Here is a 72,089-nt window from a genome sequence, read left to right as displayed (position 1 = left end):
GTAGATTCCTTGAAGATAGATGCAGTACAGGATTGGGGACAACCCAAAAATGTTTTTGAGATCCAGAGTTTCTTGGGATTAGAGGGGTACTATCGACATTTTGTGAAGGACTTCTCTAGACTAGCCGCGCCTTTGACTAGGTTGACTAGAAAGGGTGTTAACTTCGTGTGGAGTGAGGCTTGTGAAGGGTCATTCCAAGAACTTAAGACTAGGTTAACTACCGCACCGGTGTTGATAATTCCGAACAGAGGCTTGGGTTATACTGTTTATTGTGACGCGTCTTGGGATGGGCTTGGTTATGTCTTGATGCAAGGGGGAAAGGTTGTGGCTTACGGTTCACGACAATTGAAAGCCCATGAGAAGAACTACCCCACCCACGATTTGGAATTAGCGGCGATAATTTTTACCTTGAAGATTTGGAGACATTATTTGTATGGTGAGAAGTTTGGGGTTTTCTCCGATCATAAGAGCCTAAAGAATTTGTTTTTCCGAAAAGACTTGAATTTACGCCAACGGGGATGGATGTAGTTTATGGAGGATTATGACTTTGAGTTACACTACCATCTAGGAAAAGCCAATGTGGTGGCTGATGCCTTGAGTCGGAAATCCATGAGCAGTTTGGCAAGTGTGGCCATTCGGGAATGGGTTATGCTAGGTGACATCGGCAAGTTTGATTTGGACTTGGGTGAGTCCGGTGACGGTGCAACCTTGTTTACTTTGAGTGCTCAACCGAACTTGATTAGTAAAGTCATAGAGGCACAACAAGGGGACCGTGAAATGGAGTCAATTCGGAGTAAAATTTCTGACGGGAAGGAAGAGAAGGGTTTGAACATTCATGCGAATCTGAGTGTATGTTATCTAGACTGTTTGTTTGTACTAGAATCTTGTGGAGAGGAAGTACTTCGGGAGTTCCATCACTCACACCTTGCGGTACATCCGGGAGGCACCAAAATGTATCGTGATCTTAGCCATCATTTTTGGTGAAGGGGTATGAAGCGGGATGTTGCTTTATTTGTATCGAAATGCCTTACTTGGGACCAAGTGAAGGCTGGACACCAAAGGCCAATGAGTTTGTTACAACACTTACCGATAGCCGAGTGGAAATGGGAGCATGTTACCATGGATTTTGTAGTTGGACTTCCTAGAACATAACGGGGCAATGATGCCGTTTGGGTGATTGTTGATAGGTTGACTAAGTATACGCATTTCATTCTAATGCGTACCGGCGACTCAGTTGAGCACTAAGCAGAGTTGTACATTAGAGAGATAGTTTGACTTCATGGAGTTCCCGTAACCATTGTATTGGATAGAGATCCTCGTTTTACCGCCCGGTTGTGGCAAAGCCTTCAAGAAACGTTGGGAACTGAGTTGACCTTTAGCACCGCTTACCACCCTCAAACCAACGGACAGTTGGAGCGTACCATCTAGATTTTGGAGGACATGCATAGAGCTTGCGTCCTTGATTTCAAAGGGTCTTGGGAGATGCACTTACCATTGATTGATTTTGCCTATAACAATAATTACCAAGCTAGCATCGAGATGGCATCGTTTGACACCTTGTATGGCCGACCTTATAGATCACCAATTTGTTGGGCTGAGGTGGGGGATGCATCGTTGTTGGGTTCAGAAAATGTTAGGGAGACAATCGAGAAAGTTGCTCTCATTCGGAAGAGGTTAGCTACAGCCCAAAGCCGACAGAAAAGTTATGCCGATAAGAGGAGATAGCCTTTTTGTTTCGAAGTGGGTGGCCATGTATTCCTTAAGATCTCACCTAGGCAGGGTTTGATGAGATTCGATGAGAGTGGTAAGTTGTCTTCGAGGTTTATTGGGCCTTTCGAGATATTGGAGAGAATTGGGGAAGTAATGTATCGGTTGGCTTTACCGCCACAACTTTCGGGGTTCCACAATGTGTTTCATGTGTCTATGCTTAGGAAGTACGAACCCGACCTTTCTCATGTGCTTGATTGGGTTGATTTAGAGGTAGATGAGGATGCCTCTTATGAAGAGAAACCGGTTCAAATATTAGATACCCGAGAGCAAGTGCTACGGGGAAAAACTATACCATTGGTAAAGGTGTTGTGGAGACGGCATGGCGTTGAAGAAGCAATGTGGGAACAGGAGGCGGAAGTCCACTCCAAGTATTTGGACTTGTTTATGAATGCTTAAATTGTGTTAATTTGTAATATTTCTTAGTGTTGAAGGAAATGTATTAAAATTAACAGCCATGTGTTGTTATAAGTATTGTTGTTTTGATATGAGATTGATATGTGTGGCCATTACTGTTGATTGAAATATTTCATGCTTATATGATATCATGAACCGTTGTTGTTAGCCTTAAGACTAGACACTTGGAGACCTTGATAAGAATGGTGAATTTAGATTGAAAATAGATATTGTAATTTGAAACAACATCTAGCATGGTCTTAATCACTTGTTGCCTTTATCCTGTTTGTGTAGTTTGATCTAATTTCAGGGATGAAATTTTCTATGGTGAGGAGGTTGTGAGGACCAGTCATGTTATTCATCTGTTCCTCTTTGTTTAACCTCGATTTACTATTGTTATAGCTTCATATTTTAGTGTGAGGCTGTGGTTTGACCGTTGGATTGTTGTTTTGAAAAATCCTTCTTAAATTTTTTGTATTTTATGTAGTTTGATCCTGAGTACTTCACTTTTTTTGGAAGGTGCAAGGACGAGTTTGGAGTGTCAGGAGTGATACTGGAATTTTTTTGGACTGGAGCACCAGAGTCGCACGTGCAGAGGCTTCGACTGCACATGCGGATAGGGGGCCGCACGTGCGGGAGGTGAAGCTGCACTTGTGGAAAGCCGGCGAAGTTCTTGTTGGTCCGTGCATTATATGCAGGTGCAGAAGGGAGTTGCTGGGGAGTGCCACCCGTGCGGGGATTAGTGCCGCACGTGTGGGAATGAATGTCGCACATGTGAGAGTTTGCTGAGTCTGAAAATTTTGTTTTTCTCTCTTTTTGGGCTGTGTGTATCACTTTTTACACATCTCTCTGTCTCTCTAACAATCATTTCCTCTTCCTTCTCTCTACATTTCCTACACCAAACCTCTTCAAACTCTTGATCTCCTTAGATCCATTGCATCTTTAACCCAAGCTCCTTCATTAAAGTTGAAGAGCTCCTTGAGAGCTACATCGTGTGCGGTGAAGACTGGGATTCCTCACTGTTGATTTTTGGGGATTTCTTCTCTTTTCTCTCCAAGAAATTGAGGTAAGGACTTCTTTGAGTTATATATATGTTTTTGCTAGGTTGATGTTAAATTTGGAGCTTCTTGATGATAATAAGAAAGTTTTGATTTTGGTTCTAGAATGTTATGATTTTCAAGAAGTGGGTTTAACCTTGTTTCTTTTAAATAATCTCTTGAGGGTTTGAATCACTTCAGGCAAGGGATGATGTCCTCTTCATGGGGTTTATTTCAAGTGTTTGGGGTGTGTGTTGTTGTAAAGGAAAACCTAAAAATTTGGGAATTTTTTTTAAAAGAAGGAAGATGAGGGTACATGGTTGATATTATATATATACATATATATTGTTATGTGCCAAGATGAGTAAAAAAAATGGAAAATTTCTTGATTTTATACAAATGCATATATAGATGATGGGTTTCTTAACATATGAGAATTGTTAAGATTGGAAGTTGTTTTCCAAATATTACTTTAGTTTTGAAATGACTAAAATGATGGAAATGTATGAATTATGGAAATATTGTCATACATTGATAAATGGTAGCGAACATTTGGCTACTTTGTGAAATGGCATTGAAAGGAGAAACGAGAATTTTGATCATTATGGGACATTTGTTGGAGTTATTTTGAAAGTGGAGAAATATTATGTAGTATAGATAATTGTTGGATTGGCTTTCCAAAAACCTTGCATGTCATGAATATTGAATTGGGATTTAGAACTTTCATTGAGAATAAAATATTGTGAAATGAGAATGATTGAAATATTTTGGGGTAAATACGTTGGTAAGTCTAGATAGGAGGTGTAGATGAAATTGTTTAAGTTGGCCTGAGTGTCCGGGGTGAAAGACCGAAAACACGCGCGGATAAGGTACCACTTCCCTTTAGGTTAGCAACTAATAAAATGGGGTTTTTGGTAGTGCTTGATTTGCCTACTTGCAGACACCAACGTAGGGATTACCTGAGTCGTATTTATCGCCCCTCTGAATAAAATTGTGAATTTCTGACTTGTTGACATTTCAAACTATCATTGTGCATTGTGGCTATTATTAAAAGATGTAGATGAAATCCTCTTTTAATTGGCATAACATGGCATATGCATTTCATATTGGGAATCTTGCATAAATTTATATACTTTCTTAAGATTTCTCTACTGGGCTTTAAGCTCACCCCTATGGGATTTTGGTGCAGGAAAAGATGTGGTGATCTCGTCGAGTTAAGGGCGTGGACTTATTTTCTGGAGAGCAAATGACTCTTATTTGTGTGGTTTATTTGCTGGCCAAGGGCTATAAATGTATGGGTTCGTGAAACCATTTTTGTGTAATCAAGCTTCGGCTTTGGAATATGTAAGCCCTTAAGGGCATTTTATTTATTTTTCTGGGATTTGATGTTCTACATGCTATAGATTCATGTATTCGATATCATTGAATGTATAATTCATATGTGGGGTTATTTTGTACAAACCTTATCGGTTAACGATGTAAAGGTTGGAGAATGGTTATTGTTCTTTAATGAATGTTGGTTAGTGTGCCTTAATTATGTTAGAATATTTTAGGGCGTTACCGCTTGCAACCTTCAACAACAAAGGCTTGCGACCTCCGGCTACCAATGGTCCACTGTAAGTTTCTCTCAACAACCCTTCTTCTTGCTCCTCTCATGTCAGATGTGTTTGAGAGAACCATGCCGAATCCGACACATATCTCACACCCGCACCCGTGTCGTGTCATGTCCATACAGGTACTCTACCCTAAACCGGCGATTCCATGTAACACAACTTATGGTATAACCTTAGAAGTCACTCCAATGTGATTAGGCTTTTTCCGAAACAGTTGATTCCTTGACTATTATGGAGTATCATTTTAACTTCCTAAACTATAAGAGTTTATAATTAGACCCACTAACTATCAAAATGTCACACACCCAATCCCGTTAACAGAAATAATAACCAAATTGTCTTCTCTTTTCTTGATCAATATTCCTATTAGATCTCCATTATTCCATTAGTAATATTCAACATGAGATTTTGCAAAAGAGTGACCACATACATTAATATTTTCATCATCCCTAAGATATGAATTTATAGCATGTGACAATAACAAGTCAAAACAATCTAAATACAAATTAATACCTTAATGGTTACAAATTTCAAGGCGTTGTCCGGTTACGACAAAGTGGTTTTCAAACCGATACATAGATAGTCCTTGGCTTACAAAACCAAAACCAATGAACAACCGAGCCTTGCACTCCAAAAAGATCCTCTACGTCTTCATATTGGTGGAGGCACACCACAATCACCTTAAAAATAGTTTCTACTAAGGGATAAGTATAAAGCCCAATAGATACAATCTAAATAAAGTGTATGCAGTTTAATTATATCATGAAATGCAATGCATATGAGATACCAATGCCAAAAATCATATATTTTCTCATTTTGAAATTCTCGAGCTATGCACTTGTTCAAAAGTATAACCAATCCAATCATCCATTTGATAAAACAAGGGACGGTAAATAAGACACTAGTAATCCGTAGGCTGGTGTCAGCATATAGTGATTCTGGCTTTGACCCGTCACTTGTTGTATCCCGAACTCGAGTTTGTATTGTTTTGAATGGTGATTCACATCTTATTTCACTTGTCTCCCCTCTATTTTGATTATTGGATTGTAGTTGTGCGTTTGGAACAGATTAGTTGCTTGTTTTTCCAAACCTTTGTTGCCCAGATTTTTACTCCTCCACTCGAGTGGCCATTCTTGCGCTCGAGCGGGCTTTGCAATCTTTGCTCCTTTGCTCGAGCAGCACTTCTCGTGCTCGAGAGGACTTTGCGAACTCTTAGTACTTCACAGGTCTACAAAACTACTGGGAGAGTGTTTTCTACGCTCGAGCGGCCCTTCCTGTGCTTGAGCGTTGGTTTGTTGTCTATAAAACTTCTGGATATGTGTTTTCTATGCTAGAGCGGAAATTCTTACGCTCAGCAGTGAGCGTTCGTTGCGTCTTGGCGCTCGAGCAGCCTTTATTGCGCTTAAACGAACTACTTTTTTTTGTGTCTGACGCTCAAGCTTCAAATCTTTCACTTGAGCGGACTGTGCGTATATCAGATCGCGAAAATGACTTTTTACACCACTTTTTTAGATCTATTTACTTCAAAACCCTAGAACCAAGAGCCTCTCTCTCTAAACTTACCTTATCTATACTTTTCCATCTAGATCTAGTGATTTCTCTACCCTACTTCCTTTTATAAAAAGGTAGAGCTTCTCAAGATCTTCATTTTGATCCGAACAAACTTGGGTTTCGGTGCAGTTTCAATCTTTTTTGGCTCATTTTCTCTCTTTGAGGTAGGGATTTTCTACACTTTATTATGGTTTTTAACTTAGTTATTTGTTATTGTGTAACAATGATGGGATTTGGGGGTAATATGAACAAACCTAGGATTTGGGTGTAAAATGGAAAGAGGAGTTTTTAGTGAATGAGAAGAAAATGATTATGGGGTTTGAAAATGATGTTGTATAATGTCAAAATTGTTGATTTTGGGACTTGGTTGAGACTTGGGAAGAGTGGGGGGTTTGCCCTAAAATAATTGTGATAATCATTTTGTATAATTAAATGAAATGGGTGTTGTAAACATGAAATTTAGCGAGTATTGTAATTTATGGTAGAATTGAGTAGATGATACATCTCATCTTTAGAAATTTTGAATAATTTATCGGTCTTGAGATTGAATATCTGTTTAGAAATAACTGCTTTGGGCTATCGATGGAGAATAGCTTTGATTGTTGTAGAAATTGCATGAGGATTAGGTGAATTAAAACTAATCCATGGTTGGTTATCATTGAATATGATCATGTTGCAAATACATTGTATATGTATAATTGTCTGGGAGGAGAAAGGAGATGTACTCCATGTATGATTATGTGTTTAAATACATTGTGTATGTACGATTGTTTGAGAGGAGAAAGGTGTAGACACCCCATTTTTGACAGACCTTAAGACTCAGACGTCATCGTCTGTGCACTCGGTGATCGTGCATGTTTGTGCTCGTTTCGAGTTTTCAAAGTTTTCGGTTGAGTGCCTTGCCTCCGGGCCTCTGAACTCTTTGTGTTTTGGCTTGGTTTGTGGACCATGCCTTGTTGACCTTGCCTGGAGGGAGAGAGAGGCTTGTAGGCCACTTTTTGTAGCTGTAGGCTACTTTTTCCTCTTGTAGGCTAGTTTTCAGAGCCTTCGGCCGAGCGCCTTGTCTCGGAACCTCTTGACGTTCTCCTCTTGGCCTGGTTTTTGGACCACGCCTTGCTGCCTTTGCCTAGAGGGAAACAGAGGCCTGTAGACCACCTTTTGTAGTCATAGACTACTTTTCCCTCTCGCATGCTAGTTTTTGTATCCATAGACTAGTTTTTAGGGCTTCCGGCTGAGTGCCTCGCCTTGCGGACTCTTGCCTTGCTTCCTTCTTGGTTTGTTTTTTAACCAAACCTCGTTATCCCTTACCTGGAGGGTGGAACATGGGTGTAGACCAGTTTCTCTCCATATAGACCACTTTTCTTCCCTGCCAGCCAGTTTTCTGGTCGGCCAGCCAGGGTGGGTGGTCTGTGGACCACCTAAAGTGGTCGGCAGCCATGCCACGACCCTCTACTCTCTATGCAGACCCTCTTCGCCCCCCCTTGCCGACCTGTGTTCTCCCTGAAGACAACTTTTTGTGGTCGGTTGACTAGTGGGAGTGGCCGGTCGACCACTTCAACTGGCCGGCACCTTTTCTGCATTTTTTGTAGATATTTTTCTTGCCAGCTGTGCCAGTTGTTGGGCACAGAAAGCATCCTCCATACACATGTATGGAGGGATTGCCCCAAGCTTCTAGCTTGTTCAACAAGCTTGAAGCTTGGAATTCTATATAGGGGAGCATCCTCCCTCTTGTCTCAGACTGAGAATTTTGCATTAGGGTTATACATATCCTTCTATCTCTATATTTCTTCCCCTCTCTCTATATTTGTGTTGTTTTGTGCCTAAAAGTGAGATTTGTTCATACTTTTGCATTAAACACATAATGAAACACCTTCACTCTTGAGCTGAGGTTCTTGGAGGTTTGTTAGAAGCTCAAAAGCTTGGTTTTGCCTCAGAAGTTGCTGCCTTGTTCTTGTTCTTCAAGGGTGAGTCTCATATCTTCTTTTAAGCTTTGTTTTGCTTAACTACTTAGCCATCTTTGCATGCTTCTTTTGGCTTAGCTTTCAACTGTAAAAAGCTTCATTATTAAGTATTGAAAATATTTGTTTGAGGCCTCTTTGGTGTTGAGGGTGTTCTACCCTCTTGTGTGCCTTATTTGCTTAGGCTTGGTGCCATCACTTTAGGTCTTTGGGACCACCTTTGTTTGGCCTCTTCATCACTGAATTCTAGAGGAATTTCAGTGGTGGAAAGTGTGTTTTGAGGCCCCAAATGGGTGGGGGTTGTCACCCTCCTCTTCTCTTGTGTGCTTGTGTTGATGGCTCACCAAGTTAGCATGTTTTTCTACCTCCTTGAGGCTTCATCTTAGCATGTCCTAGGCCTTATTCTAGCATGGCATAACACTGTTTTGGGTTGGTTTGGTTACTTCTTCCATGCTTCTTACACTTGTAGTGCAATTCCACTCACTAGCCTAACATGCATCATGCTTTGGACCATCATTCTAGCATGTTTTTGGCTCCACTCCAGCAAGCTTTTACTCATGTTTTTCCATGCTTAAGCTCTGTTTTAAGTTGTTTTGGTCATGCATGCCTTGCTTTGTATAGCCATAGTGCAATCTTGCTCACTAGCTTTGAGTTTCCAAGACCTCTTGCATGCTTACTTGTGATGTTTGCATGCTTTGGCCTCATTTCTACCATGTTTTCAGCATGCGTAGTGTGGTCATACTCTCTCATGCTTCACTCTTTCAATGCTTTTGGAGGGTTATGCTTTATGCCTTAAGCATAAGCCAATATGTATGCCATCATGCCTAAGCTTTTGGGCTACCATATCAATGTATTTTGGGTCTTATTTGGCCATGATACAAATCTGTTTTTGGTTGGTTAGAGCATCCCTCATTTGTTTCTTATGCTTGTAGTGTAATCATGCTAATTGGCCTTGCATGCTCCATGCTTCATGCCTTTTATTCAAGCATATGTTGGCTATGTTTGAGCATGTTTTTGGCCTTGTTTTGACCTGCCTTGGGACAGTTTTGAGTCACCTTAGCCCTTTGGGACTTGCTTCATATGGCTATAATGCAATGGGCTTGACTAGTTTTAAGCTTTGAGCCTCCTAGCATGCTTCATTTGTGACATGTGCATGATTTGGCATCATTTAACATGTTATTTCAGAGCATATAGCATTGCCATGTTCTCACTTCTTTCACTCTTTGTGTGCTTTTAAGAGTTGTGCCTTTGTGCCTCGTTTATGGGCCATTGTGTATGCATGCTTGTTTAGGCTTTCGAGCTCTCATCCCAGCATGTTTTGGTCTTTTTTTTTTACCTAACTGAGCTCTGTCCATGGCTGGTTCAATCATTTGTGCCATGCATTACATGCCTCTTATGTAGTCTCTTTTAGTAGCCTTGTGCCCTAAGGCCTCTTGCATTCTATGCTTGTATTGTTTAGATGATTTGGCATCATTCCACACACGATTTCGGTGCATATAGTGTAGTTACACTCTCACATTTGTCACTTCTTAATCATGTTTGAGAGTTATGCTCTTATGCTTAGTTGATGAGCCATTGCATGAGCATCACCATCTTGCCTTTCATGCTATCGTTTCAGAGCATTTTGGCCATTATCTTGGCATGCATAAGGTCTATTTGGGGCTAGATTGGTCCATGGAGTATTGCATTACATAGCTCTTGTGTTGTGTCCTTCACTAGCTTTAATGCTTAAGGACTCTAACTTGCCATGCTCATGTTGTTTGCATGTTGTTGCATTGTATTATGTTTGCATGTTATTGCATTGCATTGTGTTTGGATTGAACGTTAACCCGAACACGAGAAATGAGGGACATTTCATACTTGAAGTGATGAAACGTTCCTCATTTCTTTGTCGCCGACCCTCTTGATCATGCATGATAGAGGTGGAGGCCCTTATGTGTTATTTGTGCATTTATTGATATTGACTTGTGCAAACTTGGCTTCTCGGCCATCATGCATTGCGATGCTCTGTTGGTGGCCCGAGAGTCGAGAACCGTACTCCCTTGAGCTTGAGAAATGATAGGGAGGGTGGTTGTGCACACATACCTTGCAAATACACTATTGTGCCCCTTCTTGTTCTCTGTTGCAGCAAAACTGGAACTTGGAAGATTTTCTGGTCGATAGACCTGTAAAAGTGTCTGGCCGACCACTTGTTCTGGTCTACAACAAGTTTTAGTGGTCTACAGGTGGTCTACAACACCATTTTCTGGTCGGCAGCCTACCAGGAGTTCCCCATGTTAGAGCAGAAGCAATATGGAAATTTGTGCAGTGTTCTGAGATCAAAATCAAACAGAGGCAATTCGGGGCATAGTAATGGATTTCCAAGCGAAATTGAGCATACATGCATCCCTCGTACCGAGGCCATTTCAGCGCTTTTGTTAACTTAGAATAAGTTGTTATCTTAGTTAGCATTCGTCGGTTTTGTAATTAATTAGTTAATGCATTTGATTAATTAATTCATTTTGTGCTTAGATTAGCGCCTTAATTAGCTTAGATTAGCTAATTGTTCAAATTCATTTGTGTTGTAATATTTAGTTAACTTGTTAGTTAATTAGTTTCGTTTTGTAATAATTAGTTTAATTAGCTTATTATTCGGACCCTCCGTCGAGAGGGCACATTGTTGTAATAAGGGTGCGTGCGTGTGTGCATGTCTTCCAACCCCCATTTCTTTCTCCCTTTTACTTATCAACTTTCAATGGTTAGTTTAGGGCATATTTCGATTAGCATACCTTATGCTTGCATGCGTGCATCCATTCATTTGTCTTGCATGCATCGAGCTCGGCGCATCATACAAATTCTATTGTATTTCAATACTAATTTGAATACATGTTATTAAGTTGCATTCACATGACATCTTAGAATAGCCGAGCCTATCTTAGTTGCAATTTGCATATGTTGCATTAGGCATTTTAATATAGTTAGGAGCATGCATGGTTTTCTAACTAGTTTCCTGTTTTGGCTCGGAGTACATTGTAAGTGTTTATGCTTTAACATCCTTGCATGTGTGTAAGTGACTGCCATGATAGCATGCTTGCCATGAGGCTAACAGCTTAAGTGTTTAACTGCATGAATGCCTGTGGATGAAGGCTTCATTGCTTGAATTCGAACAATTCATCAAAATGTACGTTTAAAGCCCACTTGTTTGTGGCAAATCATGTTTTAAGCCCATTGAGGGTGGCAAATCCGCGCTTTAGCCTACTTGCAAGTAGCACTTTCAAACCATTTTCGAAAAACAAACATGAGATGGTTTGTTCCAAATCGAGCGATTTAGTCTATACTTGTATGCTATGCCCATCACATAGTAAAGTTAGATAATAAATCGGAATAAGAACACATATGTTTTCAAAAACAACATATCATGTGACTAGAGGCCGATCCTTTGATCGGGCGAGCGGGGGTGCTCATTTCAGGACCTTCTCCTCTCGTACTCAAGTTCCTGAGCTGAGGCAACTTTGGTGATGACGAACACGTGGCCTTAGGCATGACTTATGGTTTCCTAAATTTCCCAAAACAAAACATTTAGGTGGCGACTCTGAAATCTGGCAAAGCAGTCCATGTTTGGCACTTCTTGATTAAAATCAATTTTCCAAAACGATTTGCTGGATTTGGACTCTTTGGTGATCTATCAGTCGTACATTGCACTTTGTGAGATTAGATTCAGAACTGTGACAGGAGTCCGAACTGTAGTAGCTAGAACTACAATTCGCGCCCTCGCGCGTGGAGCGGAGTTCAGGCAGTCTACAAAAGGAGATGTATTCTATTGTTTGGGAGGAGAAAGGGAATGAACTCCTTTATAATTAAGTTGGCCGGAGTGTCCTAGGTGAAAGTCTCAAAATGTATACATGGGTGCCGATCACACAGACGAAATTTTCGTAAAATGACAGATCTGAAGTGTTTGTGTATTAATGATGTGATTGTCGAACCATTGAGTTGTAGTCTCATTTGAGTTATTGAGAAATTATGAAATTGGCTCTTGTATTGAAATGAATTGAATGGAAATGGATTAAGATTTGGATTTGGTACCTTATGACTATATGAAATGTGAATGTTTTGTCACATGCATCATTTATGCATATTGTACTTATACCTTTGTTAAATCTCATATATTGTGTTAGATTATTCCTACCGGATTGTGGCTTACCCTATTTGGGAACAACATTTTCAGGTAATGATGGCATGCCTCCGTCAAGGCAATAGCATTGGAGGGACTTTTGGGAAGCAAAAGCTTTTTTGTCTTGTTTCACTTTTTGTATAGCCTAGGGCTTAATTTGTATGAGCTAGTCTCACCTTTGTTGTAACCAAGCCAAGACTTAGAAAGGTGTAAATTTATAGGGTATTTATTTATACTAAACTTCTTTGTACTATTAACATTATGAAATGAAAGAACTTTACACTCTGATTCATGTGGTTATTCATATATGTTTGCGTTGAACTTACGATTATATTTTGGGTTCGTGACACAGCAAGTAGGCTTTAAAAGCACTACCAAAGCCACTTTATTGGCTCCTAATCGGAAGAAACGTGGTACCTACTCCACGCGTGTTTTTGGACTTTCACAACAGATCTCAAACCAACTCAATTCTTAACTTTACACCCCCTAACTGGATTCACCAAAGCATTTATCCTATAACTCAACACATTTCAAATATTTTCAATAAATCAGTTCAAAAATCAATTTCTCAAATCCAATGCGAGGATTAAATCATGAGATTATGCAATATCCAATGCTATGCATGAATTTACTTAATTCACATGCAATTTTTACAATAATCAATACAACCTCCATCGATTTCCCAAACAATTATCTCTATACAAAATATAAATTTAACAGACAAATATAACTTATAATCTCAAATCTTAAATAATTTCAATTATCACATGTTCAATCTCCTGTTTTCCAAATTAATCAACAATCATAATATTCTTTCAAAAATTTCATCAATTTTCCGTTTTTATTCAAACTCAAGTGTCACGCCTCCAAAATAATTACAATAATCCAACTCCAAGCACTAGTACTAAGTGATAGAGATACAATAAGAAACTTTCGTTAATCAGAGTTGATATACAAAAGGTGACACATGCGCTATACATTCATAAATCGTTCATCTTGAATCTACATCATGTGTCACAAGATGAAATAAGAAATGAAAGCCAAATAGATATTCTTATGCCCTAATGGCTTATATCTTTCCAAGAGCATGCTTGGTTGCAACAAAAGAAGTCATCAGCTCAATACAAATAAAGCCCTAGGCTTGAAAAGCACGTAAATACAAAATAAACAAAAGTAAGCCTTCAGCTCCACAGTCCTCCCAAGCTAAGTCCTTGGCGGAGGCATATCACCAGCACCTGAAAATGTTTTTTCCAAATAGGGTGAGCCAAAACCCAGTAAAAATAATCTAGCATAATATATGAATCTTAACAAAGATATAAGTATGACATGCATATACAAGGCCCATGATAACATTATTCATTTTTGCACAAGATCATATATGCCAAGTTTCATATCCCTATCCATTTCATCTTAATTCATTTCATGATAATTCATTTCACCTCAATCCATGAGTCTAGTCCATTGTTATCCAGACGCCCAACTAAGACCATAACTCAGTGGTTTTCTAACCAATATAAACATTACACAAACACTTCAATTTGCCATTTTATGGAAATTTTGTCCGCAAGATCGGTACCCATGTATACACACGATTTTCGGGACTTTCACCCCGGACACACAAGCCAACTTAATTCAATGGAGTCCATCCACTTTCTTCTCCCAAACATGGAGTACATCCCCTTTCTCCTCCCAAACATCATACATATACAATGTATTAACACACGGTCATATTCAATGATAACAAATAAGAGATTAGCTCCAGTTCACCTAATCCTCATGCAATTTCTACAATAATCATAACTATCCTCCATCGATAGCCCAAAACAAATATTTCAACATAGATATACAATCTCCAAAATAGATGAACTATCCAAATTTTCATAGATGAGAGATAACGAGTATCCAACTCTACAATTTATATAAACATCCATCAAATTTCATATTCCCAATACGAATTTCATTATTTATACAAAATAATTCTATTAACATTTTAGGGCAAAACTCCATTTTCTTCTAAATCCAATGCATGTGTCAAAATCAACAAATTTAACACGACACAACCTCATATCTACACCCATAACCATTTTCAATACCTTCATTTGAAAGCCCCTCTTTGATTTTAAACCAAAACACTATGTTTGTCTAAAATCCTTCAAATCCCAACCTTAGTTACATAATCAACAAATAACTAAGTTAAAAATCATAAGAGAGTGTAGAAAGTCCCTACCTCAAAGTGAGAAGACAAGAAAAGCAATATAGGAACTCCAAAGACACCAAAGTCAAGGTGTATTTGGATCAAAACGTAGCCCTTGAGGAGCTCTACCTTTTTCCCAAAGACAGTAGGGTAGAGAACCCAATAGATCTAGATGAAAATGTAGAAAGAGAGTGAGTTTGAGAGAGAGAGACTCAAGATCTAGGGTTTTGAAATGTTTTAGAGAGAGAAAGAGATAAAAAAAGTGATGTAAAAAGTGGATGTTACTGATATACGCACAATCCGCTCGAGCATGAGAGTTGACGCTCGAGCGTCAAACATAATAAGTTGTTCTGCTCAAGTGCAAGAAACGACGCTCGAGCACAGAATATACACTCCCAGTAGTTTTGCAGACAACAAACCGATGCTCAATCTCAAGAAAGGCCGCTCGAGTGCCCACCCGCTGAGCGTAGGAAATGCCGCTCAAGTGTAAAATACATTCTCCCAGTAGTTTTGCAGACCTGCAAAAGCATTGAGAGTTCACAAAGCCTACTCGAGTTTAAGAAGTGCCACTTGAGTGGATGAGCAAAATTTTGGGCAATAAGAGTTTGGAAACTAAGCAATCAACCTGTCCTAAACGCAACCACAACAATCACAAAGCCAAATTTAAGGAGACATAATGGAAGCAAGATGTAAATAACAATATGTAACAATTAAACCCGAGCCCGGGATACAACAAGAGTCGGGTCAAAACCGGAATCGCTATATCAAGAATTCACCAAGAATTTTTATAATGCTAAAAATAACTTGTTTCTTTCAACGTTTCTCAATACCTCAACATGATAAATATTTTTCATCTTTCTCAAGAGTTCAATATTCTCAAATTGAACAATTTCCAAAAGAAACCTCAGCAGTTTCCAATATTCTCAACAACATTCTCATCAATCTCATCCTTTTGAACATCCACTTTCAAATTCTCATTTGTTCAATAAACACATGCTTTCAACACTTACAAATTTCTTATAAGTTTAGCCAAACATCTCAATTCCAACATTCCAAGTTCCTAGGGTTTTATCAAAATTTGGGAATTTCTCATTTTAAAGATAAATTTCCCAAATTCTTGAGTCCCACAACAACCACATTCAACAAGTTGAAAACTTTGAAAAATGTTTGAGAATCTTCCCCTTTTCATATAGCAAATATATCTTTAATAAAAATCCTAATATCTGCAAGTGTTACATTATCAAAATAACACATAATAAAGCTAAAATATATACACAAGGTTTAGAAAATCTCTACCTCAACCCTTAGAAGAGGACAAAAAGGGAAGACACAATTTTTTGATGTCGTAGGATTTCGATTTCCTCCTGTTAAAACATAACTCTCACCATGCTCTCCACTTTGGGCTTAAGAACTAGGTTGAGATTTGGCTTCGATGGTGCAAGATAAAAGGAATTTAAGTGACGAATGTAAAAGAAAAAAAAAAACGAAGAGAGAAAGAGGAAGAGAGAGGAACAAGAGGGAGATGGAGCCGAAGTGGAGGGGAGTTGTTTTGCCAAAGAAAAGGCAATGAAATGATATGAGGGGAAAAGAGAGGGGCAGTCCTGCGTGACTGACTTGCCTCTCTTCAATTTAATAATTAATTAATTCTTTTTTATATAAATATCCATCATCTATACATATATATAACTGCTAGGTAGCTCGAAATGAGCTACCCCAAATGGCTCAAAAGTTTGATTTTCCCTCTCATACACGTGGCTATCACAGGCTTATTAAATAAAAGAAACATCTTCACCAGAGAGCAGAGCAAAGCAGAGCAGTTAAACATCTTCACCAATGACTACGACGACGACAGACTTGGGTGTTCGCTGCCGACCACCGCTGACCACCGAGACCCCCGGCCACCTTTGTTCGAAATCCCACCGTTGTGCATAGGAGATTAGGCAAGTTCCTCTTCTAATTTTTTTGCATGTGCGAGTAGCATCTGAGATGCATTTGTGATGTTTGCAAATCTACTAATTTTTGTGATGTATTTGTGATGTTTGCAATGGTTCTGGGTTTTTTTTTCTTCTTCTTCTTTTTTTTTTTTTTTCCTGTTGGTTGTGTGGCCAATTTTTTTGTAATGATGCATTCCAGGTGTTTGAAGAAAGTCTACATAGAAAAATTGTAATTTTGTTCATGAAAAATCAGCCAAGTGGCAAGTGATAATAGTAAATTTTGATTCTCTTCAGAACTAGAGATGGTTCTTATAAAGATGGTTCCAGAACTGGAGATGTTAAATACCAGTGACTATGTTTTTTCATGTGGAAAGTTGTTTAGATTTTTTATTTTAATTGTGGGAATTTATGTTGTGGCTAATTAATGGATTATGATCTCAAGTATATGCTGCAGTGAATATATGGTGCCTTCATTTCAATAACCATGGCTAGTGTCATCTATGAATTCAGAATTTTCATGTGGAAAGTTGTTTAGATTATTTGTTTTAATTGTGGGAATTGATGCTGTGGGCAATTGATGGATTAGGATCTGAATTATGTGTTGCAATGAATGAAAACATAGATGATAGTTAATACACTCTACCTTTTGGTCACTACATTTGCTTACACTGCATTTTCTATCTGTTTACTAGTTATGTAGACTAAATTTCTATTTCAAGTTATATGCCTCAATGGACATTGATTCAAACAATCTTTCATTGAATGGGAGTGAGGAAGTTGAAGAGCCAGAAAATAATCATTCATTTAATGAGAGTGGTGAAGTTGAAGAACTTAGGAAGAGGATGTGTTTTAGCTCAAAGCAAGAAGTACACGTGTGTAGACACCCCATTTTTGACCGTCCTCAAGACTTGGACGTCACCGCTTGAACACTCGGTGATCATCCATGTTTCTGTTCGTCTTGAGTTCCCGGAGGCCTTGGCTATGCGCCTTGCCTCAGGATCTCTCGACTCGACCGCTTTGTGTCTGGTTTTGCACCAAACACTTGTGTTTTTGCTTTAGAGGGCAGGGAATGCCTTGTGAGACATCCCCACACTCCACCGGCCATGGCTTAAGGCCACCGGCTGTGTCTTGTTGCCATTGGCCAAATGTGATGGCCGCCCGGCCAATTTGACTGCCGGTCGACCACTTTGATGGCCGCCCGGCCAAATGTGGTTTTCAACAGATATTTCTGTAGACAGCTGGCAGCTGTCATTCCAGGCCATATCCCAGCCCATGCTTGGACGTGGGAGTTCTGAGGAGCTGCAGATTGATATATTTCTATATCAATCAAGCTCTCTCACATGAGAAAGGAGGGGGGGAGGAAGAGATAGGATTTTGGAGCAAAAAATCTCTCTCTCTCTCTCTACATTTTCTGCCTCTCTCTGTAAGGTTTAGGGCTTGTTTGTGCTTAAAAGTGCATTTTCTTTGCACTTTTGCACACAAACACCTAGTTCTCTACTCCCTTTATTGGGATGAGGTCCTTGGAGGTGATTTTTGGGGTGATTTGAAGCCTTTTCTTGGTCCAAAAGTTGTTGATTTGCTGCTGTGCTTCAAGGGTGAGCTTTTACCTCTTTTGAGCCTTGTTTTCATAGCTTGTTTTGCCATATTTGCAACTGTTTTTGAGCTTAACATATAACATAGAAAAGTCTTTTTTTTGGGCCCTCTAAATAGTTGTTTAAGAGTGCTCTAAGCTTTGAGGTTGTTTGACCTCTCTTAAGGCTTGTTTGGCCCTTGTTTTGTGCCATTTCGGTTGAGCTCCGGGACCATTGTGTTTGGGCCTCCTCACCACTGAAATCTTGAGGGATTTCAGTGGTGAGGATGGTGCCTTGAGGTCCCAAGAAGGAGAGGGCCACCCCCTCTCCTTGTTGTCCTTGAAAAGGGCCATTTTTAGCCTCTTGAGGGAGCATATAGTTTGAGTGTGTATTGACCATGCCTTAACTGATTTTCATGCTTATTATGTCATAATATAGCATTGTTGTATGTTGGTTTTGGTACACCATGCTTGCTTAGCATACATGCCTTGTAATGCCTTGTTTTAGCCTTAACATGTCCTATGCTTTGAGCCCTTATTCAAGCATGTTTAGGCCTAGCCTCGTGAAGCTTACATGCATATTTTGATGTGCTAAGGGACTTTTTTAGGTCATTTGAGTCATTCATGTCATGCTTTGTATAGCTACCATGCAATCCCTCTTGAATGCCTTAAGCTTTGGCCTCTCTAGCATGCATTACTTGCATTGTTTCAGTGGTTTGGAACCATTTATCATGTTATTTCAATCCTTATAACATGCTTGTATCCTTGCCTTTAATGCCTCTTTGATGCCTTAAAAGCTTGTGTTGTATGCTCCATGTTTGGCCTCTTTTGCATGCTTCCATGTTTAAGCCTCTTAGATGCTATCTAGGTGTTCCCTTTGCATGGTGTAGGCCTACCTTGAACCTGTTTTAAGCCCTCTTGGCCTTGTGAGGCTTGGTTGGCTTAGCCATGGTTTAAGTCTCCTTGACTAGCCTCAAGTACTTGGACTAATTGTACCCTATGTTTGTCTTGGTTAAGTTGGTTTGGCACCATCATTAGCATGGTTTTCAGAGCTTACATTGCATGCCCTTAGTCCATGTTTAGTCTCTTCCAAGCATGCTTGAGAGTTGCCTTTTGATGTTTAAATGTTGGCCCATTAACATGTACATGTGTGTGTGTGTGTTGGTCCTCATGTTTGAGCACTTCGGCCGCTGATTTTGGCATGCTTGCGAGCCATCCTAAATTAGTTTAAGTCCATCCCCTTTGCTTGATTGTGTGCTCACCCTGTATGTTTGCTTGCATACTTGCATATTCGCATTGCATTGCCATGTTGTATGCTAGTTCACATGCTTAGGATTGCATTGCATGAGTATGCATGCTTGACCTCTTGAAGTGAGTATGATAGAGGTTGAGTTCAATTTGTTTGTTTATGTGCATTGCATTTCATTTAAAATCAAAATGCACACTTGATGCTTTGGGCCATCATGCATGGAAATGCACGATTGGTGGTCCGAGAATCGAGAATCATATCCCTTTGAGTCATGAATATGATAAGGGGTGTGATTGGTGCATACATTTTCTTGAAATACATTGCCATGCCTTGTCTGCCCTCTGCTGCTGTCAAACAGTTTCAGCAGGAATATTTGGCCGGCCGACAGTGTTTGGTGCCGACCGGCAAAGAATGTTTGGCCGAGAGCTAAATGGATGGTCGATGACCACTTCAAAATGGCCGGTGATGATCCCACTCAGCCGGTGGTGTTCTACAACACTCAGAAAAGCAACCTTGGGAGTTGTGCAATTTTCAGAGAAGCAAAACAGTCAAAGCAGAGGCAAGCTTGTGCATGGCGTTGGATTTCCGAGCAAACCCGAGCACGCGCGCATCGGATCCTCTTCCTGAGGCCTTTACTGCTCTCTTAGCTTAGTTAATTTGCTTAATTAATTAGGTGGTCTATAATAATTAATTAGCTTGTAGGTTAATTAATTTGTATTATTCTTTTGGGCCATCCGAGTGAGGGTGAATTTGTAATAAGTGTGGGTGCGTGTGTGCTTGTCTTCCCACCCCCACTTCTTTCTTCCTTTTACTTACCTGCTTTGATGGTTAGTACTAGGGCATGTTTATTCTAGCATACCTTATGCTATGCATGCGTGCATCATTCATTAGTCTTGCATGCACCAGGCTCGGCGCATCATACTAACTGCATAAGTATTTCAAATCTAGCTTGAATACGTGCTACTTGTGCATTTTAACATGTCATTTATAGACTAGCCGAGCCTACTCTAGTGACATTCCGCATGCGTTGCATTAGGCATTTAAACATGGACTTGGATCATGCATGATTGCTAACATGTTCTTGTTTTGGCACGAAGTACTAGGTGAGCTCTTTATGCTTTAGCATACCGCATGCGTGTGAGTGTTTCCATAATAGCATGATTACCATGAGGCTAGCTTCTTATGTGATATAACTGCTTGAATGCCTGTGGATGGAGGTTGAAATACCTAAATTGGAATAATGCATTAAAACTGTGAGTTTTAAGCCCACTAGATAGTGGCAAAACCATATTTTCTAAAAGCCCACTCAAGGGTGGCAAAACTTGCATTTTAGCCTACTTGCGAGTAGCAAACCATCTTCAAAACGAACATGCAATGTTTTGTTCCAATTTAGGCGATTTGGTCTATACTTGTTTGCTGCGCGCATAACATAGTGGTTCTAGGCTAATAAATGGAATAAGAACACATAACGTTTTCAAAAACGGATATCACGGTTAGTAAAGGCCGATCTTCGGATCGGGCGAGAGGGGGTGCTCATAGCTGACCTTCTCCAATCGTACCCAAGCTCCCGAGCCGAGGCAACTTTGGTGATGACGGACACATGGCCCTTGGCACCGAGTCAGGGTTTCCTAAATTCTCCCATAAAAAATATTTAGGTGGCGACTCTGTATCTGGAAAAGCAGTCCATGTTTGGCATTTCTTTCCAAAAAATCTGTTTCTCAAAACGATTTGCCGGATTTGGACTCTTTGGTTCAGATTAAGGACCGTGACACAAATTGAGTCCGAACTGTAGTGAGGCCCACGGGCGCATCTACAACGTGTTTTATGCAAAATATGTGAAACACCTTGGGTTTGCTAGAGCTTATAGAACACAAAATATTAGAGAAGATAGGGTACTAAAAATACTTTGGAATTGAATATACTCGGGCACGGAAGAGAACAAAAATATCAGAAGTACACCCTTTGCAACCATCTTTGTTATAAAAAATTGAATGCAAAGCAAAGGTAAGAGCGACTCTACAAAATGATAGAAAATTTAAGTTAACCACAGTTGTGATTGAACCTATGCATGACTTGATTCCTAGTGACTTGTGGAATTTTGCAATGAATAAGAGAATTCTTACTCCTATCAAGAGAAGATTAGAAATAAACAACGACGCAAGGATAGGGGTGGCTAGGAATTTTCATTCTATAGCTATTGAAGTGGGGGGATACAAAGCATTAACATTTGATGAATGAGATGCAAGGAATCACATTAAGAACGCTAGAAGTTTGAGGCTTGGGGTAGGAGATGCTGAATCAGTTACACTTTAATTTCATAGGATGCAACAACAAAATTTAAACGTCTATACTGCAATTAACTACGATGAAGATGGTCACATGCGAAACTTGTTTTGGGCCGATGCAAGGAGTAAGGAAACTTATAAAGCATTTGAGGATGTTGTTTCATTTGACATAACCTATCTCACAAACAAATATGATATGCCATATGCTCCATTTGTAGGAGTTAATCACCATGGCCAATCAATTTTGTTTGGTTGCGAGTTGTCATGTAATGAGAACACTGAGACATTTGTGTCGCTATTCAGATAATGATTAAGTTGCATATTAGACTTATAATGACTCGGATTTTAAATTCACATTAGATTGATGTATAGTAGTGCCCGTCACCTTAAAACTTGTGTGGTTGTCGGATTCTTGATATTGATGGGCTGGCAAGTGAATTTTAAATATTATAATTGAGGACCCTTGGGTGATGTTTGAAACCTTGATTGAAGCCTTAACAAGGTATTTAGATCAGATTAGATAAAAAGCTCCAAATTTGAGTTTGAGTTTTTGACCAGCCGTCACTCTTTTGCCCTTTTCTTTTTCCACACTTTGAATTTGGATGTGAGTCTAGAACCATTGGAAATCTTATTTCTGGGGCTTCTGTTTGGACACAAGAACGACCTAGAACGGAGTCCCGATAAGAGAGTTATACTCATTTGAAGTTTTCATATATGTGCTGGAAGCAGGTCCGCTCGAGCTGGAAAAGAGGCGCTCGAGCAGACTGTGCGAATTCAGCAGCTTAAAAACGTGATTTTTAGCTCATCCTTTGCATTTTCCTTTTCCTTCTTCATCCCTCTCACCCTAGGTCTGAAAACCTTAGGGTTTTGACCTCAAATACCTTCCATTTCCCTAAGGATTGGCTAAGATCTCTTACAAAGAAATGAAGAAGGCTTGAAGATCAACATTTTCAACCGATTGAAATTCGGATTGGTGAAGGATTCTTCTCAAAGCTTGCTTTTCTTGCTTGATTCTTGAGGTAGGGGTCCTAGTTCTCCTTCAATACTTCCATAAATAGATAGATTTGTGGTATTTTGAATATATACATATAAAACTCACATTTTTGAGCATATAGTGTACATCATGATTTTGGGGGTTTAGGGTTTGAAGTGTTGGGGGTTCAATTGTTGGGTTAATAAGGTGGATTATGAACCTTAGGTGTTTAATCAATGGGACGATTGGAATAAAGAGTAGTGGTTTAAGAAGTTTAAATTTTTCTTGAAATTCTTGATTTTCTTGAAAACCCTAAGTTGATTCATGATAATAAACAATGATTTTGCCCAAATTGATAGTAGAATCATGAAATTGATAGGTTGAATTATATATATACAAGTTTAATTGGATTTTGGAGGTGTTTGAAAATTATGTTAAAAATTAGCGATTGAACCTTTGTTATGGATGTTGTAAATTATGCTATAATATGAAATGTGAAATGAAGATTGGGGAAATGATTTATTAATGATATGGATGACAGGAGCCTTGGGGTGAAAGGATGAAATAAAGGTTTAAGAGTTCACCTTGAACTATGTTGAATTGTGTTGATTATGTTGAATAGTGTTATTTATGATGAGTTGTGTTGAATAATGTTGAACCGAATTGTGTTGGACTATGATGAATTGTGTTTGAATCATGTTGAATTATGTTGAGTTGAGTTGTGTTGGGTGTGTTAGTTTGAGTTGTGTTGTGTTGGGTCATGTTGATTTTGAGATGAGTTGGGTTGGGTGGTGTTGTGTTGGTACCCGGGGGGAAGTTGAAAGATGATACGAAATTTGTGATAAGATGATGAAGTGAAGATTTAAGAATTTTATTGTATAATTAGAAAGTGATTTTATACCTCAAAATTAAGAGCCTAACTTTAAGTCTAACTCTAGTTATGAAGTTTTATTTTGAAAAATGCGGATACTTCAATCAATGGTGGATGTATATTGAATTAATGTATTACGGAAATAATGGAAGATGTGTTGGCATTGTCCACTAATTGTAATGATGGATTGTAATGATATCTTGGGGTCTGTTTCCCGCCGTATTTGAGCCGGCAAAGTGTGGCACTTTAGATAGGTTCCGCCTTCCTTCCGGAGTAGCGCCTGGTAAAGCATGTGGCATGTTGAGGTTCCGCGTTCCATCCGGCTTGTGACCGATAAAACGTGGGTTCCGCATCCCTTCCGGCTTCTGACCGGTAAAGCATGAGGTTCCGCATTTCTTTCGGCTTGTGACCGGTAAAGCATGAGGTTCCACATTCCTTCCAACTTGTGACTGGTAAAGCGTGTGAGTCATGGAGATGACTTGTGATTGGATCTGGTATTTTATATGAGATTAATTGAAAGAATGGAAAATGAAATGGTAATTGGATTAGGATTGGTGTTGATACACTCAATGGATTGCTTGTGATTAAAATGGAAGATTATGAGTTTTATTTTTCAAATAATAGAGGAATTGAATTAAAAAGGGATTGTTATTCTTGTGTCATGCTTGTATTCTATTTGGTAATGCAAACGTTAATATGAGGTAATTGTTGAGCAAGTTGGAGTTGAGTGTACGAGGATTGTCTTTTTGAACATAAAGGAAATTGGATCTTGACATTATGGAGTTATAGTGATTGGAAATAGTATAAGAAAAAAAAATGGAAATGAAATGGGGAATATTTGGGGAATTGGTTAATAATTTTTAAATGATGTTGTTTCTTAAACATGCTGGTTTCACAAGAATCTATGGTTTTCTAAAGTTAATGGACGAATTTTAATGGCTGAAGGTTTTTCTTAAAAGTGTTCAAATAGTTTTTGAGAAAAGGTACTCTACTTATGATATTTTGAAGTTATAAAACGTCACTCTACTATATAGTATCACCCTGTATGCATAATCATTTCTATCTGTGTGTTAGTTATTGATTGAGAACTATGAGATTCCTACTGGGCATTAGTGCTCACCCCATTGTTGTTTTTCCTTTTTACAGGAAGAAAGTTTGGATTCTTTGATTGAGGAGTTGAGAAGTCCATGTATCTTTTATATGTAATTTCACTGTAGATGTGATGGATTCTGTAATTGTATTTTATTCATTTATAGCTTCACAGTAGGAGATTGGCATGTATTGTTGACATTGTAATTTTCATTGAGAGAGAAAGAACATGTATCATTGTATTCCTATTACTCAAGTGTAATAGATATTTGTATATGTATAAAAATAAAAAAAAAATATGGACCTAAATTTACAGGCTTTGGTAATGTTTTCGAGTAATTAAAATTCGGGGCGTGACAAGACTCGCCTCCAATAGTTATAATAACTGACCAGTGCAAAGTTATGCAAAACGCCATAGAAATTGTCTTCCCACAAGCTCGACATCGTTGGTGCTTATGACATATAATGAAGAAAATTCTGAAGAAATTGAGAGGATACTCCCAATATAAAGCTAGAAAGTTTGCTTTGCAAAATGCGGTTTATGATTCTTTCACAAAAGATGAATTTGATGAAGAATGGCAAGCGATGATTACAAAGTTCAATCTTCATAATAACGAGTGATTGGGGGTATTATATGGTGAGCGACATAGGTGGATTTATGCCTATGTGAAAGACATTTTTTGGGCTGGAATGTCAACTACACAACGAAGTGAGAGTACGAATGCGCTTTTTGAGTGAACCCAAAGACAACTTTAAAGCAATTTGTTGAACAGTATGACAATGCCTTGAGAAGTAAGGTGGAGAAGGAGACCAAAGCAGACTTCAAATCTCGAAACAAATTGTATGATGGCTTAACAGTATATGAGTTTAAGAAGCAATTTCATGCAACCTACACTAATAAAAAATTTAAAGAAGTTCATGTAGAATTGAAACGATTATTGTACTGTCATGTAACTCTTGTGAAAAAAGAGGGATTAATTTGTACTTATCATGTCAAGGAGACTGTTGTCGTCAATGATAAAATGAAGAAAGTGGAATTTGTTGTCTACTTTAATTCAATTGAATGTCAAATCCAATGTATGTGTCAGTGGTTTGAGTTAAAGGGCATTATGTGTGCCCATTCACTTAGTGTGCTCATTGAGAGATGCATATATAAGATTCCAGATACGTACATTACGCCAAGATGGAGAGAGAGATTTGGAAAGAGGGGGCACATGCATTCCAACCACATACACTAAATCCGAGGTTGTTCTCAATGCAAAGGTGCATGATAAATACCACAAGATATTGGATAAAATCCTAGAAATTGCTTCCAACGATGATGGTAAACATAGTGATTGATCTTAGATTGATAGAAATCAAGGAGAGAGTGAGAAAAAATCAATCGGATTGTGTGAGTAATATGCCACCTTCAAGTAGTAATGTACCACCTTCTACTTGTCATAACCCAAACCCGCCCCTAAAAGTTTGGTCCATGACCGCCCTGTACATACGCCTTAAAACAGAATTTAGAATAATATATAATTACATACGGGGCCTTAAGCGGAAGCAATATCAATAAAAGACAACATCCGTTGAGCTTGTGCATACATAATGGTTTAATTAGATTTAGCATTTAAATACATTTCCAAATATACATATACAATCACAGAATTTATATAGATCTCACACACACTTACAGAAGATTACTAATTTATATGACGCCCAACAATAAATTAAGGCCTCCACATGGAGACATACCCCAGGTGACTTGGCAGACAGGCGAACCTTGGTACAACTCTAGTGTCAATCCCCGATGACTCACCTACAGAAATATGCATAAAACAGAATGAACAAAGCTCAGTGAATAATAGCACTCAAACAATTTAATGATTAAACTTGCGTTGTAATATTTATAACGTATATAAGTGTAGAGGTCAGATAATTACTCTTGTCTTGTAAACATTTTCAGAACGGCCTTGGCCCCAGTCTTTAAACAGAATGGCTTTAAGCCCTTGAACAGAATGGCATTAAGCCCTTAAACAGAATGGCATTAAGCCCTTAAACAGGACGACATTAAGCCCTTAAACGAAATGGCATTAAGCCCTTAAACGGAATGGCATTAAGCCCTTGCTCATGCATGTATGAACTCAAGAGGTGTCTCGCACGGATTCTAGAGGTGACTCACACTGTAGCACTTAGTTCCGTACAACACTTTGTTTCATACAAGCAATACAGAATGGCCTCTGGCCTAACAAATTATACAGAATGGCCATGGGCCCAGGTTGGCTTTAAGCCCAGTTCACATGCGTATGGACTTAAGAGGTGTCTCGCACGGATTCTAGAGGTGACTCGCATTGCAGCACTTAGTTCCGTACAGCACTTTGTCCCATACTAGAAAAAAATTATATCATGTCATAGCATAAACGAAACGGATAAACAGAACAGAATAATCCCAGACTCATAGGAATACCGTTCACAATAGTGCACATAAATTTGCCCATGGTTTATCATAAGTTATCATAGTTGTCTTACATATAACAAATCATTAACAATAACTACTAACATATAAAGCAACCCATAATTCTATCCGATTAGCCATTTCGATGATCCATTGTAAGATATTCAAAACATCATGTTCTTAGTAGGTAGGGCTTATATTCACAATTTTCTTCTTGTCGACAATTTGTACAGTATTAATTCATGCAGAGACATAGGCAATCTACAGTTTCCAATCATTTATAATAGTTAACGTAATTAACTTTCGAAGAATAGAGCGTTAATAATAAGAATTATTAACGGTAGCTAAATGTACAACTACAGTACTATTACTCACAGTGGTAGGTCTCTTATAGCGGTGGAACGATGTCCTCGTCTTGACCTACAAACATAATGCACATAGCAGATTATGAGAATAAAACCAATCTCTTTTTATTCCTTACTCAATAGCTATGGTGGTTCTAGACTCATTAGTCCTCCATAGGTTATAATCCATGCCTCATAAAATAGGAGGAATCGATAGGAGAAAGGTTCAAGCGAAGAAACGGTACAAACTCAGTAAACAGAAAGTGAACGGTCGACACTAATTTGGGCATAACTATTCTGTACTTATAATTTGGGAGTGAGACCTCTACCATTGGAAACTAGACTTCCGGGGCTTGATTTTAGGCCCAAGAATCACTCAAAACGAAGTTCGGATGCAAAAGATATGCTTGTTCAAAGTTACAAGGTATAAGCTGAAACAGGGTTGGCCGCTCGGCCGCCCACTTTGGCTGCTCGTGCAGCCCAATTCCGCTCGAGCGGAAGAACCCGGCTGCTCGAGCACCCAAAAGCAGAATGAAAACCTCTTTTTTTTCTTCATGTCCGTTCATGCGGTGCCCGTGGCCGCTCGTGCGGTCTGGGCAAAAAAAAAACAATCCGAAAATAGCTCTTTTGCTCTAACACTTGGTTCTTTCCATTTTTAAGCTTGGTTCTAAACATAAATCACTCAAAAACATGTAAAATTGCCTAATAACATGATAAACTAAAATCAACCAAGTATAATCTCATCTTAAATAATCAATCTTTGCCTCAAGTTAGGAATCTAAGTCTCATCTTTTCCATAAATTTAAACTTCCATAATACATGCTCAAAATCATGCTAATACATCTTACCCATGGTTGATTCTCACAATAAATCTTGTTATTCTATAAATCATTTTTAAGATTGAACCCACACCAAACAAATTAAAGGAAAGCAAGATTCAATTCCTTAAATTCAACCCAATCCACTCATAACCCAACACACTTATTCATTTACATATCGAACTTCCAAATTAATCTTTGATCTCATGTAGTAGATGAATTATCTACAAAGATGATAATTAGAGCCCCATACCTTCAACCTTTCCTTTTTCCCTTTGATCTCTTCCATCTTCCGAGCTTTAAGGTTGATCTTCTCTCTTTAATTCCCTTCAACCATCCATGAATGTTGAGCTTCCTTAAAGAATTTGTTTGTCCTTCTCTCCCTCTCTCTTTCACGGTTCTCTCTCTTTTTCTACCTTAGATATTTTTAACTCAAATATCTTGAGTTCCCCAACTCACATAACATGTCTCCATATATATAAATACATACACACTTAAGCTTTCCACAATAAGGAGGCCAAACACGCCCTTACGAATCGCACAAAATCAAATTTCAATTAAACTTCCCAGATGACTCTAAAAATTATGCTGATCATACATATGCCCTTTGTTCCGGTTTCTGAAACCTCTACGACCTTCAATTTTGCAATACAAAATTAACCACCCAAACGTGCATTAACGAATCAGACAAATTAGAATTCCAATTAATTTTCCCAAATAGTTCTAAAAATTCCCATTAACATGCCCGAGTACTCAATTTTGATTTCTGAACCCGTAAAGGTCGTCAATTCCAGTTTTAAATTCATAACTCAACAGATAGTTCTTCAATTCCAATAGATATAATTAAATTAACACACATTATCCCCTAGTTAAATAAGGATGACTTCTTATACGCATTTTGGGGTCGTTACACTACTAGTCATGTACAACCTTCTAATACTTCCCCTAAAAGTTCTTGTGGTCGTTGTACAACAAAAGAAATCATGGCTCGCAAGGTGCTTAGTTCCTTGGTTGCTCGCCGAAGAGGCTGTCCATGTACCAAATGGAAGATTACCAAACTAGATGACATAGTTATTCGGTTGAAGGGAAATAATAACAAGGCTACGAAAGTACACGTACATTTTTATAAGTTCAATTTTTCATATGCGAATTGCTGAATTTTTTTTGAAGTTAAATTATTGACCGATGTTTCTTGCTATAGGGTCGTAAAGTGCCTCAAGGTCAACCTTGCAAGTTATATTTTCTTTGTACGGATGCCATGCAATACAATATGTATGCCTCGGTATGTGTTCGGGAAAGGACTCTATATTTTGTTCTTTGTTTTTAATTTTAATGTTTGAAACGAATAATGAAATTGTGTTACTATGGTCATAAGGCAACGCTGCAATCCTAACAATACTACTTTCCTTGTATGGATGGCACGCAAGAGAGTATGTATGAACCGGTATGTGTTTCAATGGACTTTATATTTTGTTCTTTGTTTTTATTTTAATTTTTTAAGGGATTAATGAAATTGTGTTACTATGATCATAAGGTGGCCTAAACTGAACCTTACTATTTTCCTTGCACGGATGGCACGCAACAGAGTATGTATGTACCGGTATGTGTTCAATATATGATATGAAATATTTTTGATTGTTTTAATATATATATATATATATATATACATATGTTTGTGAACAATATTTGTAAAGTTTACTTTGACATTGAATATACATAGGTTCGCCCAATGCAAATGGTGGAAAATATTGGAAGCACATCTCTTACTCAATCAGGAATGGTGAACAACATACGCAGTCAAACTTCAACAATTGGATCCAAATTTGTTGATTTGAATGTAGATGTGGATCCAAATGGCCCATTTTTTTTAAGTTTAGCAGTACTACTTTGATGACTTTGGTTTGTAATGGATGGTTTGGTTTGTAAAGGTTGGTTTGAATTAAATTGAATTCAATGTAATTGAATTTTGTTTGTTTTGGTTGCTAAGTTTTATTAGCTCATTTGTTCGTTATGGTAATACATATTATTTAGGTGGCCATGTTTTGGTTATAGTTCCTTGTACACTAATGGCTACTGCTGCATTTATTGTCTAACAGCCCCAACAATCACTTTTCATTCCAATTTATAGTCCAGCGGCATTCAAAACAAGTCCACTATTCCAGCATTTGTATATCAACAGTCCAACATTTCTATTGGAAGGCAACATTGAAAACAAGTGCACTATTCTAGCATCAGTACATCATACAGTCCAACATCTCTATTCCACTATTCAATCACTTTTCATTTCAATTTATGGTCCAGCATTCAAAATGTTAGCCCCAAGGTTATTCACATTTAAATTCTTATTGATTTTGATAATCGACAAATATTTTGAACTCATTTAAAATTTGCAAAGTTTTCAAAATTATAGTATATTGTTGTTTTTCATTGTTTCAAAAAAATTGAACGCTTCAAATTTGTCATTTTTCTTATAAAAATTGGCACCTCAAAACATTGAATTTGTACAAGTGCGCAAAAGGCTATTTTTTCTTAAAACAAGTCCAAGGGTCGACACCAAAACACCAAGGGTTGACACCAGAAAGCAGTACACAATGCCTAAGTGTTGCAGCAACCAAGGGTCGACACCAAATTTCAGTACGCCAAGGGTCGACACTATATTTCAGTATATAAGGCTCAGACAAGACATCAAATTTCAGTGAGCTAAGGGTTGACACTAGCACATGACAAGGGTCGACACTAAAAGAAAATCTCGAGGAGGAACCTTGAGGAGTGGATATGGGCCCGGTGTGCTGAACCACTATAAAGCCTTGTGTTTGAGTTCTCCTTCCTTTCTCTTTTATTTTCAGTATTATTGACTGCTTGCTAAAATTTATTTACTTGATTTATTACATTCAATATTTTCATTTAAAATTTTCTAAACCCAATTCACCTCCCTCTTGGGTTGTCTACCTAGGTAACACAAAACAATCCCGTTATTACACCTGTTGCCTGTGTTTTGTAACAGTGACAACATTTTATATTTTCAATAACTATCTATTAGTCCAACAGTAACATAAAAACATTAAATTTTTAGTGACAACATATATCTGTGACAATTAAAAGTAACAACATATATCCATGATCCATGACAACACGACATTCAATGCATGACAACATTGAAGAGGTAACATATATACTTGATCCATCATGTTCAGTACATCCATAATTACATTCATCAAATTCCCAAAAACTAAATTTTGAAGTAATATACATTATAAAGTACAAAATGATACATAATACAATCATATAAATCATCGCCTTGAAATTCTTTTCCATCCTTTGAAGGCTTCTACCATAGTCATGAATTTCATTGTCCATCTCTGAAAGCCTTATCCTTACATCATTGAATTCTTTTTGTTCTTATAGCTTTACAAAGTCCAGTATTGGAACGGATACATCTTCATCATCATCTTATGTGAACGTGAAGTAATTGCAGTGTTCCTTGTTACTCTACAAAGCATGATAATTAGTTAGTCAAATTACGCAAATAATTTTCCAAATACGAAAAGGTTTATTTCATAACACATACTTACATATTTTGATGGGCAAACAAAGAACAAATGCCCTTGATTTCCATTCTCATTAGTTCATAAAATAAACATTGCAGCTATTCTCTCATAGCCACACATTCTTGGTTTTAATCTAATGCTTCTATTGTTAGTAGAAAAAGAAGCCATTTTTAATCTGCATAAACAATGAGAATGTAATATTCAGTTACAAAACAAATTACATTAAGTTCTTTTCAATTTGACCATGCCACCTTGATAAATGTAATATGTAGTTGTAGACCATTAAGTTGACAATTTGGATTCTGTGAAATTAACAAAATATGTTAATGACATGTTACAAATATAACAGATATACCAAATTCAATCCTTATCAGGTTACAGAACATACCAATGAACTGAACTTGGCTTAGTTTGCAAGCAATTCTCCTTGTAAACATAATGGTTGGCTCATCACAAGGTGGCTGCTATTATGAGGCTGCTGCTCAAGGGTGTTTTATACAGTCAAAGGACTGCCCAGAACTTGAGTGTGTAAGTTTATTCTATACAACCAAAGCCAAAAACAAATTCACCAGGAATACCACATTTACCAGCAAACATTATTTGGAAAAAATTTAGCAGCAAAAATTCTTGGGCAACAATTCACTAGCAAACCAATATATAGCAGCAAATATTATTGGCAACAAATTCAGCAGCAAAAACAAGATTTTTGCAGCAAGCATTCTTAGGGAAAAATTCACTAACAAACCAATATTTAGCAGCAAAAATCATTGGGGAAAAATTTAGTAGTAAAAAAAAAAAAATCATGTGGCAATGAACAATTAAACTCCATCAATTTCTTGAACATCCCCACAAGAACAAATTGTACAACCCACATACCAAAATCAAACCATTTTGACTAAAATTACAATAAGTATAATAACATAAATTAAACTCCATCAAATTCTTCATTCAAACAGTAAACATATATACATACAATACATTAGAGAGTCAGGCAAAAGGGAAAAACACAAAACCCCAATTTCTTGAATGTTCAACCCCTAGTTTTGCTATGTCGGGTTTACCTGAGATTCGTTTTCAATTGGTCGGTAATTCGGCGTATGACAAGTTTCCAGCAGTGAGAGGAGTCGGATGAGCGTAGTCGAACGAGAGGAGAATGAGAGGAGTATCCCACTAACCACCAAGTCGAATAAGAGTCCAGAGTAGAGTATGAAAACTTTCCGGTGTGGTTTGTGAGAAGAGGGGAGTTGAAGTCGGATGTTAGTGTTGGAGAGGTAGTCGGATGAGAGAAGGATGAGAGCGATAGGGTTTCAGCTGGAGAGGAAAGAGAACGAGCTCAAAGTTTGGGTGTCCAACTTTTGGTTTGAGAGACAGAGAGATAGAGAAGTAGGGTCTGAGAGATATAGAGATAGAGAAGTAGTATGAGTGCGTGAGTCTAAACTTTCAGGCCATTTCAAGCCACCCCTTTCGAGCTACAAGACATTATTGATATACATATCAATTAAAATCATATTTCAACGCTATAATATTTTTTAACATAAATGATAAGATGATATAATTTTTCTCAATATTTTGTTTGATGGTATACACCATAAATATTTGTGACTCTCTCATGGAAATAATAATAATAATTATGATAGGTGGTTATAAACGAGTTGTGATTCAATCAATTGGGTCTAAAATGACTCAAGTTTCAGAGTGTAGAATAAATCTCCAACTAACATTAAAGTAGAAGATAATTTAAATAGATTCAAGGTGGTCCCCACCATTAGCATAATTAAATATAAACTAAAACAATATAGTTTGTCTAATTAAATAAAATTCCAAAAATTAAATTTATATATAGATTTAAAATTGAAAAGATCAAGAATAATTAAAAATAAAAAAAGTTGTCGAGCAGACTTCATGAAGTCGAAATCGAAAATTAATATAATTTATATTCACTAATTCAAATAGAATGCTCCATGACACCATAACTATAATAATAACTACACAATCAAACAACTTGAAAATTTATACCAACCCAACTCCAATCAATACCAAGCTTGCTAACATATTAAGAAAATTACTAAATAGGTACCAAAAAGAAGAATAAATAAATAAATTCAATTTGATTCGACTCATTACAATCTTTCCCCCTCAAGGAATTTTGCCCTCAAAATTCGCCTAGATAAAAAAATAATGAGATTTACTTTTAACATAATCACTTGAGGCTTAAACTCTCAACAACCATTTTAACTCTCAAACACACTTTAGTCGTAGAGCTGTAAACACAACAATAATTCCTCAATGATGGTACTACTACTTCTTATAGCTTGAATCAAACAAGAATGATGAACAATCTAATCCAATCGGCCTCAATATCGAGATAACATTTCGTTCTAATTACATCCGCAAAATTATTACATCTATGTGAATTAACAAATTTTCAATATACTTAGAATAAAATTTCTGCACTCTAAGAATACCCATAATATTAAGATACACCATTCTATAGAAGCCATCCCTCAACTTAAAATCACTCGTATTAGAGTATCAACCAATAATTTGTTATAGGAAGGAAAGAAAGAAAAATATAGGTGATTTTTGTAACTATAAGGAGTTAACTAAATGTAGATACCCCATTTTTGACTGCCCTAAAGCCTTGGGTGTTCTTGCAGGTACATCCAGTGGCAAGTTTGACTACTCGTTCAGCGTTCGAATTCCGCGATGGAACGCCACAGGTTTGAGCTTTCCAAACTCTGCATCAGTTCTGCCTCATTTTTGGACCATGTGTTGGTCCTTTCAGCATGCTTGTTTTGGTGCACCGCCGGCCACATTTGGGCACTGCCGACCATGCATTTAGGCCTGCCAGCCATTGATAAGCCCTTCCGGCCATCAATGAGCCATTGCTGGCCATCACTGATGGCCGGCCAGCTACCAGTGCATCAGTAGATATTTTTAGATATTTTGAGGCAGCTGGTGAGCACTGGTGCTCCCCTCAATACACGTGTATGGAGAGATGAAGGCAAGCTTTAGCTTGCATTTCTATAAAAGGGGAGGCCACTCCCCATTTTGAGGGTTACAAATTTTGTGAGCAAAATTTCCTCTCTCTCTCTCTCTAGAATCCTCTCTCTCTCTCTCTCTCTCTCTCTTGATTTTATGATTGAAAGTGAGTTTTCTCTACATATTTGCACTAGGACCCTTGATCAAACTTGATCATCTTTGTGTTGAGATTCTTGGAGGCCTTGTTTGGTGTCTTAAGCTTGGTTTTGGCTTAGATCTTTGCTGTTTGTTGCCGTGCTTCAAGAGTAAAGCCTTACCCCTTTTTAAGCCTTGTTTTGTTTACTTGTTTGGCCACGTTTGCATGCTGTTTTTGGCTTAACTTTCAACTACAAAAACCTCTATTTTTAAGGTTTCAAAATGGTGGTTTAAGTCCTTTTTTGAGATAGGGGTGGTCTACCCTCTTTTGTTGCTTATTTGCTAAGTGTTATGCCATCTTTTTCAAAGCTTTTAAGTCAACCTTTTTGGCCTTTTAACCACTGAAATATACGGGATTTTCAGTGGTAAAAACTTTGTTTTGAGGTCTAAAATACGAGGGGGTGGCCTTATCTCCTTGTGTCTTCTTTGCAAGTGTTGATGACCCAACATGTGAGCATGATTTTCTACCATCTCATGGCTTGATCTCAGCATGTTTTTGTTACTTTTTTAGCATGCTTTAGCTCTGTTTTGGGTGGTCTTGGTCATATGTGCTATGGCTTGCATGGCTGTAGTGTAGTTAGCTTCACTAGCATTGTGTTTCAAGGCCTCCAACATGCTTTTCTTGAAATGATTGCATGATATAACATCATTTAACATGTGATTTCAGTGCATATATCTTTGTCTCACTCTCACATAATCCACTCTTTCACTGCTTTTGAGAGTTGTGCTTTGAGCCTTGTTTGTAGCCCAACATATGAGCATGATTTTCTTCTCAGCATGTTTTGGTCAATAATTTGGCATGTTTTAGCTCTGTCCAGAGCTGGTTTGGTCAGTTGAGTTTGATATTGCATGCTTGTAGTGTAGTGCTCCTCACTAGCTTTAATGCTTTTGGCTTTTGAATATGTCTTGCATGATTTGCTTGCATGATTTAGTGTCTTGAGCATGCCATTTCAACACTAAAAAGTCTGCAACCTCCCTCATTTCTTCATTTTTCTATTTGTTTTGAGGGTTGGTTAACCTTATGCATGTGTGTAAGCTTGGGATGGAGCTTGTGCTCAATGGCTTTAACTCTCTTTTGAGGGTTCCTCCTAGCCAAAGGCATGATCTCTCTCATGTCTTAAACCATCCTTTGATTGACCCCTCTCTCATTAGAAGACTCTCATCTTGGACTTAACAAATTAAAGAATGGCTTGGTAATGCTAAAATGAGCAAATAAAATGAATCAAGTAAAACATCACTGAGATAAGCATGTTGTGTTTGCATTGCATTGTGTTCAATCGGATGTTATACTGAACACAAGGTAGATTGGTCCATTTCATACTCAAAGTGATGAAATGAGCCAATCTCCTTAGTCTCCATTGCCTTTGATCATCCATGACAAGGTAGTGGCCTAGAGTCTTGTTCTTGTGCATTTATTGAAGGTGTACGACTTGGATCTTTGGCCATGATGCATTGAAAATGCTTGATTGGTGGCTTTGGATCCAAGAGTGCCTCTCCTTTAATGTTTTGAGATGATAAGGAGGGGCATAGTACAAACATGTCCTTGGAAAACCCTCCATTTTCCTCTGTTTGTGCTCTGTTGCAGTTTGGTGGTTCAGCACTCCAATGGCCGGCAGTGTTCAATTGTGGCCGGCAGTGCATCATCCTTGGCCAGCATATCTCACTTTTGGCCGGCAGGCCTATGGTGCATTCTTCGACATGGAATTGGTAAGTTGGAGCAGAAAGTTCTTGGGATAACCTTGCAAACAGAGCCTCTTAAGAGCAAACCAGAGGGCTTTTCGGGGCGAAAAACCACATGCATGCATCCTCCGCTTCCCAAGGCAGAGCTAAAGTTGTGTAGTTTTAACATTTGTTTTGAATGTTTAGTCGGTATTCATTGGTTTTGTAATTTAATTAATTAAATCTATTAATTAGTTGAAGTGTTGTAATAACTAAGTAGCTTAGCTTAGCTATTTCTTCAATTTGTTGTGTAATAATTAGTCTAATTAGTTTAATTAGATTATTTAGCTTAGTTTAGCTCTTATTCATTCAGAACCTCTTTCGCGAGGGCGCAATGTTGTAATAAGTTGCGTGTGTGTGTCCATGTCTTCCAACCCCATGTCTTTCTCCCTTTTATTTAACTACTTTTGATGGTTAGATTAGGGTATGTTTCGATTAGCATACCTTATGCTTGCATGTTTGCATCCATTCATTTGTCTTGCATGCACCGGGCTCGGCGCATCATTCAAACTGCATTGTATTTCAATACTTATTTGAATACGTGTTTTGAAACATGTTATCAAATTGTATCATATTCCATGATTTACTAGCCAAGCCTATTAATTTCATGTTGCATGTGTTGCATTAGGCCTCTTAACATAGCTAGGATCATGCATGATTTCTAACTAGCTTTTGTTTTGGCTTGGAGTACACTGTACGTTTTACGTTTTAGCATACTTGCATGAGTGTGAGTGTTGTCATGTTTAGCATGCTTGCCCTGAGGCTATTTGCTTAAATGATTAACTGCATGAATGCCTGTGGATGAAGGCTTTATTACTTGAATTGGAATAGTTCAACAAATGTGTGTTTTAAGCCCACTTTGCAAAATGGCAAATCATCATGTTTTAAACCCACTTGAGGGTGGCAAATCCGCGTTTTAGCCCACTTGAGGGTGGCACTTTCAAACCATTTTCGAAAAACAAACATGAGTTGTTTTGTTCCAATTCTTGCGATTTTAGTCTATACTTGTATGCTGTGCGCATCACATAGTAAGTTAGTTAGTAACTGGAAGAAGAACACAAGTGGTTATAAAACAACATATCAAACTTAATAGAGGCCGATCCTTTGATCGGGCGAGCGGGGGTGCTCATTTCAGGACATTCCCCTCTCGTACCCAAGTTCCCGAGCTGAGGCAACTTTGGTGATGACGGACACGTGGCCTTTGGCATAAGTCAGGGATTCCTGGATTTTCCCAAAATAAAATATTTAGGTGGCGACTTTGTAATCTAGCAAAGTAGTCCAGTTTGGCATTATTTGATTCAAAATTTGATTTTCTAAAATGATTTTGCCGGATTGGACTTTTTGGTGATTTATCAGTCTTATATTGCACTTTGTGAGATTAGATTCAAAATCGTGACAGGAGTCCGAACTGTAGGAGACCAATTCGCGCCGCTCCGAAAGGGGGGCGCGCTAAGAAAGTCGTGTCTATAGTTTCTGGCGACTCTGCTGGGGAGTTAGAGAACTTGACTCGAATTCATGATATGTTGTTTTATTCACACTTATGTGTTTCTTTGCATTGCATTTGCATTGATGCGCCTAAGTCACAGTGTTTGCCATCTGCTATTCTTGAACGGTTTGCCGGAGGCTTGCTTGAAAAAGCATACCATAAGGCTGACCGGTGGCGAGCTCTGCCATGATGGGAACACAAACCTTGGATCTGGATCACCGCTGTACCGTTTGATCCTCTTTTTACTTCTCGATGTTAGGTGCGAAAGGTATATTAGGTGGTCTTGCTAAGGCACCTTTTTCACCATTTGACCTAGTTGCATATCAGAAGCCATAGAGACTGTTCCAAGCTAGGACATGTTGCTCACCCGAATGTAGGATTGTTTGAAAGCGCATGAGCACGTAGTGAAACCCTAGCTCCTGACGAAATTAGGATAAGGAAACCTTATCCCACCATAGGGGTGTTTTGGCTCTCATTTGCTTGATATACGCTGTTAGGGTGTGTCTCTACAAGAATGTATGCATCAGTTGCAAGTCTGGGTATCAGTCTGAGGACATCAGTGTTTGAGGGTATCAGTTTTGAGGCAGAAGTTTGGGGGTAAAAATCAATGTTTGAGTACAGATTGTCTAGCTTATGATTTCAACTATGTGTTGTCTTTATCTAAGCCGAAATGCTATTCATTTTTTGATTGTTGTTTCTTTTTTTCTTTTTTTTTCTTTTTGCAAGGTAGTGTTTCACAATTGCTTTCGACGAGGCAGATACCCCCCGAGCACTCTGGACCAGAGGTAGAAGGCTTTACAGATCTGAGGATCTTATTAGAGGACAGCCAGTGTTTGCTTCATTACCCTCGGTTACAAGACAGAGGGCAATCATGCATAGAGTACCAGTACAACAGTCGCCAGTTCAGCGGTCGCTATCTGTTTTACCTGTGCGCAGTATGGTTTAGTTTTCTGTTTCTACCTCAGAAAGAGAATATACACCTGTTCAGACAGATCAACACCCCTCAGACGGTATGGAAGAAATGATGCGTCAACTCTAATAGACCATGGAGGCCATGCAGCGGGATGCTGCTCACCAAGCGAAAGTTACCGCTAGTCAAATAGAGGTTGTAGTCCAGCAGGCTGAACTAATTGCTAAACTTCAACAGCAGTAGCAACCACAACAAGCCGGAGCTTCTGCTTCGCACCCACCGCAACCTAGGGTTCCAACACCCGGGAATACAACTAATGTCCAGGAGAATACGGACATCCCAGCAAGCCCAGTCTCACTACAAACTTCTAAAGCACCGGCCTACCCAACTGACACACCGTTCGAGTTTGAGGTCGATCCTACTGCTTTGAAAGTAAACAAGCTTGAAAAGCTGTTTAAACAAGCTCAGGGAGTCAGCTTGATACCAGATATAGAGGATGGCTACACAAATTCGGCAGTGACATTGCTGGATAGATTCAAAATGCTTCACATAGACCGCTTCGACGGCTCGGGTGATCCTATGGTCCACTTAAGGCTATTTTCGGATATTCTGCGGCCGATGGGTTGACTAGGTTGCAGGAACTATCCCTCTTTGGTCAGACCCTGTCTGGTATTGCGGCCATCTGGTATGCCAAACTAGACGATTCAGTGAAAATGAGCTGGGAGGAGATGGCCGAGGCCTTTATTGCCCAACATTCTTACAATACTCAAATCAAAGTCACAACTCGTGATCTCGAGGCTGCTAGGCAAGAGCCGAAGAAGGGCTTCTCTGACTTCGTCACTTGGTGAAGAGCCAAGGCCTCCATGATGACTACCAGGCTAGTTGAGAAAGACCAGATAAGAATGGTCGTGTGGAATCTGCAACCGAAGGTGATGCAAAAGATGATTGTCTTACCCCTCCCCACCTTTGCTAACTTGCATGAGATAGGGGTACAGATAGAAGATGCTATGAAACAAGGTCTGATTGACCATGAGAAGGAGTAGCGCAAGAGGGCATTTATACACAGTTCGAATGTAGCTATGAGTAGCAATGCAGCTGCGAGGACCTCTAACGTTGGCATGGTCACCACCACGCCAAAAATAGCCACACCCTTTACCGGCACATCTGGAGCCACCATATAACCTACAAAGTACCCACCTAAGGGCCAGAGGGTTTTCACCCCACTCTATATGTCTCTGTCCAGAGCCCTGGGAGTTCTAATCAAAAAGGGACATCTAATGCCCCTGGAACCATGCCCACTGCCAAATCCCCTCCTTCATACACATAACCTAGCCAAGTATTGCGCCTTCCATCAGCAGCACGGTCATGACACCGACCTCTGCTTCAGACTCTGTCATGAGATCTAGGATCTCATTGACAACAAGGTGATTGCGCCTCATGAGAAGCCAAATGTCACCACAAACCCTCTGCCACCGCATAACCAACCCCCTCCTCTACCTAGGCAAGTAAACTTGATCCAAATCATGGCCGTCCCATACGACCCCAACATATACATCACTCCCTCCCACCTGCCTAAGCCGACGTTATTCATTCTAGAAAGCATAGACTTGTGCATGATGAGGACGTCCCTATCCCAACCTGAACCCGTGATGGTGGCTGAGGTAGAAGAGGACATGCTTGAGGACTGTGCGAACTTAATTGAGGAAGCATACAACCCGTGCTGTTACATCGTACCAACGAGCCAGGCTAAGCCGATGGTGGAATTGCCAGTGGGGATGGACTTAAGTGTAGTCTGGGAGGACGGGCCGAGCCAAGAGCTGGATGATCTTACTGATCTTGAGGAGGATAATAGCAACCTGCAATTCTTTGATGAGCAGTACCTGGGGGATGTATAAGTTGGTTAGTTTGATGCGAATAAAGCAACAGATAATACCGGGTGGCTCAGTGACGAGCTAGATGTTGATGAAGGGTCCCAGCCAAATCAGGGACTGTCAAAAACAAGAGCGTCTGCAAAGGTTGGAACGGTCGAGAACCAGGGGGAGCTGTCGGAGAGCAACGGTGCTGAGAATTTTGCTCGGGAATTGGGCAGTTTGTGCACAGTTGACACAGAGCAAGAGGCCGCGCTGAAGCGGTTTGAACAAGAGAGAATTCAGAATGATCAGAGGGCTAGAAAAGCCAAGGGTCCTACGGGGACAGAGTGTGTTGAGAACACGAGAACAATTATGGCAGAACCGGACAGTTGTTTATCTATTGCTGAAGGGATGTGGTGGGAAGACAATGATTTGCGTCTTGCCCATACAGATGAGGACTGGGGTCAAAATCAACCAGACAATACTTGGTACACTAAGGAGGTGGACCACATGACCCAGAGTGGGCGGTACTTTAAGCCCCCACATTTGGACTAGCCGGAAGCATCAAGGAAAGACAAGGAAGTAGACAAACAAAAAGATAAACTGCTAGAGAAGGAAGCTGTACTGAAGCAGCTGAAGAAAATGTGTTGAGAACACGAGAACAATTATGGTAGAACCGGACAGTTGTTTATCTATTGCTGAAGGGATGTGGTGGGAAGATAATGATTTGCGTCTTGCCCATACATATGAGGACTGGGGTCCAAATCAACCAGACAATACTCGGTACACTGAGGAGGTGGACCACATGACCCAGAGTGGGCGGTACTTTAAGCCCCCACATTTGGACCAGCTGGAAGCGTCAAGGAAAGACAAGGAAGTAGACAAAAAAAAAAAGATAAACTGCTAGAGGAGGAAGCTGTACTGAAGCAGCTGAAGAAAATTTAAGCAGACATCTCCATCTGGGGACTGCTCATGGCCTTACGGGTTCATAGACAAGCCATCCTATCAGCAATGGACAAGGCTAAGCTTTCCATTGATACAATCCCGGAGCAGTTAGTAGGACTGGTGTTCCCGAGTGGCACTTCACCGACTATCACATTCACAGACAAAGAATTACTGCCTGAGGGTTCTGAGCACAACAAACTGCTGTATATCTCTGTGGAGTGTAAGGAAAAATGGATACTAGTTGTCCGGGTTGATATGGGATCTGCAATTAATGTGTGTCCGTTGCGTGCGGCCTACGTTATCGGTTTGAAGCCAACAGATTTCGCACTAACAGCCTAGGTGATTCGGACTTATGATAGCACCATTCGAGAAGTGATGGGGATGGTGTAGATTAGAACTCAGGTTGGTCCGACATAACAGGACATCGAGTTTCACGTCTTGGATGTTCTAGCCACCTTTAATTTACTCCCTGGGGGACCATGGCTGCACCAGGTGAGAGCTGTCTCCTCCACTTTACATCAGATGTTAAAGTACCCCTATGGGACGGGGGTAGCAATTATTTTTGGGAACTCTTCCATATATCCGCCGTCGGAGGTTTCTACACCGGTCTTGGAAATTGAACACGGCGTGAGGATGTCTTTTTGTCTGCATTCAGCTTGGCTGAGGCTTGGGTAGTGCAGAATATACTGGCAGTTGATGAGGGACTGTATGTCAGTGCCCAATCTGTCTACCTCATGAACAAGCTTCAACACATGCCAGGAATGGGATTGGGAAGGAGCGGCTGGAAAGGCGTCGTTGCATTGGCCGAAGTGCCACACAACCTTTATACCTTTGGTTTAGGTTACTCGCATACCAAAGAGGATTGGGCAAAGAAGGGAAGGGAACTGGCCTGAAGAGCCAAGGCTAAGCAAGCCAGGAAACACTACGAGCTGGTGCACAGACCAATATAAGGAACCCTGAACGACCGCTTTGTCCGGGAGGGGGAAGATTTCCCATTTTGCTGCTTTCTGGAGCCATGGCTGAATTTGGAGAGGCAGCATTGTCCAACCTTCGAGATCTTTTTTGACCTACAGTTGCCAGGGGATGAAGTTGCGGAAGAGCAGACTGACCCACCAGCTGAGGCTAAGCAGTGCAAAGAAGATGAGTCTGATAACACAGAACTTGAGATAAGAGCAACGCTGGCTTGTCTCCTTTTAGATCCTCAGATCACACTTGAGTACTTGAGGGATGACTTCTCTGTTTCCATGATTAGGGATCAAACAGCTGTGGGCCCTTCTTCTGACATTCTGGACGCATCAATCACATCCTTCCTCGTTTGGCAGTGTGAGGAGGGCTTTTTGTCAAGCAGTTCTGGGTCAGGTAGCGAACCAGAATCTGATTCCACAGAGTCTGTGGAGTCAGAATCAGATTCTAGTTCTTCTGAGTCAGAGTCCGGTATTTCTGGGGTTGATAACCCGGATGCCGTTGTTTTGTCCACGTCGTCTTTTTAATTTTCCTTTGAGTCGGTTGTAATCGACGAATTAGATAAACTGGAAGTTGTTAATGAGAAAGATACCGTGGTTTCTGAATACTTTTTTCGGCCGCTCATTTATTTCATTAATTAGGACTTTCAAAATTTTGATGAAAACGACGAGGAAGAAATTCCTCCGATTTTGAAACATTTAATTGATCGAGAGCAAGAGAGGTTTGTAAAACCTTTGGTTGATGAAATCACCTCAATTAATGTTGGTACTGAGGAGGATCTGCGTCAGGTCCAGATCGGGACCACGTTGTCTTCGGAGGAACGCGAGCGTTTAGTCGCTTTATGAAAATTTTCAAAGATGTTTTCGCATGGTCCTACGAACGCATGCCTGGAATCGATACTGAGATTGTACAGCACCGAATCCCTCTTGGCCTTGAGGCCCGACCTGTCAAGCAGAAGCTCCGACGAATCTGCCCAGATTGGGCCCTGAAAATCAAGGAAGAGGTCACCAAGCAGATTGATGTAGGGTTCCTGTTAGTAGCTGAGTATCCTACTTGGTTGGCCAACATAGTTTCGGTGCCAAAGAAAGATGGTAGAATTCAGGTATGTGTGGACTTCAGAGATCTGAACAAAGGCAGTCCGAAGGACGACTTTCCTCTGCCTCATATCGATGACTTGGTGGACTTCACCGCTGAGCATGCACTGCTTTCTTTTATGGATGGGTTTTCTGGGTACAACCAGATTTTGATGGCACCCGAAGATAGGGAGAAGATTGCCTTCACCACCCCGTGGGGAACCTACTGCTATAGGGTGATGCCATTTGGTTTGAAGAATGCTGGGGCTACTTATCAACGGGCTGCAACTACTATCTTGCACGATATGATCCATAAGGAGGTTGAGGTGTATGTGGACGACATGATTGTCAAGTCCAAAGAAAAAGAGGGCCACTACACCGCCTTGAAGAAATTTTTCCAACAGATCAGAGAGTATCGATTGTGACTGAATCCTTATAAATGTACTTTCAGTGTTACAGCAGGGAAAATGTTGAGGTTCTTGACTACACAGAGGGGCATTGAAGTCGATCCTTCCAAAATCAAGGCCGTTTTAGAAATGCCACCACCAAGGACTGAAAAAGTGGTGCGAGGATTTCTGGGTAAAGTGCAATTCATAAGACGGTTTATTGCAAAATTAGCCTTGACTTGTGAACCACTATTTGGTCTCTTGAAGAAATGAAAGAAGTTCCAATGGGATGACAGATGCCAAGTTGCTTTCGAGCAAATCAAGCAGTATCTACAGAACCCACCCGTGTTGTCACTGCTAGAGCCAGGGAAACCGTTGATTTTGTATCTGTCAGTAACCGACACGACAATGGGCTACATGCTTGCGCATGAATCTGAAGATAAAGTGGAGAAGGCTATCTGCTACCTGAGCAAGAAGACGCTGGAATATGAGACACGTTACACTCCACTAGAGAAGGCTTGTTTGGCTTTGGTATGGGCTACCAAGAAGTTAAGTCATTACCTGTTAGCTCACTCCGTAATTCTGGTTTTGAGATTAGATCCCATCTAATATCTCTTCGAGAAACCAACAATTATGGGTAGGCTAGTCCGTTGGTTGCTTCTTCTCTCCGAATTTGATCTGAGGTATGTGACTCGCAAGTCTGTGAAAAGAAGAGCGATAGTGGAGTTCCTAGCCGATCACCCAGTGGAGGGAGATGAAGCAGTAGACTATCTGTTCCCAGATGAGGCCATTTTGTAGCTCGAAGAAGAGATTTGGACAATGTACTTTGACGAAGTGTCTAACCTGTACGGGATATAGGATAGGGGTGTTGTTGATAGCACCCGACAATTCTCACATACCTTTAGCTTTCGAACTCCAGTTCAAAGTATCAAAGTAGGCCCGGTTTGTGCCTCATCTTCCAGAGCTAGTGGAAGCTTTGGATGCCAAAGTAGGCCCGGTTTGTGCCTCATCTTCAAGCCAAGCTATGCATTCACCAGAAAGGGCACAACTAAAAGTGGGAGCGGGGTCCAGAAGTTCTCTAGTCCTTCATGCAATGGTATACCGAGCTAGCCATGCGCCTCGGATTAGAAATGAAGCTAGGTACTCTATCCCCTCTTCCTGGCAAGTCTGGTTATGGCTAAACTGATGCCTGAATCGGAATGGGAAGTAGAAGACACAATGTGTCAAACCAACCAACTAAATGCCAAGCTGTCGGGACATGCTGTAGCTCATCTCAGGCAGATCAAACCAGGGGCAATGCCAAGCAATGTCAACAGCAGACCTGCTGCACATCCAATGGCACCACCATCCCTTGTTCGGAAAGTCAACTAGCCGAGGGCGAAAGAACTAGCCGCGTACTGAGTACACGGGACAACCGTCCACTACTTTCAACTTCCCCATCAACCATACTTGGGGAGGGATGAAAAATAAGAGAGACTAAGAAATAGAGAGGTATACGTGGACAGAAAAGTGAGAAAAGGGTTTTGAGAGAAAAATGTCGCCTGAGGGCCGAGAGATGTGAGAAATACATATAAGAAGGGTGGGAAACATTACCTGTAATAGTAGTGGACTCCCTGCAAACTTGGTTGTCTCCCGGCGGTGGAAAACATCCAGGCCCATCAAAGTCTCGGCTAGTGTCATGCCAATACAGCTTTTGCCCTCTTTCAAGCCTTGGGCAACTTCAATCAAGCGAATGCTAGACCCTCTGAAGCCAGGGGCAAATAAAAAATGGACCAACATACACAAGCAGAGGGCATGTTGCCGAAAACTTTTCCAAAAGTGGTCACCGCGGTTACCGGCTTCAGAAAATTGATAAATGAGATTGAGGATGTCCAACTCCCCGTTGTGAACCAAAGACCGAGCATCATGTAAAGTGAGCCCGCACATCCTTCCTAAAGCTTGGATGTGGCCAAAACGAGACTGGGGCAAGATCTCTTCATCACGCTGGGTCTCCATCAAAGCTTGAAATTCTTTGATTGTAGAACACATCTCTTGTCTCCCGAAGCTAAAAACGTGCATAACCAGGTTCCAACATCTGGCCGCGACATGGAGTAACGGAAAACACAGCGAAGTACGACTCAGCAGGAATAGTGCGTTTAGCCTAAAACCTCGAAAATTTAACTTTTCCGAGCCATCTAAAATCGCAATCCAATTGGAGAGTTTTCCGGCGAAGAATGGTTCCATTTGCGGCAAAAATGGAGCTGAAATGAAGAAACCACGAAGCTAGAACTTTTATAAAAGATAAGGCAGTGAGTGGAGGACAGGTCTCAACGTTTCGGAGGTGTTGCTCATCGATGGACGACAGTGGCTCATTGATGGCCGGCAGGGGCACATTGATGGCCGGCAGGCCATTCCCCATGGCTGGCAGCCTCTCTTCATGCTCAATGATCTCCTGTGTGAAGATCCAGTTGCTTTCAGCAATAGTATTCTGTTATTGGCACCTTTTGAGGTCTTGTTTCAGTTCTTTTCAGACTTAAGCATGTTTGTTTAAGTTGTAATCATCTGGTCTTGACTGTTAAGTTGCATTTTGTTGTTTATTGAGTTGTATGTATGTCGTTTATCGAGTTGTCCCGATTTGTTTATCGAGTTGTCCCGATTTGTTTATCGAGTTGTATGTATGTCGTTTATCGAGTTGTCGCGATTTGCTTATCGAGTTGTATGTATGTTGTTTATCGAGTTGTTTTGTTCTTTCAGTTGTTAGTCGGTTCACTACCTGATTAAAACAATGCAATTTGAATGTGCAGTTTTCAAACAAAGATCAATCTCATTTTCCTGCTGTGCGATGTTATGCGATGCTTAGAATGCAGAATGCAACACTTTTTAAACCAAAAACTGAATTTTTCATTCCAATCATGGTTTCCTTTTTGCAAAAGCGTACAAGTTTTCAAAGAAAATAAAACTGCCTAAGGTTGTACAAAGTGCTAACACTACTAGTAAAAAGAAAACATAGAAAAACGTATCTAAGTCGGTGCCATCTTCATCCTCATCCTCTTCCTCAGTGGAGCAAAGTGCTAACACTACTAGTAAAAAGAAAACATAGAAAAAAGTATCTAAGCTCGAGAGGCCATCTTCATCCTCTTTCTCAGTGGAGCAGACTTTGGAGCACTGTCACCATCGGCACCGCTGTCTGAATCTGAATCAGAGTCTGAACCGGAGCCCTCCTCCGTCTCTCCAGCCTCGCTACTAGCAGAATCTGAGCCGGCGTCGGCATCTCTATCCTCAGATGACTTTGACTGTGGACTCGCCACCTCACCCTCCTCCTCGTTTATCTCGTCATCATCATCGCCCAGAATGGGCTCTGAAGGACCACTCTCGCCATGGGTGCCCTTAACTCTGCCTCGATTACGTATCGGAGTCTGTCTTCCTCTTCTCTCTGCTGATTGAGGAGTTGCTGAAGGTCTTGCCGCTACTTCTACTAGGGCATCCGATGGGGCTAGCATCTCGAAAGGAATCTGAAAAGGGCAGTTGGTTAAGATGTATTAGAGTTGTGGTTTTTATTAGATGTAAAAGATAATGTGCCGTAAGCAGTAAATGATTGCAGTGTATGAATGTCGTGGGTAGTGTATGGGAACGGTGTATCAATGCAGTGTTTTAGTGCAATGTATCAGATCAGTGTAGTGTGGAATAGTTGAAGTGCTAATGTGTTAGCAGAAAAACTTCGTGACGTGAAGTGCAAATTGAAAGAAATTACCGAAATCCTATAGAGGCTGAGCAGATCCAGGCTCGTCTGTACCATCTCTGTCATGGAAACCACTAGCTCAAGGGCCTGCCCTGTGTACTCTATAGGTGCCTACAAGTGCATTGAAGAGATCAGTATTCTACAAAGCATAATCAAAATGGGGTAAATATGCAAAGTGTAAAGTTTGGTGCATACTGGAGTCGGGCCTCGAACCCCGACAAGCGCGTGACCAGCTGGTGCAGGCTCAATGGGGATCTGGCATGTCTCCCCAGAACGTCTCCAAGAAGTCAGTGAAGTAGGCTGCTCTAGCCATCTCGGTCCCAGTCTCGTTTCGGGATCCCTCTTGCCACGAGTCTTAGCTGCTCTGGCTCCTCTACCTCTCTCCCTCGCAGTTAGAGCTCTCCCTCCCTCACCCCCATGGACGTCGGTCAGAGGCGGCATCAGATGAATCTGGATAAAGGTCGCGTAGTTGCCCTTCTCCCAAAAGTAATCGACCTCCAGCCCTACCATAAACTGGATCACCTCCTCAGCAGAAAGTCTGTGGGTCTCTCTCATAGACACTGGAGGTGCCATCGGTATGAATGGGGTAGGCAGTTCTACAGTCTGGTGCATAAAACGCTTGCCCAAGAACCGTAAAATGCTTGCCCAAGAACCAAGCACAGTAGATCGGGCCCTCGGGAAGGATATGATAGCGAGCGGTGACCGTAGTTGTCTCGTACTGGGCTCGGAGCCCTAATGGTGTCAAATCCCACGGCTGCCATGTGATCTGAAAAATAAGAGAATGAACAGATGATTAGTCGTTGTCAATTGACTAATGTGTGTATCAAGTTTATTGAAAAGCAGGATGACTTTGTTTTGGGTTACCTCGTGCACCGTGACTGTATCGAAATACTGACGGAAAAACATGAAGTTCTCCCGAGTCCTACGATGGAGCTGGCCGTCGTATACCTGAGAGAACGGGACTGTCGCGAGAATCTCCTCTATAGGCTCTAGAACAAGAGTCGGCAAGTATACGTACACCCACAACTGCAGGGAAAATGTGATTAATGCAGTGCATAAGCAGATGCAGAAAATGCAGACCAACAAAGTACATGTGTTGAACAAATGTAAAGCAAGAAGTGTTAAGCAAAAAATATAAAGTGAAAAGAGGGAACTAAGGTGTGTACCTCCCAATCCCGCCAGTAGCCGCCAATCAAGGTCCCGCTCATGTGAGAGGTCGAGCTCATGCATCTGTACAGGGTAGTGAGACCGGCTCTGCCCCAATCGTAGAACTAAACACGATGGAGCACTACCAAGGCACTCAACAGATATAAGCCTACGGTATTCCACCTGTTCGAGAACAAGGTGGTACTGAAAGGGAACATGAGGAAGCCCTTGGCATACTGCTCTATCTCCTCAACTGTCTCAGACTCAACTCTTCTAAACTGCTCCCCGAACCTGCTATATCGGACCATGCCTGCTCGCAGTATCGGCGGGCGCGCCCCAAGCAGTGCAGCCCATGCTGCCTCCCACTCTCCCATGTCAGGGTCGAGAGGGATCGGATCACCCCCAACGCCTAAGCCAGTGATCATGGCGAGGTCATAGGGAGTCATCGTCATCTCCCCCATCATGGAAAAGTGGAAGGAGTTAGTGGTATCCCACCACCTCTCCACGAGAGCCTTTAAGAGAGGGCGGCTCACTATGACCCGCGTCAACCTAGAGCAGAACAGACCGAAGCTTGTCTCGTCGATAATGTCGCGAACCCTGGCTAGGAGCTTGCTGTACCAATCCCGAGATGTTGTGGTACCGTAGCCTCTGAAGGAGCGGGATCCGTCCTGTGGTAATGCATGAGATGTAGTCAAATCAAGTAATAAAAGTACAGATGAAAGTACAGTTGAATGTGAAGCAGTGATGCATGAGATATAGTTAGATCAAGGCAGTCAAGGCAATCGGATCAAAACAATGCAAGAAAGGCAAACATTTAAAGGTAGTACTGCAGAAAAACGGAATTCTTACCTCCACGACAATGGCCGACAAGTGAGACGCAGGCTCTCTTAGTAAAAGGTCATCTGGCACATCCTCAATGAAATCAGTGAAGGTGTTGATGCCTCCTGCAGTAGGTACTATACGGGTCTTGGGATGATACCTCGCCGGATCAAAGGGGCGTATGCTAAGTGGTAATGGCTCAGGCTCGACCTCCGGCTCAATCTCAAAGTCTGCCTCACACTCTACCAGAGGAAGCTCGGGAAGGGCACCATCATGAGGGACATCATCTGCCATCTAAAATAGATGCAAAATGAGCAAAAATAAGGAAAAATGAAGGAAAATGGTGAAACTTTGAAAAAGTCAACCCTAGGAGAGAGGAAAAAGTCAAAGAAAGTGAAAACCCAGGAAAGTGTACTAACCTTGGGAGAAACTCTAGGGGAACGAGCCTTGAACGGTGGAAATGAAGAAAGAAGCATCGAAACCAAATTCTGAACGGTTCAAAGTGAAGAGGACTAGAGGGTTTTCGTCAAGAAAATGTTTTTAGGATGTTGGAAAACGCGTAGAATGTGTGGATCTAAGAAGAAAGAGCACCTAGAGAGCAAGAGAGAGGATTTTCGTGCAAGGGTTTGTGGGAAAATGAGGTTTAGAGGTGTGTATTTAAAGACCTGTGGGTGAAAAGACAAATCTACCCCAATCTGCCATTGATGGCGGCAGTGGCACATCGATGGCTGGCACTGCTTCATTGGTGGCCGGCAGTGGTCACTGATTGCCGGCAGGTGGTCGGCGGCCTCCTCAGATGGCCAGCAAGGTCCCACAAGCTTCCTATGCCTCTTTGGCCCTAATTTGTGTCCTTGGATTCCAAGAAATGCAAGTTATGCTCAAAGTTTGATTCAAAATGCCTCCGCGGAAGCCTAGAATTGCGTTCTTAGTGTGCGGTGGTCATCGCTCATCAACATAAACAAGGTGTATCTTTTTTTAAGATATTGCAACTCTCCGAGAGGTAAATCGGGAGTTACCTTTGAGTCGTCTTTTCTAAACATGCTTTTGTTGTTGCATAGAATGTGCATTGCTTTCATCGTTGCATGGAGCATGTATTCTGAATTATTGCATAGAACATGCATTACCATGTTTTCATAGAATATGCACGTTGCATTGAACATGCATTATGAATTTCCGAATAGAACATGCATTATCATGTTGCATAGAATATACATGTTACATTGGATGTGCGTCATTGATCATTTTGCATAGAATATGCCTCTGTTTCATTTCTTGCATGTTGCGCATGAAACATACCTCAAACATTGTGTTACGGTCTTTCGTCTCGTATGAAAGATGCATTGTATTGCATTATACCTGTTAAGTTTCTTTCTTATGCAGGCACAATATTGTATGTACGGTTCATTCAAAGGAATTCTGGGTAAGATCATTCCTGTCCTTTGAACTCCTTGTTTTGGTTAGAAACATTCAGGTATGCCCGGTGTTTACATCGACACCCTTTTGGTTAGGAACATCCGGGTACGCCTGATGTTTATACCTCTTCGTTGGTTAGAAACATTCGGGTACGCCCGGTGTTTACAGTGACATGTTGCTTTGGTTAGAAGCGTTTTGGGTTGTGCGCTCGATGCTTATACCTTGCTCCAGTTAGAAGCATTTGGGACGTGTGTCCGACGCTTATACCTCTTCGTTGGTTAGAAACATTCTGGTACGCCCGGTGTTTGCACCAACAAGTTGCTTTGGTTAGAAGCGTTTTAGGTTGTGTGCCCAACGCTTATACCTTGCTCCGGTTAGAAGTGTTTGGGACGTGTGTCTGACACTTATACCTCCTCGTTGGTTAGAAACATTCAGGTACGCCTGGTGTTTGCACCGACATGTTGCTTTGATTAGAAGCATTTTGGGTTGTGCGCCCAACGCTTATACCTTGCTCCGGTTAGAAGCGTTTGGGACATGTGTCCGACGCTATACCTCTTCGTTGGTTAGAAACATTCGCGTACGCTCAGTGTTTGCACCGACATGTTGGTTCAGTTAGAAACATTTGGGTAGTGTGCCCCACGTTTATACCTCGCGTTGGTTAGAAACATTCGAGTACGCTGGGTGTTTACACTGACATTTTGTTGGTTAGAAGCATTAGGTTGTGAGCCTGAAGTTTTTACCACCCCTTTGGTTAGAAGCATTTGGACTGTGTGCCTGACGTTTATACCACCCCTTCTGGTTAGAAGCGTTTGGGTCGTGTGCTCGAGGGTTAGACCTCGTTTTGGTTAGAAGCGTTTAGACTATGTGCCTGACGCCTATACCTTGTCTTTGGTTCGAAACATTGGAACGTGCTCTGATGTTTATACCACCTTCTGGTGTTTGCACCGCTCTCTTTTCCCTCTCGTGCATGGTGCGTTAGGATGCTTCGGTTAAATGCATTTGAACGGATTCCAATGCTTATACCGCTCTTCGTTTTGATTGCATGATGGTTGGACGTGTTTCACTTGTTGTCATTACTTCTTTCCTCGCATGTGCCACACGTTGGGATTTTGTTTGCTACCTTGAGCGCGCCCGATGGTTGTTGTTCTTTATCTCTTTTAGTGTGAGGCGTAGTAAAGATGTCATAATTTTCTTACATTCTTTCTTTGTGAAAGGCGGTTCGGTTTGTAATTCTCACGCGTGGCGTGTTTGTTTACTCACTTCTTCTCATCTGTGAGACTGTTGTACCTTATTCGTTGGCTTAAAATGTCGCATTTTCTTTGCATAGTACTTGCATCTAAGTGCTTCATTACAACTTTCTTTACATGATCATAAGTTATGCTTTTGCATTGTGCATACCATTTGCATTTTGCCTCAGCCTGCGGGTGCATCTTTGTATTGCTATATTGAGTGTCTGCCTAAGTCTTGCGGCCTTGTCAAAAATGGGTCATCTTTGGGCTTTGACATTCACTCCCGTCATTTCATGACTTTCGAGTTCTGTCAAAGAGAGGCAATTGTAGACACCCCATTTTTGACCCCCCTCAAGCCTTGGGTGTTCTTGCAGGTACATCCAGTGACAAGTGTGACTGCTTGTCGAGCGTTCGAATCCCACGATGGAACGCCACAGGTTTGAGCTTTCCAAACCCTGCATCAGTTCTGCCTCATTTTTGACCATGTGTTGGTCCTTTCAGCATGCTTTTTTTGGTGCACTGCCGGCCACTTTTGGGCACTGCCGGCCATGCATTTAGGCCTGCCGGCCATTGATGAGCCGTGTCGGCTATCCATGAGCTACTGCCAACCATCACTGATGGCCCGCCAACTACCAGTGCATCAGTAGATATTTTTAGATATTTTGAGCCAGCTGGTGAGCACTGGTGCTCCCCTCCATACACGTGTATGGATGGATGAGGCAAGCTTTGACTTGCATTTCTATAAAAGGGGAGGTCTCTCCTCCATTTTGAGGGTTACAAATTTTGTGAGCAAAATTTCCTCTCTCTTTCTCTAGAATCCTCTCTCTCTCTTGATTTTGTGCTTGAAAGTGAGTTTTCTCTACATATTTGCACTAAGACCCTTGATCAAACTTGATCATCTTTGTGTTGAGATTCTTGGAGGCCTTGTTTGGGGTCTTAAGCTTGGTTTTGGCTTAGATCTTTGCTATTTGTTGCTGTGCTTGAAGGGTAAAGCCTTACCCCTTTTTAAGCCTTGTTTTGTTTACCTGTTTGGCCACCTTTGCATGCTATTTTTGGCCTAACTTTCAACTACAAAAACCTTTGTTTTTAAGGTTTCAAAATGGTGGTTTAAGGCCTTTTCGGAGTTAGGGGTGGTCTACCCTCTTTTGTTGTATATTTGCTAAGTGTTGTGCCATCTTTTTCATAGCTTTTAAGTTAACCATTTTGGGATTTTCAGTGGCAAAAACTCGGTTTTGAGGTCCAAAATAGGAGAGTGTGGTCTCCCCTCCTTCTGTCTTCTTTGCACGTGTTGATGACCTAACATGTGAGACCTAACATGTGAGCATGTTTTTCTACCATCTCATGGCTTGATCTCAGCATGTTTTTGCTACTTTTTTAGGATGCTTTAGCTCTATTTTGGGTGTTTTTGGTCATATGTGCTTTGCCTTGCATGGCTATAGTGTAGTTAAATTCACTACCTTTGTGTTTCAAGGCCTCCAACATGCTTTGCTTGAGATGATTGCATGATATAGCATCATCTAACATGTGATTTCAGTGCATATATCTTTGTCACACTCACATAATCCACTCTTTCATTGCTTTTGAGAGTTGTGCTTTGAGCCTTCTTTGTAGCCCAACACATGAGAATGATTTTCTCACTTTCCATGCTTCCATCTCAGCATGTTTTGGCCAATAATTTGGCATGTTTTAGCTCTATCCGGAGCTAGTTTGGTCAGTTGAGTTTGATATTGCATGCCTCTAGTGTAGTGCTCCTCACTAGCTTTAATGCTTTTGGCTTTTGAATATGCCTCGCATGATTTGCTTGCATGATTTAGTGTCTTGAGCATGCCATTTCAGCACTACAAACTCTGCAACCTCCCTCATTTCTTCATTTTTCTATTTGTTTTGAGGGTTGGTTAACCTTATGCATGTGTGTAAGCTTGGGCTGGAGCTTGTGCTCAGTGGCTTTAACTCTCTTTTGAGGGTTCCTCCTAGCCAAAGGCATGATCTCTCTCATGTCTTAAACCATCCTTTAGTTGACCCCTCTCTCATTAGACGACTCTCATCTTGGACTTAACCAATTAAAGAATGGCTTGGTAATGCTAAAATGAGTAAATAAAATGAATCAAGAAAAACATCACCAAGATAAGCATGTTGTGTTTGCATTGCATTGTGTTCAATCGGACCTTATATTGAGCACAAGGTAGATTGGTCGATTTCATACTCAAAGTGATGAAATGAGCCAATCTCCTTAGTCTCCATTGCCTTTGATCATCCATGACAAGGTAGTGGCCTAGAGTCTTGTTCTTGTATATTTATTGAAGGTGTATGACTTGGATCTTTGCCCATCATGCATTGAAAATGCTTGATTGGTGGCTTTACAAACATGTCCTTGGAAAACCCTCCATTTTCCTCTGTTTGTGCTCTATTGCAGTTTGGTGGTTCAACACACTAGTGGCCGGCAGTGCTTCATTGGTCGCCGGCAGTGCTTCATTGGTCGCCGGCAGTGCATCATCCTTGGCCAGTATGTCTCACTTTTGGCCGGCAGGCCACTGGTGCATTCCTTAACATGGAATTGGTAAATTGGAGCAAAACGTTGTTGGGATAACCCCGCAAACAGAGCCTCTTAAGAGCAAACCGGAAGGCTTTTCGAGGCGAAAAACCACATGCATGCATCCTCCGCTTCCCAAGGCAGAGCTAAAGCAGTGTAGTTTTAACATTTGTTTTGAATGTTTAGTCGGTATTCATTGGTTTTGTAATTTAATTAATTAAATCCGTTAATTAGTTAAAGTGTTGTAATAACTAAGTAACTTAGCTTAGCTATTTATTCAATTTGTTGTGTAATAATTAGTCTAATTAGTTTAATTAGATTAGTTAGCTTAGTTTAGCTTAGATTAGCTTAGCTCTTATTCATTCGGACCCTCCTTCGTGAGGGCGCAATGTTGTAATAAGTTGCATGTGTGTGCATGACTTCCAACCCCACGTCTTTCTCCCTTTTATTTAACTACTTTCAATGGTTAGATTAGGGCATGTTTCGATTAGCATACCTTATGCTTGCATGTTTGCATCCATTCATTTGTCTTGCATGCACCGGGCTCGGCGCATCATTCAAACTGCATTGTATTTTAATACTTATTTGAATACGTGTTTCAAAGCATGTTATCAAATTGTATCATATACCATGATTTACTAGCCGAGCCTATTAATTTCGTGTTGCATGTGTTGTATTAGGCATCTTAACATAGCTAGGATCATGCATGATTTCTAACTAGTTTTTGTTTTGGCTTGGAGTACACTGTACGTTTTACGTTTTAGCATACTTGCATGAGTGTGAGTGTTGCCATGTTTAGCATGCTTGCCTTGAGGTTATTTACTTAAATGATTAACCGCATGAATGCTTGTGGATGAGGGCATTATTACTTGAATTGGAATAGTTCAACAAATGTGTGTTTTAAGCCCACTTTGCAAAATGGCAAATCATCATGTTTTAAACCCACTTGAGGGTGGCAAATCCGCGTTTTAGTCCACTTGAGGGTGGCACTTTCAAACCATTTTCGAAAAACAAACATGAGTTGTTTTGTTCCAATTCTTGCGATTTTAGTCTATACTTGTATGCTGTGCGCATCACATAGTAAGTTAGTTAGTAACTGGAAGAAGAACACAAGTGGTTATAAAACAACATATCAAACTTAATAGAGGCCGATCCTTTGATCGGGCGAGCGGGGGTGCTCATTTCAGGACATTCCCCTCTCGTACCCAAGTTCCCAAGCTGAGGCAACTTTGGTGATGACGAACACGTGGCCTTTGGCACGAGTCAGGGTTTCCTAAATTTTTCCAAAATAAAATATTTAGGTAGCGACTATGTAATCTGGCAAAGTAGTCCAGTTTGGCATTATTTGATTCAAAATTTGATTTTCCAAAATGATTTGCCGGATTGGACTCTTTGGTGATTTATCAGTCTCATGTTGCACTTTGTGAGATTAGATTAAGAACCGTAACAGGAGTCCGAACTGTAGGAGACCAATTTGCGCCTCTCCGAAAGGTAGGCGCGCGAAGAAAGTCGAGTCTATACTAAAATATTTCAAACTCGCAATTAGAAGATAACGTACTCACAATCTCATTAGAACACAACCAACATATCTATAAATTTTGTTCACTCCACACAAGTGCCTCAATAGGTCGTATCAACCAAACGAATCCAATTATCTCAAAAAAGCATTTAGAAAAACATTAGGACACTACCCACCATTAATGATGACTCACCACAAACAATCTTTTCCAGTGCAACAATCTACTTAAAACCAATCCAAAGTGATTATCTCAAGACTCTAACCAATGAGAACACCTGCCCTTCAAGGACACAATTCAATGACATATTTTGTGACCACAACCGTTACACGACAACTAACGCATCTTAATATTAAATTGAATTCGTAGTCATTTTCTCAATTTGAATATAAACTAACACAAATAATGGCTTCAAATGTTTCATCCCATAGGAACCTCCATTCATCCCCTAATACAACCATATTCTTCCCTAAATTATTCCACACAAAAAAATTCACAAATCACCTTAACCTCAACTACTTCACCTAGGACAACAAGAAATCCTATCCCTTATGAAATACAACGCAATCACACCAAACACACTACTCGAAAATTCTAAACCACAACTTTAATTGCCCAACCAAGCAATTTCTACATTATTTTTACGTATCCACTCTATTTCTTTCACTCGATGAATCGATTAGCAGTTTACACAAACTTGTCTACATTCAACCAAACAATTTCACTTCAAGTCCACATAGAATTCATCAAGACTTGGTAAACATTCTAACCATACTAACGTACTCCGACCAAAATTTAACTCAAAATTCCTCCCACTCCTTGAAATCAATGCCATGACAATACCTCTCAAGTTGCAACATGACTCCACATCACACTAATATTATGATAACCAACGAGATCAAACTCGAATTCAACAACTCTACAACACAAGCTCACTCAATTACAAATATTCATATTGCTCTCAAGGCTAACTAACTAAAGATTGTACTTCCTACCCTAAAAGTATCTCGAACCAATCACAATAAGATACATGTAAAGATTAACACTGAAACAACTCTAAATTCTCAAATCATTAATAAATAGATTAATCTCAAATTATAATAAAATCTCTCCAAAGGAAATTCAATGTACATCCCTCACCAAAAGAAATAATTTCACACCTCTAATTCAGAGTTCTAACTAAAGTAATCTTTTTAGTACTTTAATCCAATCACTACAAAATCTGTTCCACACCTGAATTTAACTCGGGAAGTAATCCACCATAACCTACTAAAATGCAAAGAAAATAAAATCTAATCCTCATAACTGCTCTCGTCCTAAAATAATGACACCAACTATCATATCAAACCCACCACAAAAAGCTTACACAACTCAAGATGAAAGGTTACACCAACAAATACTCATAGTCTTGTGGTTGCCTCAAAATGTCATCCTAAATCTCTAATTAAACTCACCCTTACACACAACTCTAAAAAGATACTGCCACTTGATATAATGTCACATGTTCACTCTAATAATTTCTTATGTGAACAATGTTCATTCCAAAATATTTTTCCAAAGCTAACAAAATAACAAAAAGTACCTCAACACTAATTTATTTCCCTACGAGGGGTCCACCAAATAACGTCTTCTAAGATAATATCACCACTGTCACGACCCAAACCCGCCCATATAGGTTTAGAGTCGTACCTGACTAGTAATCCTGGGATTATTAAAGGCCTATAAATAGATTAAGCAAAATTAAGGGGCTAGCAGAGGTAAATATTAAATACAATGTCCATAAAGTTGTGTAGACATACATGAGACAGAAAATTTAAAACTTATATACATATATGTGACGTCATATTCACATTGGTCTTACGTCACAAATCCAGATACAGTAAAAAAGGACTTGGCCCTAAATACAAAGTATACAAAAAGAGACTGATCAGACAAACAGAAGAAAACAAAAACTTAAAACTTGTTTACAGAAACATAACCACACTTTAACTCGAGAACCTCCTCGGGAGGCGCTGTAGTTGGCTGACAAAATAAATCTCCAGGCAATCATCACTGAGCCTGGCCATACGCCTGATTGTTTACATACATAAATAATACAATGAGCTGGAGCCCAATGAACAATAACAGAGTAAAGGTTTTCATGAATGATGTCCATTACGGATTTAGAAAATCAAAATTCAAATTAGAAATAGATTTTTATCAGAAATAGATTCTTATTCATATTCAGAATTCCGCATTCCCAGATAGTCATACATGGTTGTAGACCGCCCCGAACTCGCTCCGCGCACCCCCCTTTCGAAGAGGGCGCGAATTGGGTTCTAGCTACTACAGTTCGAACTCCTGTCATGGTTCTATATCTAGTCTCAAAAAAAGTGCAATGTAAGACTGATAAATTACCAAAGAGTTCAAATCCGACAAATCGTTTTGGAAAATCGATTTTAATCAAGAAGTGCCAAACATGGACTGCTTTGCTAGATTACAGAGCCGCCACCTAAATATTTTATTTTTGGGAAATTTAGGAAACCCTGACTCGTGCCTAAGGACACGTGTCCGTCATCACCAAAGTTGCCTTGGCTCGGGAACTTGGGTACGAGAGGGGAAGGTCCTGAAATGAGCACCCCCGCTCGCCCGATCAAAGGACCGGCCTCTACTAACATGATATGTTGTTTTTGAAAACACATGTGTTCTTATTCCGGTTATTAATCTAACTTTAGTATGTGATGCGCACAGCATACAAGTATAGACTCAATCACGCGGATTGGAATAAAACAACTCATGTTTGTTTTTTAAAGTGGTTTGAAAGTGCTACTCGTAAGTAGGCTAAAGCGCGGATTTGCCACCCTTAAGTGGACTTAAAACTCACAATCATCGAGTTGTTCCAATTCAGGCAATCAAGCCTTCACCCACAAGCATTCATACAGTTTATCAATTAAGCAAATAGCCTCATGGCAAGCATGCTATCATGACAGTCACTTACACATGCAGTATGCTAAAGCGTACACACTTACAGTGTACTCAGAGCCAAAACAGGAAACTAGTTAAAAATATGCATGATCCTAACTATGTCAACAATGCCTAACGCAACACATGCAAAAATGAAATTAAATAGGCTCGGCTATCTAAGATGGCATATGAACGCAACACTTGATAACATGTATTCAAATAGGTATTGAAATACAATGCAGCTTGAATGATACGCCGAACCCGGTGCATGCAAGACAAATGTATGTTGCAAACATGCAAGCATAAGGTATGCTAATTGAAATATGCCCTAAACTAACCATCAAAAACTGATAAGTAAAAGGGAGAAAGAAGTGGGGGTTAGAAGACATGCACACACACACGCACCCTTATTACAACAATATGCCCTCTCGTAGGAGGGTCCGAATAAATCAACTAACTAGCTACGCTACGCTAAGCTAATTAACTACAAGCCGAATTGAAACTAGCTATACTAGGCTAACTAGAATATTACAAAGATGAAATAAATTAGATAAATACATTAACTAATTAATTACAAAACAGGTAAATTAACTATCTAAACAAAGCAGTAAAAAAGGCCTCGAGAAGAGGGAGAGATACGTGCTCGGTTTGCTTCGACCGGAAATGCATTGCCTTGCCATAAGTTGTCTCTGTTTGCACTCGTAGTGACCTCGGAACATCGAACACACTTCCAGGTTGCATCTGCCCCAAAACAAGAGCATTTTGGAAAATTTTGCTGCAAATGGCCGGCCGGCCACTTTAACTGGTCGGCAGACTACCTCAACTGGCCGGCTGACCACTTCAAGTGGTCGGTAGGCTAGTGCAAGTGGCTGGCCGGCCACTTTCCTTTCCAGAACCTTAACTTTGCTGCAACATAGATCAACAAAGGTACACCAATGCATTTACGAGGAAATGTGTGTGCAACTACTCTCCTTATCATTTCTCAAGCTCAAAGGAGCATAGTACTCGGCACTCAAGCCACCAATCATGCATCTCAATGCGCGATAGCCAAAGAGCCAAGCTTGCACAATATTAGTGAATGCACAAACAACACATAAGAGCCTCCGCCTCTATCATGCATGATTAAGAGGGTTGGCGACCAAGAAACGCAACACGTTTCATCACTTTGAGTATGAAACGTGCCACATTCCTTGTGTTTGGATTAACGTCTGATCCAAACACAATGCAATGCAAACAAGATGCTTATCCTTCAATGCTAAAGTGGCATGCACAAGATTCTATCAATTAAACAATGCATGCATGGCATGTTTAGAAGCTAAGGCATCAAAACTAGTGAAGTGTATTACACATGAGGCATGCAATACATGGCACAAATGGTCAAACTACATATGGACAGACCTAAGATGCTCCAAAATAGTGGCCAATACACACCAAAACTTAGGCACAAAAAAGCAAGGAACGCATGCTCATCCGTTTGCTCGCAAGCAAGGCACAAAACTTAATTTTCAAACGCATTGAAAGAATAACATATATGAGAGCATGACAGAGGTACAAGCACTGAAATCATATGCCAAATGATGACATATCATGCAAACAACACAAGTATGGCATGCTAGAGTCCTTAAGCATTAAAGCTAGTGAAGTACACAACACTAGAGCTATACAATACAATCCTCAATCGACTAAACCAACCCTAAATAGACCTCATGCATGCCAAGACAGTGGCCAAAATGATCTGAAATGATGGCATGAAAGGCAAGATAATGATGCTCATGCATTGGCTCAACAACAAGGCATAAGGGCACAACTCTTAAACATAATTAAAGAGTGATAAACATGAGAGTATGACAAGGCTATATGCGCTGAAATTATGTGTTTAATGATGCCATATCACATAAACATCACAAATAAGGCATGGTAGAAGGCCCAAAGCATAAAGCTAGTAAAGAGCACTACCCAAGAAGCATGCAATACATAGCCAAAACAACCAAACCAGCTCTGGATAGAGCTCAATCATGCCAAAGTAAAGGCCAACACATGCTTAAAAGGTGGCCCAAAAGCTTAGACAAGCATGCATACGTATTGGCTCATAAATAAGGCATAAGGCACAACTCACAAAAACTATGAAGGAGTGGAATATGTGAGAGTGTGATTACACCATATACATTGAAATCATGTGAGAAATGATCTGAAATGATGGCATGAAAGGCAAGATAATGATGCTCATGCATTGGCTCATCAACATGGCATAAGGGCACAACTCTTAAACATAATTAAAGAGTGATAAACATGAGAATATGACAAGGCTATATGCTCTGAAATTATGTGTTTAATGATGCCATATCACATAAACATCACAAATAAGGCATGGTAGAAGGCCCAAAGCATAAATCTAGTAAATAGCATTACCCAAGAAACATGCAATACATAGCCAAAACAACCAAACCAGCTCTGGATAGAGCTCAACCATGCCAAAATAAAGGCCAAAACATGCTTAAAAGGTGGCCCAAAAGCTTAGACAAGCATGCATACGTATTGGCTCATAAATAAGGCATAAGGCACAACTCGCAAAAGCTATGAAAGAGTGGAATATGTGAGAGTGTTACTACACCATATACATTGAAATCATGTGAGAAATGATTTTAAGGCATGCAAACAACTCAAGTAAAGCATGCTAGAGACTTGACACTCAAAACTAGTCACAACCACTTACACTACAACCCTACAAGGCAAGCCTCACATGGCCAAGAACATTCAAAACAGAGCTAAGGCATGCTAAAATAATGGCAAAAACATGCTGAGATAGAGCCAACACAAGCTAGGATGAGAGGCATAAAGCATGATGCCTGTTAGGCCAACAAGTAGGATTACACTACAAGTACAAGATGCAAGCAACCAATGACCAAACCAACAAAAAATAGAGCTAAGGAAGGTCCAAAAAGTCACAAAAACATGCTTGAGCTAAGTCATAAAAGAGTAAAAAAGCATGCTCAAGTATGAAGCCAACAAGGCATGCAAGCAAGACAAAAGGAGAGGGGGACCACCCCCTCCTATTTTGGACCACCAGAGCAAATTTTCACCACTGAAATCCCTCTAAGTTTCAGTGGTAAAAAGTCCAAGCAAGGGGAGAATCAAAAGCTTAGAGGGTTAGCTCAAGAGGCTTAGCAAGCCAAAGTGCAAAAGAGGGGGGGATCACCCCCCTAACCCCACAAGGTTCAAACCAACACTTTAAAGCCTTAAAAAATAGAGTTTTTGAGAGGCTAAAACTAGCCTTTAAATAGCATGCAAAGATGGTTGAGCTCTTAATCAAAACAAAGCTTTTAAAGGGACAAGTGCCTTACCCTTGGAGCACAGTAGCAAGGAGGCAACTTCAGCAACAATTCTGAACCAAATGCACTCCAAAGACCTCAAATGAAACTCCAATGGACCTCAACTCCAAAGTAAAGGTGTTTAGCTAGGTGTTTGTGTGCAAAAGTATGAAGAAACAACACTTCTAAGCATAATAGCACAATATAGAGAGAGAGTGTCAGAATTCTAGAGAGAGAAGAAGATTTTTAGCTCTGAAAAATCTGAATCAAAATCAAGGGGGAGGAAGCTCCCCTTATATAGAGCAAGCAAGCCAAAAAGCTTGCTCATTCCCTCCATACACGTGCATGGAGGATGAGTTCCATGAGCCACAGCTGGCTCAAAAGATCTGAAAATATCTAAAAAGGAGAAAAAGTGGCTGCCGGCCACTTTACTAGCCGGCTGGCCACTTGAAGTGGCCTACAAGGGAGAAAAGTGGCCGGCAAGGCCCTCCTCCCCCCTAGGCAAGAGGCAACAAGGTATGGTCCAAAAAACAAACCAAAAAGAAGAGAGCTAAGAGGTCTCAAGACAAGGTGCTCAGCCGAAAGCTCCGAAAACTAGCCTATCAGCCACTGCAAGTGGCCTACAAGAGGGAAAAGTAGCCTACAGCTACAAAAAGTGGCCAACAGGCCTCTCTCTCCCTCCAGGCAAAGGCACCAAGGTTTGGTCCAAAAACCAAGCTCAAACACAAAGGGTTTAGAGGCTCAAAGACAAGGTGCACGACCGAGATCTTCAGGTACTGAAAACAAGCACAAACATACATAATCATCGTGCGCACAAACGATGATGTCTGAGTCTTAAGGTCGGTCAAAAAGGGGGTGTCTACAATGGTTACATTGATTAGTTCTAAAAGAACAGATGACCCATAAAGGGACCAGATGACCCATGAAGGGACCAGATGACCCATAAAGGGACGTGTACAGAGCAAATACAAAGTAGATAATGATTATGCTTAACCAATTTCATAATGGAACCTCTGGTACCAGGAAACAGATAATAGATATCACATGATGCTAAGGATGCCACAAATATATTTCAAAAATCTGAACCATCATTCATCTATACATAAAATAGCATTTTAGAAAACAAACCATATCATATCATAAGAAAACAAGTAAAGTCAAACATAGCTTTATAGAGTTATTACTCACAGATAGCTCTAGTAGCAGAACAGTCAAAATAGACAGATCAGATGGTCTATGACGCGTGACCTACACAAACACATTACAGATACACATTGAAACACACACTCGGAAAACACTTAACTCATTTCTTTTCTATCTTGGTGTGTTTCTAATCCTTATCCTCATTATTATGTTTGAATTAAGGCTTAGGAATGCCTAAGATACAATGAGGATGCCAAAATGTAAGTTGAAACACTTAGTCAAATTTTAAAAAATAAGGTAGTTTGCTCGAGCGCAACTTTGGTTGCTCGAGCAGTTTGCAAAACTCTGCAAAGTACTAGTTGCTTGATTTTTATGCTTGATGGTCACTCGAGCCTAGGACTGAGTAAAAATGGATTCGCTCTAGCACAAAACTACTGGGAGCTTGCATTTTACGCTCGAGCAACACTGTCATTGCTCGAGCGAACTGGTTGAATTTTGGAATTTCCAGAATTCTATTTGAAGTTCTAAACTCAACTTTCAAATGTGAGACTTGCATGGCTTGTTCCAAAAACATAGAGAAACATTGTAACACATGAAAACATAATTAATTTGAAACCAATTACTCAAAATCATGAACTAATTCCCAAAATCAAGCTTAAACCATAAAGTTGAAACCATGCAAGAGATGAACTTTTTGATCTATTTGTAAAACTTGACCAAATGATATGAAAAGTGTAAAAACATGAAGAACTCTTCAAGTTGAGGTGTAAAAGTTCCATGCACATAAGAATTTCATGGAATTCAAACTCAAAGTTAAGAATTTATGCACGCATGTACATGATCATGCACAATTCTTCCATAACTAAGATGATTCCAGCATAATCTTTCTAAATTCATGCACATGGTCTCAAAGCTTGGTGAATTCATCTCCTATGTGGATTATTTACAAGAGTAGAGTGTGATTTCCATACCTAGAGTTGAATTCAAGTGTTATGTTGCTTAATTCTCCAAGTCTTCCTCTAATCTTCTTCAAATCCCCCTTGTTCTCCCTCAAAATTGAGTTCTTTCTCTCCCTTTCTCAAAATCTCAACCAAATCAAGTTTTTGAGCCTATTTGAGCTTATGTAGCTCATATATATATATATATATATATATATATAAGTAATTAGCTTAAGTTAATTAAGCTTATTTAAGACTAATTAATCCTACATAATTCTAATGAATTCTAGTCAATTATTCTAATTATTTTGATCCAAATCAAATTTCAATTGAAGTTGCCATAAAATTCTAAAAATTCTAAATAATATATAGACTTAGTCAATTTTGCTTTCGGACGCCAATAAGGCCTTCAATTCACATACCAAAATAGAAACACAGACAAATATTCCTACTATAGACAGATATAAATACAATTAACATAGCACATGCAATTAACTCAAAATTTCATCTTAATTACTGATTAAGCATTCTTAAGTAAGGTTTATTAGCTAACCACAAGTAGGGGTTGTTACAACCATGAAACACTATGGAATAAAAATTAAAATAAGCAATCACCCTCTATCAAACAAAACTAAATACCTCTCAATTATGACCACTACTAACCGCTCAATGTCTGTAACAACCCTTACTTTACTCTAGTCATGCTTGCATATATTACATGATCTTGTCTTGATATGTTACATTTTGCAAACCTTGATTTGTTTTGCTTAAGTGTTTCTTGCATGTTTTGTGCCTTGCTTGGTGTGAGTTTAGCCGAGGTCATCTGCAGACTAGAATTATCTTGGAACCACTTTGTTTGACCTCCACCCTCGCCCTGACATATTGGCTGAGATGTCATTATCTAGGCCGAGGTGTTCATCACCAAGGCCGAGATGTGTATTATCTAAGCCGAGATGTTACCTTTGCACCTAAGTGATCTTGTCCTGGAGTGGTATGACCTAGACCGAGGTGTGGCACATCTAGGCCAAGGTGTGGCACAGCTTAGTCAAGTGTTGTCCTTCCTAGCCGAGGTCATTGCCACCTTAGTTGCCGAAGCTTTGTCCTTAGCCGATGTCATCACTTGCCGGAGTGCCTTGCCGGGTAGCTTGTTAGATACGCTTTGTCTTGCACATGTTTTGTCAATCTATTACCTTTTTGAGGAGGACCAACCAGCCATTGCCACGTGTCCGAGCTGAGTGTTAAGTCAGCCAGCAGACCTAGAAATGTATCATTTACTATATGCCTTTGTTCTTGAGAAGAGAGAAGCTCTAGAAGAGGGAGAAGGGGTTCTTAGAGGAGGGGTAGATTTTCCAAGCTTGATCTTCACACCTTGAGTCGTTAGATTCGTGTCTTAAGGTTAGAATCTTAATCTACTATTGTTGTTTTTATTGATCATCTAGCTGCATTGCATGATCGAACCTGATTTGCAAGCCATGCATCGATTTAAAGTTAGGGTTAGAAAGAGAAAGTGGTATTTATGTGTTCTTGAAGAAAAAGTCTTGTTTGATCCGAAAGTTTGCATCAAGATTCATGTTTTGTGTTTATTTTCATAAAGTCTTCGAGTATGGGTGCCCAGGTCCATGTTTTTGAATTCATAGCATGAAATCTCAAATTTTGTAATAACAAGTTATGCTCTTTGAACTCATGTTTTTCATGTTCTTCAAGAAAGGGAAACCCAGATTTTCCCGACTTCATTCCCTTGAATGCGGCCCTCGGGACCACACCTCGGCAGGGAGGTGTGGGACCTCGGCCAAGACCTGGTTGGTGCCCATTATGTTTTACCGAGATGAGGAACAGTGTATTGTTTTGGTTCGACTTAGTTTTGAAGTAATGCCGAGATCATTTGCATTCATGTAAAGCTTGTTTGAAAATGCATTCAATAGACTTTACCATGTGTTTGTAGGACTTGGACTCTCGCTTGACCCCGACGTTTGAAGAACTATGTGATTGGTATTTTTAATAAAGATATGTTATAAAGTTTTGATAAAGCTTGCTTTGTTTTGAAAAGTATTTGTTAAGCATGAACGATTATCCTTATTTTGTGTGTCAAGTGTTAGTCTTGTTTTGGATAACAACCTTTGAAAGTCCGTACGTGCTAGGGGACTATAAGCATTTGTAGCACAACCTTTGAAAGTCCGTACGTGCTAGGGGGCTATAAGCATTTGTAGCACAATCTTTGAAAGTCCGTACGTGCTAGGGGACTATAAGCATTTGTAGCACAACCTTTGAAAGTCTGTACGTGCTAGGGGACTATAAGCATTTGTAGCACAACCTTTGGAAGTCCGTACGTGCTAGGGGACTATAAGCATTTGTAGCACAACCTTTGAAAGTCCGTATGTGCTAGGGGACTATAAGCATTTGTAACACAACATTTGTTAATGTCACCCTTTGGAACTTGAAAGCCTTGAAAGACTTTGATTGATGAAACTTGAAAGATTTGTTAGATGAACTTGATTCCTCCCTTGTTGGTTACAAGCTATGATTATGTATTATTTTGTTAAAGGTCTCGGATATCATGCATGCAAACCCTTTATTACTTGTACCATTCACTGAGTATCCAAGCTCACACTCTCTATATATATATGTAGGTGATGAGCAGGACGGCGGTGACGCCTAGATGTGCTTTGCAACTTGTTTTGGACTCGCATTTTGTAGCATCTTGAAGATTATGCTTCTTAGCTTGTAATTCATTGTGTTTTGTATATGATGGCTTGAGAAGCCTCTTGGTCAAGATGTATTTTGTATTTCATTTTATTGTATCCAAGTTGTAAGACCTTGATAAGATATATGACATTCCATTCGATCTACGCACAGCTCTTATGGACTAATTAGATTTAAATTTATTGCTTCTGCACATGTTAGCCCCATATATGTATACTCTGATTGTGTGTGAATTCTTGTAAGTTGGCCTTTGGTAATCTCGGATTACTGGCCATCACGGCACCATTCTACTAGGGGCAGAATGGGGTCGTGACAATGTCAAATGCACCCAAATTAAACCCAATCATAATATTAGATTGTGGGAGCCGAACAATTGGCAATGCCGGGAAGAGCGTACTCTGCAGAGCAGACACCATTCGGCGTTATCCGGCGCGCTCAGGAGGCCGAATACAATAGATAGGCCGGATAAAGCGTAAATCCATGGAGCTGAATATAAGAGAGGACAATGAGTAATGAGTAGGCCCTGGCCCCGAGGCCCAAGAAACGAGTATAAATACAGGAACTATAGATAAAGAAAGAAGGGGAAAAAAGAAGGGTAAGAATCTCCTTGTTTAACTTAGAATACAAATAACCTAGAGCTCGAGACTGACTTGTCCGTCAGAGTGCTAATTCCGGCACCCACGTCGAAGTGTTTATTTCTTTTCAGGTGACTATCTGAGGAATCCTAGCGTCTCCCAGGATCCGAAGGGTATTTCCAAACCACTCCCACACAATTGGCGCCGTCTGTAGGAATACTCGAATACATCCATGGAAGGCGTAACCAAAGATCCTCCGATAGCCACTGACGATATTACACAGAGGGATGACCTTACTCCAGCAAATATGCTCTGAAAGGAAACCATCGCTGTAAGACGCGCTTTGAACTTTGACTCACCAACGACTTCAGCGCAAGAGACAATGCAAGCAATTATGGAACAAGCAAAGCAGAATGAACAGAGGCTAGAGAATATGATCGCTAAAAATGAACGTCTCCGACAAGATTTGGCCCTGGAAGTAGCGAAATCCAGAGAAGCCGCGCGCCAAGATCCCGAACGACCTCCAAGGGCAGGTGAACAACGACCTCAAGCCCGACCAAGGGACACCGATAGTGACTCCAACTCATTATCCACGGAGCTCGACAAGAAGGGATGATCCGAAACCTCCAGCTCCTCCAAAAAATGTCTACGAACAAGGAATAAGCGCAGGAGAAACAGTTCGGATGAAGAAGATCAGCACGATCCCTTTGTCCGACGGATTGTAAGGACAATTCTGCACAAGAAGTTCAAAGCTCCGTCATTTACCCTCTACGATGGAAAATTAGACCCCACCGATCACATCCCTCACTACGAGCAAGCCATGACATTGCATGCAGACAACGAGGCCCTCATGTGCCGAATATTCCCCAGCAGCTTGGGACCTCTGGCAGTTAGGTGGTATTACAAACTGGAGCCGGCTTCGGTCAAAAGCTTCCATCAGTTACATGGAAAGGCGTAAACCATAGATGGATAATGCAGTTAATGCATGCAAACTACAATGCAATAGATACAATGAATGTATGTAATGTATGCTATGTACAATGCAATATACATACTAGATGATGCAGTAGAGAAATGCATGACAATGCAAATGAGATATGCATGATAATGCATGTAAGGAAATGCATGGCAATGCAAGTTATTGGAATGTAAAACAATGCAGGTTAAAGTGCGTAACAACGCAATGCACTAACAAGTGCAGGTAGACTATGCAGGACAGCGCGAATGTAATACAATGCAACGCAAGTGCAGGTGGGACGCGCAAGATAGCGCAAATGAAATAATGTAATGCACAAAACAGTGCGATGTGCAAAACAGCGCGAATGAAAATGCAATGCACTAACAAGTGCAGATGAGGCCCACAAGATAGCGCGATGCGCAAAATAGCGCAATAATATGCATGCACGATGAGAGTAAGGTGCACAAAACAGTGCGATTGAGGTACGCAAAATAACGCGATTCAAATGCAATGCACAAAACAGTGCGATTGAGGTGCACAAAATAGCGCAAATGATGCAATGCAATGTAAGGTGCACAAAACAGTGCAATGCGCAAGAGAGCGCGATGCGTTAGACAACGGGAGTGCACAAGACAGTGCGAATGCACAAGATAGTGTGATGCGCTAGACAGCGCGATGCGTTAGACAACGCGAGTGCACAAGACAGTGCGAAAGCACAAGATAGTGCGTTGCGCTAGACAGCGCGATGCGTTAGACAACACGAATGCACAAGACAGTGCGAATGCACAAGATAGTGCGATGCGCTAGACAGCGTGATGCGTTAGACAACGCGAGTGCATAAGACAGTGCGAATGCACAAGATAGTGCGATGCGCTAGACAGCGCAATGCGTTAGACAACGTGAGTGCACAAGACAGTGTGAATGCACAAGATAGTGCGATGCGCTAGACAGCGCGATGCGTTAGACAACGCGAGTGCACAAGACAGTGCGAATGCACAAGATAGTACGATGCACTAGACAGCGCGATAAGTTAGACAACGCGGGTGCACAAGACAGTGCGAATGCTATGAAATGTGAAAATGCACAAGGCAGTGCGAGAGAGATACAATGCACCAGAAAGTGCGAAGAAGGTGCACAAAAGAAGTGCGATAAAATGCATCTTCTGTGTAAGTAAGGGGGCATTTTCTATGCAACATGGAAAGCATATTCTATGCAATATTGAAAGCAAAGCAAATTCTATGCTGAATCGAAAGTAAGCATATTCTATGCATGAATCATAACGATGCGTGGCACGCATGCAATAGAATTGTATATAAAAGTGCACATTCTATGCAATAGAGGGGCATCAAACATGTACTCTGGTGCCTTCGATTTATCTCTCAAAGGGCTTTGCAACACACTCAGCTCGAAAAGGGTACACCCTGTTTATATTGGCAAGAGATAACATCTGCATGTTAAAACCACATGTGTTGCTTGGACTGCCATTCTGACCTGAAGCAGGCTTAAGCTTGGGGTAAAGATACACTCATACTCTAGAGAAAGGCGACGCCTGACAAAATGCACCTGGAATGCAGTCTCGAAATTTGTTGAAGTTGAAACATGCGAAGATACTCCAAATTTTCCCTCTTTTCTCTTGCTTTGCTGCCCGGAACCTATATAGCTTCAAATGGGTCCTTGTTCTACTGTTCTCTCATGACCTGGGTTGAACCCTTGCGGTTTATGAAAGAAAGAATCTTATTTTTCACAAATATGGAGAATGGCACGGCACTCGGAGCACAAAATAATTTTATTTTTGAAATTGAGAGATGAGTTCTTAACCGGGTATTGAGCCTACGACTGAACACAGCGCACTACGACTCAACAACGGAAAATAAAAGGTAAACAACCTAAACACATCGAGTAACACTCAAGACCACTCAAAACAAGAATCAAGACAAAACAAAAGACACGACACTCAGACGTGCACATGGAGCCTGTTTCTCCGGGTATTGTTTCCCATCCTTTCTCATTTCTGATTCTCACATCACTCGGCCCTCAAGCTTGATTTTTCTCTCAAAACCTTCTTCTCACTTTTTCTCTCATCGCACATCTCTCTATTCTTCAATCCCTCATTTTTTTATCCCTCCCCTGGGTGGTTTGATGGATAAACAAAAGGTTGTGGGTTCATGCCCAACATTATTAGCTCGCGGCTATCTCCTCCGGTGTCATTTAGTTAAGGCCCCAGAAGAGAGAATGGAGTGACTTGATCCACTCAAGTTCGTGCTTTGCACTTGGCTTGATACCTCGTTGCTCGGAGGATACTGAGAGCTTTCGGCCCTTTGTTGTTAGCTTCAACTGTGCACTTTTCTGGCAGGTAGAGTACCCTTTCTGGCAAACGCATGGATAACTGGGAAAAGACAGGAAGCCTGACTCAACTGTGCCCCTAGTTCATCATTTTGACCCTTTTTTTGTTTTTGCTTTCTACTAAAACAATTTTGACCAGAATGAGAGTTAGATTAACATGCTCGTTCAATTTTTGATTTGAAATCATGCAAGTTAGGCTATGAGCACTGAAAAATTTCCTTTTTTGGGTCTAAGAAATGGTCCAGTTTTTGGAAAAATGGGATAATTTCCAAGAGAATCAGTCAACCTCAGTAAAAATTCTCAAAAACCATTTTGGCAAACAGCCACTGCTCAATGAGCACAGAACTTACTCTTGAGATGCACAACCTCAGATCGAAAGGAAAACTGCCCCTTGTCTGAAGGACACTACATGGCAACGGAAAGTTGCCCCATGTTTGAATGGCACCGCAGCGCATTGAATGGCAACGGAAAGTTGCCCCTTGTTTGAATGGCACCACAGTGCATTGTAGTCAG

The sequence above is a fragment of the Camellia sinensis genome, chromosome 7, assembly GCF_055761805.1.
Source record: "Camellia sinensis isolate YWXY chromosome 7, ASM5576180v1, whole genome shotgun sequence".
NCBI lineage: Eukaryota > Viridiplantae > Streptophyta > Magnoliopsida > Ericales > Theaceae > Camellia > Camellia sinensis.
This window is presented reverse-complemented; position numbering follows the sequence as displayed.